Genomic DNA, 72,089 nt, shown 5'->3' with positions numbered 1-72,089 from the left:
TACTATGATGTTAGAAATGAAAGGACCAATCTGGGATTTGATCCTAAATTGTGACTTTTTCTTGGCTGCTACAAAATGCACTTCATCTGCATTGATCATTTGTCTGTTGTATTCAACTGTAAAGATCCTCATGGGGAGGAACTTTGGCAACTTATAAGGAACTAACTCACAGCCATATACTCTTAATTCAGTGTAATTTTGGTACAAGTACCAATGACTTGTTCTTGCTTGGTCTGTCAACTGCATAATCCTTCTAATTTCTTCACTGATTTTGGGTTCTGCAGTCCCACTAAGGAGGCTCATTGCTGGGTGAAGAAACATTTCTACAAATGTTTTGTAGCTGAAGTCTTTTGGGTCCTTCATCACTAATGTTGTCCAGAAAATAATAGATTGTGGTTAAACCCACTTTTGCGAAATACAATGAAGCTTATGAAATATACATGAGGTTAATTAAGATCAAGATTCCAGATGAAGAAGCATGGAGTGCCCTGTGTGATTATCAGGAGGAACGAAACAAAGATGATTGAAATGACAGCATAAATCTGAGTCAGCACCAACCATGTCAACGGAGCCACTACAACAAAATTAATTTCTCAGCAATAACATCCCTAAAAAAGAGGACCAGGTGTCCCAGTTTTCTCAGTGTGGCCACTTCGTGGTTACACTAGTCAATTTTCTTTTGTTGTAATTAATAACAGATTACCAAGTGTACAAGGCAATTGTTGTAGGTTTTGAGTTAAATACTTCATGCATTGGAAGTATTAAGGGTTGGACCCAAGTCATTTGAACTATCTTTTCTCTTTGGAGAATTGTAATTTTGAGTTGGAGCATCAATAAAAAGGACCGTTTGCAAGATACTTGATCTCTTTTGACTTGGTGATGTCTTCCTTTTTGTGCTGAATATTTCTCTGTTTAATTCATCTATGCATCATTAAGTCTTATTGTAAAGCAGAAATTCTAGTTTAAGACACGTTGTTGGAGCACCTTATTTCTATTTGTGTTTGCAATCTAAATGTTTTCCTCTAATGTATGATTAAAAATACTTAACTGCTTTTTAATCATTACTGATATCAATTTTCTGTCATCTCATTTCTCACTCTGCTTTTATATCCAGTAAAGACAGTTAGCTTGCCTTGTAAATGCTCTGGAAAATTGATGTTATCACATGTTTTGTAGCTGAAGTCTTTTGGGTCCTTCATCACTAATGGTGTCCATAAAATAACATATTGGGGTTCACTTTCCTCATTCAACTTGCTCATTGAAAACTGGAACATGTCTGCCTGAAAATAAGAAAACATATATACCAAAACTGAGGAGTATAGAAACACTTCCTCTATGAAGAAATTGACAAACTGCTTATGGATGGCATCTGCTAGAAATTGACAGAAATTAAAAAGGACAGAGGGCTTGGATTCTGTTGATAAAATATATAGAAAACCTATGATAGCTTCATCAAGCTACTGATCTGAATAATATCCATGTAAATAAGAAAGAATAGTGACAATGTGTCTGGTTCTGTCAGGGAAAACAGAGGAGGAATAAGGAGGATTCTTATTTGGTAGAAGTGTTTGCTCAGTCATGAAGAGTTATCTTAGAAAAGTCTAGTTTCTGATACATTTCAGTGAGAATTCATGGGAAAAGGGAGTAGTTCCTTCAATAACAGGAGCCTGCATCATTTGCATAATAGACTTGCCATCAATGGTAAACAATATATGTCATGTTGGGGCCATCATTGCCCTTTGTTGTGGATTGTAGCATGAGTGGCATTTCTGGATCAATTCTTGGCAACTGCGGGTTTTAGGGAAGATATAGAAAGGTAAATTAGTGTCCCAAAGGCCTATGTCATCTGCTTCATCCACAAATTTATCCCCCCACCAACTGTATATGTCAAATAAATCAAACTATGAGAGTGTTTTATGTATCTTAAAATCCCTATCTGCCAGTGGTATGTGATCCAAATCCAATGGTGGATGGACCATTGGGTTAAATACCTCCTGTTCTTTCTTCTTGGGTGCCATGGTTGTCTTCTGCAAATGTTTAAAACCTGGACTGCTGAATTTGTAATAGAAGGGGATAAGAAGAAATGGGGATTCAGAGAGGAAGAAAGAAAAGGAATAAACCAGAAGTGGGATTCGAGAGAGGGAATGTGTGATCACTGCAGAAAATAGATCCTTCTGCAACAGTGTTGTTGTATGAGTGTGCTCACTGCTTTCATTGTGTATCCATGGATGGAATTGAATTGTACCTGTAAACAACGAGATCACATAAAAATTTGTAAATGGATACGAGATGGTGCATTTGTAGATTTTTGAGGTGTTTGCCATTGGATTGTCTTGACTTGGAGCGGGTCCGTTGGCTAACTGTCCAACCAATTAAATATGCAACGACGGGAATGGAGGTGATAGGAGGATGGGACAGGATGGTGTCGTGAGGTGGTGGGAGTGTTAAATGGTTAAAACTGGAGAGTGGTTTAGTTAAAGACATAAACCATTTTTCGGGGGGGGGGGGGGGGGGGGCTTGGGAGTGGTAAGCGGTATGTGGGGGGGGTGTGAAATCCTAAGAGCGTGACACGTCAGTGGCTTGAAACCACTGATTTCGGACCCGCCCCCTAGATTAACTTTCGGAGGGTGAGGGGGGGGGACGGAAACACATATTAACCATTGGATCATATGGAGTGAGCGGAGATTAGGTGAGAGATGGGGGCAGGTAAGGTTGGATGTGACGGGTAAGTGAGTGGTGGGGTAGGGAAATAAATGGGGGGCGAACTATATGGATATCGGGTATAAAATAAGGTTAGGAATGATATAAGGCCTTTTCCCCCTTTTTGATTTCTTTTCCCGACATTAGGAAAAACACATTGAGGTATATTATCAAACCTTAAAGAGCTTATCATGTCCTTTTTCCTTTTGAATTTTTTCTCAATCTACCTACCCTTATTTCCTAATCTAGCATTTTTTTTTTTTTTTTGCAGGGTGCATTTGGACTTGCAGACCCTTTCACTTTTTCTTTCATTTATAACTTACTATATCACTTATTTCTCCCATTGGTCCAGATTAAACATTTGAATTAATTTTATTTCTACCTAGCTACTGATTTGGCAAGATTAAACTGTTTGGTAGATCTTTATTTTCTACCCTATCAACAAAAATTGAAATTTATTCAATCATGCTTAAACTGTATGATTTGAACAACATTTGGGGTTTTTCTATTTCTTCTTATTTTTCTCTTTTGTTCTTTTTCTTCTTTTTATATACCCTCTTTTCATTCCTTTTCTTTTCTCCTTTTTTTTGTGAAATCAATTGAATATTGGAATCTATGAACAATTTGAAATCTGCAAACTATGAAATACTCAATCACCTTGAGATCCTATAAATTATAGGACCCTAACAGGTCAAACCCTTCCAAAGCTGATCAAACTTCAGATTTCAGCCTCTATAACATAATTTCGGCCTCCTACAACAGACCCACAATTTTTGGCCTTCCTGCAACTCTGGAATTTCTCACATGTTGGAGATTTTAGGACTAATTTGCTTCTCCTTTGACCTTGCTTTCTCTCTCCTTTATTTTCACTTCTTTCCTTGCCTTTTCTGTTGCTTTTCCTCCTCCCTTCTCAAGAGGTCAAACTTTATTGGTGTTCTCCAAATGAGGTCGAGTTGCTCTTATATATAAACATCTAAAGAGGCTGAATTGCCCCAAAAAGTGCCGACTTGGTCTCATAGGGACAAAAATGATATTTTGACTCAAAACAAAATTATTTTTCCACTTTCTTATCAAAGTCCAAATGGGACTTGACTCCAAGACTTATGACAAATATTTTTGACTTGACAAACCCTAGAAGCAGGAAGAACATGCTTGACCTAGAAGGAAAATCAATTTGAGCATGAAACCCATGCTTAATATATATATATATATATATATATATATATATATATATATATATATATATATATATATATATATATATATATATGCAATGTCATAAGTACAGAGGTAATTATGAAGACAAAATCTAGTTACATTCTCCAACACTCCCTCTTAACTAGGGAGGTATTCATAATTACATAATCGGTACAAGGATTCTCTCAAACTGAAATATTCTCATAAGAAAAGTCGGATTGATAAGCCATTCTCAAGCATCTTAATCATAACCAACATTGTCAACATAACAATGCCTTGACTAATAAGCTCTATCTCTCCATTAGATTAGAGCACAATGCTAGGAGGTTTTACGTGAGACACCACACTACCTCTCAAGGCACATACCCCATCTATATGTTCACTAGGCATGTCCTTCAAGGACTATTCTTATATTGGATTCCTAATCCTGGAAGAATATCGGTCCTCTTCTACCACTCTTGTCTTGGATACCCTGTCCAATCCTCAAAGAGTTTCAATTCACAAGATTACTTCCTATCTTGGATTCCCAATCCTCGAGGAGTATCAGTCCTAGATGCTTATCCAATCCTCCATTCTCCCTCCTAGTGCCTTTATTAAACTTATGACTGTTAGTCATGGTTTTAGTGCATGACACATGGAGAATATGATGTCTTACATCACTCCCTCTCAAATAGGGAGAGGTTACTTATCCCCTCTTAAGCATAGAGGAGATTCCTTACTTCCTTTCAGCTGGGAAGACATAACTACAAGCTCTTTAGCTTGTCTCAAACTTCATCAATACATTGACTACTAGTTTTTCCATGGAGATCTTCAAGCAGTAGTTGCATGGCTCCTTCTTTCCTTTGCATCTCATCATATTGCGCTTTTACCTTCTTGGATATTATGGAGCTAAATGCTTTCTTAAATCCATGACAGGATTTAGGCCATCAACCTTTCATATCACTTTCCTTTAATCATCATTAGCATAAAAAATGGTATTATATCGAACCAATCAATGTAAATCTAGTCATAGCTTCCTTTGTTTATCAGGAAAGCGATCTTCCTTATCATTGAAACATGATCATCAAGTTATCTTTTGTATTGCTACCTTTCTCTGTCAAGATTGTGTGTACATCTTAGCCATATAATGTTCCAAGGATTACCAAAGTCATCCACTCAATCCATGTATTCTTTGAATTGAGTTCAAACCAAATGATTGTAGATACGTCTACTGTCATGCAACATGTCCTTATAGGTAGCAAAGTCATATTTCAAACTAGATAATCAATATAAAATCATTAATACCAAGCTTACCAATCATGATGGTCCCTTGTCTTCGAGATCAAAATCCCTTCGTATGGTATTTATTTATACTAAATCATAATCTTTCTCCATGCTATCAACCACCAATCAATGTGTTCATGGAATAAATCAATAAGCAAGCTTCAATAGCTTCTTCCTTGTAGTTGTCATTGTCAACCTTCTTTCTTTCTTCAATAGACCATAATGGATGTTGAACAACATCGTCATATCTAATTGTTCATATGTCATGCGACTATGCATCGAGCAACCATGTAGAAGAGTCCAGTCCTCAAAACATATCATACTCATGCTTTCATTCATTGAGTAACCATTTAGGAGAGTTTTGTCTTTGCTCCATTCTAATCAAGATATATCATGCTCATATTATTGAGCATATTTTTGCAACTAGCTCTTCCTGCAACATACCAATAGACATGAATTCTACTTTCTAGTGAAGAGCAACTAAAAACATGCATGCCTCTTCTTTTCATATAGCCATCTAGTCATCCTTTTTTTTTAATGAGCTTATTTCTATCCTTATCGAAGATAAGTCTTCTTTTCAAGGAAGATAAAGGCTTCAACTATGCCTTTCATACTACGACTTGAACATCTTCATGCTTTCATCCTTCAAGACTATTGTTTCCACACTGAGTGGAATATCTATATATATATATATATATATATATATATAGTCCATGTCATAATGATTTCTTCAAATATTGAAGAAACTTCTTTTAATGATGGTTCTTGTTAGAGGATCTTGATGATCCTTTCAGCAAAATGAATACCTCTAACACTATGTTAGAAAATACTTGGATGAATTTGTGATGTGCAAGGTGGTCCAAATCTCTTCATTCTTACCAACTAGATGACTGCTTCCAAAGAAACTTGATTATGTAGACTCTAATTCTTCTACTGTCATATACTTCCTTCTATGATGCCATGCTTCCTTTCATGATGCTACAAAAATCAAGACTCTTATAGAGAATGCAACGATGGATACTACTTTAACTGCTACTTTCTAATAAAAGAAAGACAAATTGAAAATAAACTTGACAGGGGTGGAGTTCCTTCAATAGCAGAGATCCTTAGGATCTTCACTTTTTGGTTTCTTTTTAGGTTCTTCATTTTCTTCGGCTATGTGAGCTCCACTCCTTTCCTTACTCTTATTATTTTTCTTGTTGTCAGGACAATCCCTCTTAAAATGTCCATATTCGTTGCACCCATAGCATTGTATCTTGGACATGTCTTATTTCCCTTTAGACTTTCCAAAGCTCCCTTTCTTCTTCTTAGATTCTGCAGTAAAGGCTTGAGACTTTTCATTTGGTTCGGTGTCATCTTTTGCCTTCAATATTGTTTCTTCCAAGATACATTGAATCCATAGTTCATCAAAGGTAGTAGTATCTTTTCTTGAGTAGACATAGTTACAAAACTGCTCCATTTATGTGGCAAAGCATTTAGTACAAAAGTAGTCATTTATGAATCATAGATGATTTCCCCAAGCCCTTGCAACTAGTCTCTCAATTATGATATCTTCATAATATATGAGGCCATATCTTCATTCTTTGACATCTTTGTTTTATATAGTTGATTCCTCAAGGATATTTATGACCTGGGGTACTAATAGAGTGTAATTTCACCAACTCATCATAGATTAAATATTAATGTACTCAAATTTGCAAAAAGGGAATGCGATGATCCTTTAGAGATTCAATAAGAATCCTTTGTGCCCTCAATTCTCCCTTCTTATATTTTGCTAATTCTTAAGTCTTCTCTTTTTCTAGTTTAGCAATATTGCCAAGAACATAGTCCATTTCATTTTCTATGAGCACCAAATCAATCCTTTTCTTCAATTCTAGAAAGTTTGTTGATCCACTAAGCTTATTGCTTTCCTTGCAAAACGAAGGCATTTAATTTGTAGATTGAGACATGGAAGATAATATGGTACTTACTTGTCAAATGTGTGTCCTTCTAGATGATGCCTTCAACTATCTTGAAGCTTTCAAGAACATTCATGAGATTTCAAAGATGTTATTCAATAGTAAAGAGCCTTCAAGAGAGAGAAAGATAGATGTTCTTCTTAAAGATGATGGAGTGCACTAGAGAGCCTTCAATGAGAGCTTATAGTCTTCTTCCTTATGCCCTTCCTTGTGTCCTTAGAAAATTATTTCCTTTCATAAGAAACCTCCTCTTATGCCAACAAGAATGATCTTCAAATTGCCTTTTCTTCACTTTAGCACTGATACCAAGCTGTCGAATTAAGTACGGTAGCAATTAAAATAATTCTTTGATCCTTGATAACTACATGTGCACTTATGTTAGCTTCGTACTATTCTTTATTAGATTAATTTCATCAAAAAATTATCAATACCATAAACCATGAAGATCATAAAAGACAATGGACACAAGATGTAGACTCCAAGCCAGGGAAAAACCCCTCTAAGGGGAAAACCCCAAAATAATTTATTCTCTTCTTATAGAATTAGTTCAAATGAGAAATCCAAGACCCAAACACCAAGACCAAGTCCACTCACAAGTCCCTTCCAAGCTTGTTCACCGAGTCAAAGTCTTCTCAAGTCAATGATGGTCAAACCCTTCCAAAACTAATTAAACTTCATATTTCAGCCCTTGCAACGTAATTTCAACTTCCTGCAATAGACCTGCAATTTTCGAGCTTCCTGCAACTTTGAAATTTCGCATGTGTGGGAACTTTTAGCACAAATTTGCTTCTCCTTTGATCTTAATTTATCTCTCCTTGACTTTGACTTCTTTCCTTGCCCTTTTCAATGTTTTTCCTCCTTCTTTCTCAAGAGATTGAACTAATTGATATGTTCTCCAAACGAGGTCGAGTTGCTCTTATATATACTCATATAAGGAAGTTGAATTGCTCCAAATAGGGACAACTTGAAGAAGTAGGGATGACTTGGTCTCGTAGAGACAAAAATGACATTTTGACTAAAAAAAAATTCCACTTTATTATCAAAGTCTAAATGGGACTTGACTCCAAGACTTATGAAAAATATACTTTTGACTTGACAAACCCTAGAAGCACAAAGAACATGCTTACCTAGAAGACAAATCAATTTGAGCATGAAACCCATGCTTAAAATAATAATTCTTATTCTTCTTTTTACAAAAATATACAATGTCATAAGTACAAAGGTAATTATGAAGACCGAAGCTAGTTACATTCTCCAATAGGTTTCAAATGCCTAGATATTTGGAGATTTAGATGTTTGGAGTACTTCACGTCAGCTCCTTAGCAAATCATTTGGTCTCGTTGACATATTAGTTGACTAACATATCTCCAATTTTGTCTCCTACTAGTTATGTTAATCGACCATTGGGCCACTGAGCATTCTTAGTGCATCTTCTTTCAATTTGGTTCAATCGGGTGGATGTAACCATCAACTAACGAATCCCCAACTCCATCACATGTTGGTTCTATTAATTGGGCACCAGTCTACTAGTCGTGTAGCACATGCATTTAAAAGGTTTTTTCCTAGTTATGTCTTCCACTCTTAAAAGCCTCCTTATCTCTAAGACTAGGTCATGGCCTTTGCTAGCCTATGTAACCAAGGGTTGAGGTAAAACCTCCAATTCCCAAATTTCTAACTTAATTCCCAAATTTTCTGAAAATTAACAAGATCAAACAAGTTTTTCTTAGCTTACCCTTATTGGTTCATTTTGACTTTTGATTGGCTTATAATTGCTGCAAATTCTTGAGAGGAGCTTAGATCCTTTTTGGCCTTAAAAGACACATCAATTCTCAGGCAATTTTGGCTAGTAATAATGAACTTCCATAGAGCAAAGAAGCCACAAACTTCCTACTCAATTCCACCCAATTGAGTGAAAACTTGTCCTTTATATTTATTCTCCACTAGTAAACACAAGCTTCATCCCCTTTCCATTATAATTGAAGGGTCCAAAACTGAGGCTAAATCCTTTTGAAGACACAATCTCCTTACAAGGCTTCCATGCCCACTAAAAGGTCTTATGGGCTATCCTATAATCATGGAAATCCCATAGCTTATTTAGATTAGGCAATTGTCATAACTCGTTTAAGGCTTCTTTTAACGAAACCTCTAAGCCCTTCCTTCCCAATAGGGCATCCCTAAGTTGTTCCATCACAAGCTAACCTCACACGCATTCTTAATAGACATATTCATTTAAAAGGGTTATGCAAGCCTAACCAGGTCTTTCTTACATATTATCATATGTTCCTAAGTTTATTTGAGGACTCTTTAACATTAACGACCAAAGGTTCTATGAAGACTCCTTCCACTTAGTTTCGCTATAGAGTTCTATCCCATTGCTTAGTTTTTTGAGTCCACTTTATTAATGGGATCCTTTACTCATAGGCAACAAATTTAAGGCATCCCTTGCATGCCTAAAGTTAACCAAACTCCCATGCAGTTTACCCAAATATGTATAAGTTAATATGCTTTGAAACACTTATAGGCATACATAACTGCATAGAGTTCATCACCATGCATATAGAAAAAAATATATTCACCATTAAGCTTAATTACTCACAAAGAACATGCAAACATGAAACCATAAATTACATATACATTGACCATTTAAATACAAGGTGGGAACACTTATCTCTTGAAAATTCTACCAACTGGTTGTAGACTTTTGACGTTCCTCCCAACCATAGACCACAATGTTCATTATTTCTCAACAATGGGTCACCCTTGAGTTAGGGCCATAACTCCATAAGGTTCTCGTTGAGCCAACGTTGGACACACAGGCTAGTACCATTATCATATGAGGCCTCACTCTAGTGTACTAGTTTGATCACTTCTCCCTCTAAACTCTAGCATTTCCCTAAGGCAAGTAAGGAGGACTTCACCATATAATTAAATGGGCAGCCTTGAGCAATTTTCCCTTCCAAATTCAACCTCAGTTGTGATGTGCAATGAAAATTTGGCTAATCAATTCCCCCTCCAAGCTCCATCCTTCCCTAGGACAAGCAAGGAGAATTGATTATCTACTTCCACCATTGATTTCCCAATAGTTTGATAGTCATTGGTTAAATGGTTATCCTAGATTTTAGGTCGATGGTTGACTCATATCACAAAATAAGATTGACCTAGTTCATAGGGTTTAAGATTGATGAATTTCTTGCTTACTAGTTCTAAAAGTCAGTGTACCACGGCACACGAAGGTCAACAATTATCCAAAGACAACTACCAACAATGTAGTCTTGTATGATTTAATGTGTTTTCCCCAAGGGTTTGGTAATTGATAAGGTAAATGATTAGGTACCGCCAAGCAAACCCCCATTAAATATGGTACTTGCATCTCCAGGACATGGTCCTATATGAATGGTATGGGGGCCTCCCAACATAGTGGGAAAACTTGACTTGTATGTGCATGTGCTTTGTTACCCAAGTGTCACATAAGGGACTCACTCCTTTCGCTCCGACTTAGGATATAATATCCTCTCATGGCTATGAATTTCAAACATAAAGTAGCTTTATAAAGGTTTTTCCATTTATGAGGGTTTTCTACCTTCTCACCTTTTCCTCTTATGGAGTTCTTGCCCTCATACTCCTTTTGTTAGGTGGCTTATGATGTATTTTTATTATCATACATGTAATTACATTTTACAACACAATGCTCGTGTTTTTTTTCATTAATAAAAGAGTACAACATAAGATACCTGGTGAGAAACCTAGGCAACCATAGAAATATCTTACATATGTCTATAATCTAGCAGATGAAATATACCATAAATTCTCTAGTAGAAAACCCCAGTACAAAGGAAATAACTTAATAGGGCCAAAAGCCCCCATACAAACAACATATCATCAATTATTATCAAATAACTATCACAATCTAGAAGACCCAAATGGGTCAACCATAATAGATGAGAATGAGATACACATAGCAGACATACATTTAAATCCAAGGTCTGTATAAAACACAAACCCTAGGGCACAAAAAGTAAACTCTGCAAAGCAGAAATCAATAGGGCCGAAACCCACTAAAACAAAAGGCCCATAAACAATCCAGAAATTAGCAGAGTGGCGCAAAATCCCACATACATTAACCAAAAAATGCCCATAAGACCCACACAAACCCCCCGATAAAAGGGCAACAACATGAACGATGATTGGGTTGGCAGACCCCAACAACATGAGAACAATGTAGGTAACACCCAAATCGACACAACATCACCAAAGAAGTGAGAGTGGCGACGACGGAAATATGCAAACGAGAAACAACAAACCATCCTTGCATCATGCTGGAAATTGGACGACGAAAACCAAGAAAGGCCCCAAAGAGAGGCGAGCCACGAATTAGACCCATACAAAAGACAACAATGACCCCTGCTCTAGGAAGGAGAAACCCATCAATAACGACATCTGGCAAACAATCTGCCAAGGCGATAGAGAGCCAAGGCTTGGTAACAAGAAATAGAGGACAACAACTGCTAGTATTCTAGCAACTGTGCCCCAGAAACTCTTTCGAAACCCTCAATAGCTCTCACCCAAACTTAAAGCAAAATATTAAATAAAAATCTTAATGAATGAATTTGTACTTAAGATGAGTATATAATCACATTGCTCGTGACTTTAAAACAAATAACTAGTACTTAGTATGGGTATATAATCACAATGCTCGTGACTTTAAAACTAGAAAACAATAAAATATCCCTAAACATATAACCCATATATATAAATGACTGCATTTTACAACATGTAACCCATATGTATAAATAACTGCATTTTACAACATATAACCAACCCCATACATATAAATGACTGCATTTTACAACATTATCTTTAACTTTGAACGTACATAGAGCAATTAAATATACAAAGAATATAAACCCCAAAAATACATTGATTTACATGGGAGCAGGGGATGATGTGGGGTATGTTACAAAGAAAACTACAAATCTCTATAACGACCACTGTCCTACTACCGTAGCGGTGAACCCTCGGACTCGGCCGAAGATTTGCCTCACAAATCAAATGAAGACAAACTAACGTTGGAAGGAAGCCGACCAGCGGTTAACTGGCTCTTAAATATATACCACCTACGAAACATATTCCTCTGGTTGCGGCTGGAAAGGAAAAGACGCTACTTCTTATTTTTAATTAAAATGGATTCGGGCAGCGTTTAAATTAAATACCTAGAACCGATTTTGCTTTACGGTCGCTAAAGGGCAAGCCTGTAAATTCAATTCACAAACTCTTCTCGGAGTCACCTGGATAGTTTCGGTCGCCGCCTGTTTATTCATTCGGCGCAATTTCGTTTATTGAATTCGCAGATTCATAGCAACTAGTCTCCTTTTTTATCTGGTGTGTTCCGTCCTGTCTTCCACCATTTGACTCAAACTTATCGCAAGGCAATCCAAGTAGTCAAAATGCAGCAACGTCAAAACTCGCGGCCTGGACAGCGGCGAGATAACTTAAAAGTGTTTAATAAGAGCCAGAAAAGTTATCTACCCAAGGCCACGGCTTTGTCGAATTCCGACAAGTCAAAGCCGGTTCCTGGCGGCACTGGGCAGAATTATGATGAATCGGGGAACCGATTGGTAACGAGCTCTTTAGGGCAAAACAGTGATAGAAAACCTGTGAATTATAAGAACGGGGGAGATGGTAAATCGAGTTTAAAAAGTAACTCTAAACAGGTGTGGCGGGGCAGCAGCGGCAATGGGGCAAAAATGTCCAGCGATAAGGGCAGGTTTGTGAAGTATTTGCCTCAAGATGATGTCGTTGCAGCAGGTTTAGGGGTTGAAGATGGGGGTTTGAATCCAGAAGAGACTCAGGGAGTAGCCGACCTTTTGAACCAGGAGCTCCGCGCTTTGTTGGGGATGAAGGCGCGGGAATTCTGGAGAACAGGTGAGGCAATGAGCTTTTTTCCCTTTTGTCTCAAGCAATTGATCTCTTATCAAGAAGCGGTGTTTGTGGGTTGTAATTGGATGTGTGAGGACAGTAGCATAGACGGATTTGGGTTTTGTTAAGTGGATGCTTCCGAAGGTCTACCTTACCTTAATCAGAGATGCATGTGAAACATTCACGACTTGTGTCCTGGATTCGATGCAGTCATCTCTGCTTGCATCTACGATTAGAAGTTCTCAATGTCTTGTCTATATCTGTTCTTTTGCATAATCTCAAAATTTTATTTTATTTTGCTTTATGAGGCGACAAATATAATGCTTTATTCGTGATAAAAGTTTTGTTCACATTTTCTGCCTAATTATTGTCAATAGGGTTCATGTTTGTAACATTTTTATTCTGAACAGACTTCCACGTCTGCATGGTGAAACACTGGCAGCTGGATATTTCTTTTCGAGTCTGCAGCTCCCCTGCCTAACAATTAGCATATAATAATTGCTGAAATTTCGCTTGCAACATATCCTGCCAAAATCAATGTAGCATAGACATGCAACACAGTTTGTTGGAGTGACGTAGGATATGCCAGTGCCCGATCCGTACATAACGTAAAATTCTTGAGCTACCCTTGTCATTGTGCCTTCTGCACTATCCTATGTCTCCTGAGCAACAATGAACATATTCCTTTTGTTCTTGAATTTCCCATGGCTTTTGTTGTCTTGCAGGGCACTAATTCATTTATTTTAACCCAGGTTGTTTGTGCAAATCAAAGGTATTTTTGATTCAAGTTTTATCATTAAACCAAAATTTCCATTTACTCTAAATGGATTTATGTATCACAGAAGGAGGCACATCTTCCCTGCATCACTGTACGTACTGATTCTTCTTTTAAGTAGGCCATTAAGCTGCATTACGGAGATACAAATAGACAGTAGAGTTAGGAAGATTTGATCCTCTATCACTACATGTACTGACTCTTCTTTTACAAGAATGCAAAATTGCCAGTTCTAAAACTTGAAGTAGGCCATCAAGCTGCACCACAGATGTAAAAGTAGACAGTGGAGTTTGGAAGATTTAATCCTCTTATCTTCCTCCGATTTATTAGGAATGTGCGTTAATTCCTCCTATTCAGAGAAGGAAGGGAATCTGTTTGAGAGCTCTTGTCTCTTTCTCTCTTATTCTTTCATAGTGACTTGAACAGAATAGAAATGAGCGATGGGGGACTCCCAGAAGTAACCATACATCATCTCCATTCTCAACATCACTTTCTAGCTCGAATGATCCTAGGAAGTTACAAGATAGTTCCCTAGAATAGAGTGAGGATGAAACTCTGAATGGTCCAACGAAAGCATCTTGCTTTTGCTGAGAATAGGATGAAAAAAGAGAAGATCCAAGAAAAGAATCTCTAGCTAAGTCTCACTAGTCACCACAAAGTGTCCCAATAGCATGACACCACGTCGACCCAGTAGTGGGGCTAGCCCCTCCCATCATATCATTTAATCTTCATTTACCCACTTTCATATTTGAATCTGATATCATCAAGCGGTTGTAAATCCATTGATCCTATGGATGATAAGGTGCATCCCCCTTGAACCTGTGTGCATTTCAATGCGATTTTAACCCCTGATGCGATCTGAAGACCCACACTCATTACATCCAATGTTCAATTTTTAATGTCGGGTGAGAAGATGGGACTTTTATAATGCATGCCTTTTTGTTGAGCGATATGATCCAATGGCAGTGAGAAATGCAAATCAATGGTTGTCGTGATATATCAAAATGTCAGGTGCATGGCAGTTAATGACCCTAGCTTGAACCAATATTGATTGTTGCGATAGCTAATCCATAGCTCGATAAGGCTTCAAAGAAGCCTCTTTATCAAAATGTATCTTGGGTAACTACACATGAAAGCTAATCAAGCATGTCAGGGATTAACTATGTGAAATTCTCATACTTTTGCCAAAATTATTTGGAAAACTGAAGTGTTATACATTAGCTTGAAGTTTTGGGGACCTATGTTTCTTTTGGAAATGTTACATTTCACTTTAGAATTTGCTCAGAAGCAGGGCATTGTATTGATGAAGTGAACCTTGAAAGATGCCTTGCATATGCAACTAGTTGAGTTATGTTGCCTCACAAAAGTTATAATGGACTATAAACCCTAATATGCCTTGATTAATTTTATCACATATGGATTTTATGGTTTTTGGCATTTCAATTTTAAAAAGAAAACTTGCATATGACAAAGGTTCGATAAAAATTGGAAGTCTAGGGTTTATAAACCCTAACAGCCTAGAAGGATTGATAAGATATCCCAAAACCCTAGAGTTAGACCTAAATCTGTTTTTCTTCTAAAAGAAGAAAAATATAGCTTATACGAAGAAGGAATAACATCATGTTGATTCAAGAACATGTAACTATAGTAGTTATGGTTGAACCTAGAACACATGTTCAATAAGAAGTCCTAGATATAAAAAGTCAATTTGTCATGCCAAGAATAAAACACGAAGATTAAAGAAAAGAAGGACTTCTCTCAATGTGAGTTTGTCTCCTAAATGTAATTTTACAAGGAGCATGACTAGAAATTTCAATGTAGAAAAAAGTACTAGGTCTATCAAACAAGAGAAGGTAATCGAGGTAGAAGACTCATATGAACAAGTTAGATGAAAAAATAATAAAATTTTGACTTGATTTGTATAACATACATGAAATTTACTAGTAAAGAAGATCCATTTCAACTAATTTGATGTTGAATTTGGGATGAAAACAAATAAATTGAGAATAAACTACCCAAAACTCACATAAATTGTGTTGAAGGTAGAAAAATAATCATCGAAATAATATAATCAATCAACAAACATTTTTATGAATTAATCTTAATTAAAAAGAATCGAGTGCATGAATACCCAAGTGAGATCCTCTCTTCTTTTTAGAATAATTTATTAGAGTAGTCAAATCCTGGAGCAAATGTCCCTCGATTTGACCAAGCCACACATGAACTCAACATTAAATTTGTTGTTGCTCTGTTGTATTGAGGGAATTTTTCTGCAATATTATCCAAATCCTAATTTATTCTCTAATGAATAGGGCTAACCACATGAAGGTGGAAGCTCTTATGGCCCCTCCCCCCCTCCCCGGCTAGCCGCACACAACCCCCCCCCCCCCACCCCTTCCCCCTCCCTCTCACATCACTCTCAATTCCCTAGTACCCAATCTATCTACTAGGAAATAGTTGAAATCAACAAATTAGGATTCGTGCATAAACACTAGCAAAACAAAAAATTCATAAAGAAACATACATGATTTTTACATAAAGAAACATATAGCAATCATTCATTAAACTATAACATCCATTCATCCATCCATTCATTCATTAATCATAAACATAAAACACTTATCTCAATAAATTTTATCATCAAAAATATGTTTTCATAACATGGTACATGATGTTTCTAATTATATAACTAGTAAATCATTTATTTTTATTTTTCTTCACTTTTGAATAGAATTCAGAAATGACTTCATCAAATGTTTCTTCTTCCCCTTCGTTCTTATGGCCTTTGTAGCTCTCATTGATGACCCGACCATGTACTCACGACATCATTGAGGTTGTTGCAAGAGGGGAAAATCATCAATTGCAACAAGAAAGAAATGTTGAATTGATATTTTGTTTATTATTATTACAAGTATTTCATTAATATAAAGAGAATTAAAGTGTTCTTTACCTGCTTCAATAACGGGGACAAGCAGAGTTGTTTTTAATTTATTGTTTTTTAGTTTTAAATGTATGTTGTATATTGTCTATTATAATGTTACATGTGTTTGGTTATTTGATAATGATTCTAATATCATGGTTCAATAAACTAGGTTATAGAAGAGAGTTTTTGAAAGATGCCACTGGAATCCTAGATATTGGGTTCGTGATTGGATTCACAACTCAAATCTTAGGTTTTATAAGAAGACTACGTGGGGTATAGTCTTCATAGAACATCTAACACTGTGATGTAAGATATTCCCCAGTTTATTCATTTTCCTCACATTATAGTATGGGGGTTAGCTTAGTCCCTTGATCATCATGGGGATGGTTATATACACATTATACACTCCCTAGATATTACCCTGTATCAACTAGGTGAGCTATTGGAAATATTCCAAATAAGTGAATTCCTAAGATTTGAAAGTCCATATGCAGAAAATGGGTGGTTGATTTCTAACTAACTTAGTCACTAAATCAAGATAATATAAGGACACTACAATGCTAACATGTAATAGGAATCCAAACAATATACAAAGGAGAAAATGTTTGTTTTTGTTTTCCTTTTTTTTTTACTGCAAATATTTATTCCTAATGCTTGATGCAAATTGTGTTGAATTGCTTGCATTTTGGGTAAACACTCTCATATTCTAGGGAATAAATAGTTTGGTGGTTTGATGAGTGGACTTACACTTAGTTTAGGTGAGCCTAAAGACATGAATTGTCATAGGTTGAGGGTGTGTGAGGGAACTTTCCTTGCTCTAATGTGCTTCATGAAGATTGAATGTTTGGTTGGTTGGCCCAGTGGGTTATCATTGATGAAATTGTTTGGGTACTCTATTGATAATTGGATGAGGTGAATTAGTCAATAATTTCATTTGGTGGAAGAATTTGGTGATAATTTCATCATATGAATATGAGTTCCACATGATGGATCTCAAATATATTCAAAGGCTTGTGCCTCAATTCAGGTTGGGTAAGAAATATGACATTTTAAATTTGTATTTGAGTTGTGATTTTCAAGAGTAAAACCCCTAAGACACTTGAAAAATGTAACTAGGTCCGGTCTTCATAAAATGTATTTGTCAAAATAATTTTTATTATTGTTACAATCACTTATTAAAGCATGGGTTTCATGCTTGGGTCAACATTTTATTAGTCAAAGTCCCCATTGTGTACTCCTAGGATTAATAAAGAGTTATTAGAGTCGTTGTGTATTTTATGAGACCCTTCTTGGGCTTTCAGATGATGTAAAAAGAATTACTTTTGAATCAAATATGAATTATCTAACCTCCACACCAAGTCATCCTCAAGAAAGGTAATTCGACCTCATTGGAAGGATATATATCCAAGGCAGTTCGAATTCATTTGGAGCATCTCACACATAGTTTATATATGAAGTTGGAAGCTGAGAAAAGTGCGAAGGTGAAGAAGGAGGCTAAAAGGAGTGCAAGTTTGGTAAAAAAAGGAAGGCAAAGACAAAATCAAAGCTTTGGGATCTCTCTCTCTCTCTTGTGTGATTTAATTTAGGATATTGAAGTATCCTTGTCAAAGTCGAAGTTGTTATTTTTGTTTGTTGATGCCGGAAGATACCAAGTCAAAGTTGCTAGAGTCGAAATGTTGTTGGGACTAGGTCGAAGGTTGGATCGAAGAAGGAAAGGATGCCCTGGTATGGAGGAGGTATGTGTCTAGGTTGAAGAGTCTCAAGAAAAACTATTGAAGGAATATATTTTGACTGGGTTTTCCCTTAAATAGGGGTTTCCCTAGCAGAGTGCCTACTTCTTGTGTTTGATGTTTTTGTGATCTTCATGCACACATAATTTGGTAATTGCTTCATGAAAGATAATATAACAAATAATTAAAAGAAGCCAACATAATTTACAAGTAATTATCAAGAAAGAGAAATCTAACCCTAGGTCTACTAGCATTGATTTCTCAACATGGTATTAGAGCTAAGGTCAAAGAAGATTGAATATCACTTAATTGGCTTGAAGGAAATGATTACTCCCTCTATGATAACAATGGGATTGAATTCTATAGGAATATGGATCAAGAATATTGTTTACTACTTATTCAACAAGGTCAAAAGTCAAGGGTTCTTAGCTACACTTACAGGATCACTTAATGATGATAATGGATGGATCAATGGCAGGGGAAAGTAAATAACTACAAACTTTATCAAAGGAACCATCTTCTCATGTAGTGGAATTGGGAGACAACAAAAGCTACGTTGTTAGAGGCATGGGATCATAGAAAGGATCCTTGTTGTCTGATTCAAGCATCCAATCGTCCAGTCATCTTACTCAACAAATTATACTTACTATTATATTAAATTAGCATTTATACCCAACATTAGAAACTTCTTAATTTCCATGGGAATATACTCTAAAAGTCAGATCTACATGTATAAAATGTGTGGACGTCAGGGTACTTTCGTTATACAACAAATGAAGTTACAAGTACATACCAACTAGCCTATCAAAAGTTGCCACAACATGTCCATTAAACTTGAAAAATACTAGGACACTTGGAATGCTTCTAAATCCTAGATAGCGTATCCAACATCAACAACAAACAATAACTAGCAAACATGGTAGAGGAAGGCATCTCACTAAGCCACTTGTAGCCACTTCAAAGGGTGCCCAACAAACTAGCATGAATACCACCAAGCCCACCATTAATTTCTCACTTATCTCTTTGCCACATATCCTAGTTCCTTTTCACCCAAATCTATCAGACTCTAGTAGATCATGTCTTCTCTAGACTTTGGTTGTCACAAACCCTAGCTCCTTCAACCCTCACATCAATACAATTATAACGACTCTAATATAGTCTCATTAAGGAAACACAATTATTTGTTGACTGCTATATTCAATTTATAATGATGGGCACAAGATGCTAAATTAGCATATATGAGCAACACCCTAAACTACTCTAATCTCTATGTGAATATATGGTAAAAATTAGATCCTCAACTACAGAAATTGTTTATAGCAATGTACTTCATTTCTGCAAACAATAAAGTTAGAAGTACATGCCAATTATCCTAAGAAAAGTTGGTACATGTCGTTCATGCTTGTCATAGGATAGGACACTTCAAATGTTTCCAAACATTAGCTAGGTCATCGACCATCAACAAGAAACCATAACTAGTGAAGATGGCCTAGCAAGGCATCACACTAAGATACTTGTAGCCACTTCAAAGAGTGAACAACGAACTCGCATGAATACCTACAAGTCCACCCTTGATTCCCCACATACATAGCCTGACGAACCTTAGATGCGGAAAAGGGTGTACATGGCCTATGTGCAGGTTGATGGGGGATGTGAACCAGGAGGTTGGAGGATTCAAGTGTTTGATATAAGGACTTGGAGAATACTTGGCAAGCTCAAAGAGCAGCAACAAGTCTTTGAGCCGCAGGATTCTTAGAACGTCTCTTTCCGGTTGAGTAAGATGCCCTCGAGGTAGTGGCATAGGTTGAGGGATCACAAGTGCAGAGAAGGATGTGCATTCTTGGGTGCAGGTTGATTGGGGGCGTGAGCCTATAGGTTGGAGGTTCCTACGGTTTGGCACCTTAGTATGTTAATGGTACCAGATGTGTACGTGGATTTCACCAAGCTATTACCCAATGGTGTCGAAGCTCCAACTCGAAGATGACAGATTGTTGAAAGAATAAGAACACTGTGGACACTTGGAATGCTTCCAAACCCTAGCTAGGATATCCACCATCAACAACAAACCATAACTAGAAAATTTGGTCTAGTGAGGCATCACAGTAAGCCACTTGTAGCCACTTCAAAGGGTGCACACCAAACTAGCATGAATACCGGCAAGTCCAACATTAATTTCTCACTTATATCATCGAAGTCCTCTAGGAGATTTTCTTATTTTACATTATAAAAGCTCTTAGAGCATAGTGATCCAAGGACCCACTTGAATAATCCAGGGTCTAGTTGGGGACTAACATGCATTCTAGGTGTTTCGGGGAAGTCATGCATGCTAGTTTGTGTCCAAGGAGAAATGTTGGCTAAACTAAATGTAGGGATGCAATGACCTTTGGATGTCATTCATTAGACACCGTTAGTTTAAGGCTATGGACCACATTATTGTTAGTGGGTACCCTTTAACACTAGTGTGGCACAAAGCCTTAAACTATAGGTGTCTTATGAATGACATCTAGGTTGATTTGGGGTAGCATCGGATGTGCTCTAGCCACAAAATTTGGTGGAGAGGTTGGGGCACATGAGATCTGCAATTCCAAGAAAGGGTTTGGACAAATTCTAAACAGATCAGGAGATATTAAAATAATTAATATTTTTAATGGAGTCCCTAAGTCTAAACTTAGGGAAAATAAAATATTAATGTGTATTAATATGAATCTGTGTTAGAGTTGTCCAAAAGACATTGATCTAGCCAGATCTAATCTTAGCCATTAATTAAGGACTTAATCTCGGCCGTTGAATCGTCAACAGTAAAGGTATCCTGAGGGTCGCTTGGAGGGGTACGCCAGATGATCAGTCTTTCCAGCCAGACGATTAATGTGCCATGAGTGTGTTAGTGTCAGTCTTTCCAGCCTTCCTCCAGTGATCAAATATGCTCTTACAAAGTGGTCTCAGAGTGTCAAGGTCAAATTTTGTCATTTCAGTGAGTCTTCAAGCAAAATTTGGTCACTAGGCATTAGGTCTAGGGTTTTCTTTCACTCCTTCTAAAGTTGTCCAAATGTCAGTCCATGTCATCATTCAGCTGAGTCTATCATCATTCATAGGGTTGTCATTATCATCTCAGTGTCTAATGAGTCATTGTACACCTTGTTCATGCTTCAGTTGTGCCTAGGTAAGGTCATTTCCCTCTCCTAGCGTTTTGAAAGCAATTTCTCTTGGACGGTCAAATCATCGGCAAAACTTGTATCCAGATGTTCATACACCTTCCCCTATCCTTCATATACCTTATCAAATGCTTCCCATCACTGAGATCCCCCAAAATCCTCATTTTTGCACAAACCCTAGTTTCTAGCTACAACCTGGCAATTTTCTAGGTTTGGCCTGTGTTTTGCCCTTTTGGACCCCTTCCCCTTGCTCAATCTCTGAGATTCCACTTTCCCCTGCTTCCTAACATCCCTCCCCACTCCCAAAAATTTCCCCAAGAATTTAGAAGCCCCTTATCCCCTTCATTTCGCTTCATTTCGACAAAATTCCTTGTTTCACACATCGGGACAAGTTTCACTCAAAAGATGTTTTAGAGAAATCAAAGATGAATTTTGGGAAACTGAGAGAGGTTTCTGTCCAAAACATGCCAAGGAAGAAAAACTTCTTTCACTTTTTGCAAAGGTGTCATGGTTTGAGAGAAATGTCAAGAATATCGTTGCCTCAGGAGAATCAAAGACGTCTCTGAAGTGACCTTGGGAAAATCAAGTTTTCTCCTAGATTGGTTGGCCAAATGATTTGCTTGATGGGTAAAATGATAACTAGACACAACGAGCTTTCCAATGAGCTATCATGAGCTAAATTTGGGGTTGAGGAAGGCATTCAAAAGTTGACTGCAACAACACTCTTCCTTGAGGCTGCCTCATTTGGCACTTTTTGACCAGTCTTGGGAGATTTGATTTTTGACAGGGAAAATGAAATCCAAATTGAAAAATTCCAGTTGGGTTGGAAAGTAGACTCACAGACCTTTCCAACAAGCCTACTATTGCTCAATTTGGACACCTGGAAGTGCCCCAAATGTGGTCCCAAAGGCGCGCGACCCGTCAGGCAAACTTTTCCAAATTTCAGTGTACAGCTCAGAAAAACGCAGTTTGACCCTGTTTGACTTTTTGGGGTGGATTATTAGGCTCTTTGATGTAATTATTGTACTTTTATGACACTTTTACACTTATGTACCTCTTCTAGAGAATTCATTCATGAAATAGGTGAAAATTAAATGAATGAATTGGTTTCCTAGCTTATAGAGGCAAGTTGTTTTGACTGCCTAGATTTTAGTGCTCAGTTTAGAATTGGTTGAAACAGCTCCTAGAAGGATGAGCTCGACCCCTAGAGGCAAGGAAAGGTGTTAGCTTGCCTATATTATGTATTTTCTTAGTCATTTTTAGAGGTTGGAAGGTTGGACTCTTGAGGGAGAATCTATCATTGTATTATTCACTGTATCTCTGCAATTTTTGGCTAAGGAAGACCAGGGTTTTGCAGTCCTTTTTGGGATTCTTGTGGTTACATGTATTGATGGTGTGTTTCTCTATGTACCTGTAAGTGTGTTATGTGAATCATTTCCTTTCTTTTCCTTCTGCACATTAAACAAACGAAGTGTTAAAGTAAGAATTCATGACTGTCATGCTCTGCTTTTAAGTTTGTTTAATTTCAATGTTTTCTACTGTTTAAGGAGAATTCAAAGTTATTGTTTGCTCTCCTTAGCTCCTCACCTGTCATTCCTGACCATCCACCTCAATCAAAGGCATCAATACTGTCTCCTACCTCGCCCCAAAGAACCCCCTGCAGAAACTGTGTCCAATCCCCGCACCCAAAATTGCCATCCCCTCAATTTGCCACCAAAAACCCTAAAAACCCCAAATCGACCTTTTTGATCAGTTTACTAGCCTAAAATCAGTGTTACCCTATTGGTCAACTCATCCATTGAAGATTTCACTGAGATAGACCGGAGAGAGCCCTCTCCAGCCCCGTAGGGCTAGCTACGAGGCTAAGTGGTTTGATGTTGCCTTGAGGTTTACCTTTCTCAGCCTGAGGTGAAATTTCAAGCGTTAACAGAGTGCACACGCACTACTTGAGAAGAAGTGGGGAGACATTGAGTTGTAGTCAGGCGGACTACAGGTGATGAGGGGCAGAATCCTCGAGGTAGCCAGCCTCTTGGATTAGACCTTGCTACGGGATCCCCGACGAGGAGTAGCAGGACTGGCTGAGTGGGTAGATACGGATGTGGATGGAGCAACAGAGAGAGCTACAGTGCAGGAGTCCTGAGACAGCGCAGAGCTAGCAGGTTGCAGTAGTGCGAGAGGCACAGGAGTGTTGCACCAGTGCAGGAAGGCACAATGAGGTGTGCAACGGTGCGAGATGCAGGGAGTTGTTGCAGCAGCGCAGAAATCAGAGAGAGGGAGCACTTGTCAGCGACAAAGGAAGCTTCAACATTAGTGGGTGTTTCTAGCCCAACAGGGAGGTCAGTTGGAGGATCAGTTACTTGCTTCTCAGTGATTGAGTTGCAGTGCAACTATGGGCAACATGATGCAAAATTATGAGAGGAGGTGCAACACATATGCAGTGTTGGGAGGAAGGACCAGCGGCAGCACAAATGCAGAGGAAGCTGTCGTACAGATGCAGCAGTGGCAGTGGCAGAACCATGGGCAGCAGTACAAGAGGCAGCAGTGCAGAGGATGTTGGGTAGGAAGGCCCAGCATCAGCGCAGGTATCGATGCCAGATGATCAGAGTAATACTCAGTGAAGAGTGTTGCTAGAGCACAGTCCTCGCTAAGAGGGAGTGTTGATTTGGGGTAGCATCGGATGTGCTCTAGCCACAAACTTTGGTGGAGAGGTTGGGGCACATGAGATCTCCAATACCCAGAAAGGGTTTAGACAGATTCTAAACAGATCAGGAGATATTAGAATAATTAATATTTTTAATGGAGTCCCTAAGTCTAAACTTAGGGAAAATAAAATATTAATGTCTATTAATATGAATCTGCGTTACAGTGGTCCAAAATACATGGATCAAGCCAGATATAATCTTAGCCGTTGATTAGGGACTTAATCTCGGCCGTTGAATCGTCAACAAGAAAGGTATAAGAGGAGGCTTGAGGGTCACTTGGAGGGGTACACCAGATGATCAGTCATTCTATTCTCTAGAGCGGGGTTTGCTAAGAGAGATAGAATCAGTGATCGGGAGAGCAACTGAGGGGCAGTGAGTACAGAGAGACAGAGAAGTAGAGATAGTGCCAGGACAACAGCAGAGAAGCCAGAGAGAGACGCGAGAGCAACCAAGGCTCACGTAGGGCCATGCAGCGGCAGCTAAGTGCTGTGCAGAGCACCAGAAGGGCCAACGTAGCTGACACAGAGGCTCAGAGAGCTGACATAGGGCCTGTTGACCACTACTAGTCAACTTCCCATGCGGTACACCCTCTTTTCTTGGCAGAAAGAGATAGCACCTGAACGACGTTTCCGTGCCAGCCTACAGTCATCAGCAACTTGATCATTTCAATTGTAAACCCAGTCTGCATGTATGAATTGTAAATAATCTAAGCAGATCAGAGTCATGTATGTAAAATTGCCTAGGTGGACCTAACTTTCTATGATAATCTATGTCCCGGAAGGTTTTTCGTCTCACCGATCCATGGATCGGCAGAGTTTTCCTTCAAACCTGACCCCAAAGCCGCGATGGATTTTGTCATTAGAACTTTAGGAGAATCCTAGTGTGTTAATCTGCTAGATTATAGTTGTGTCGCAGAACTGGGTGATTTATGGGGGTCTGTATTAAGTGGGTTTGTCCCCTTGAGATGTAAATTGTAAAAAGTCATCATTAAATGTGTCTTGAGGGTTGAAAATGTTTTAAATCCCCTCGTGAGTCCTAAGTCCTAGGTCCTAGGTGATGTTTCCAAAGGCTTAGTTCGATGATCCATTTAAAAAATGAAATAAAATAATAAAATAAATAAAAATTAAGAAATTTAAAAAAATAATAAATTTTTTTTTTTAAAAAAATTTAAAAATTTAATAAATAAAATAAATAATAAAAAATTTAAAAATTTAATAAAAAATAATAAAAAAAATTAAAATTTTAAAAAAATGAAATAAATAAAAATAATAAAAAATTTAAAAAATAATAATAAAATAATAAATAATAAAAAAAAATTTAAAAATTTAAAAAATAATAATAAAAAATTAATTGAATAAATCGACGGATGAGATCAAGAGATGTCTTGATCCTCATCAACGGTCGAGATCATTTCTACATGGATCATTCGAACTAGCCGTTGGGATCATTTCCTTTATATAGAGTCCTAGGTGGTCATTTCAGATTCATTCGATCTGTGAGTCAGTACTGAAAAAGCTCTCTTGTAATCTGATTTCTAGTTAATAAAGGAAGACTTTGGGGTCCAAATCTTGCTGGTGTTACTCTCTGGAATTGCTGTGAGATGTTTATTTTTCTGCATATTTCAGTTTTCAGCCATTAATAATAGCTTGTTTTCAGAGTATTGTGAGCACAGGATCTTGTTCACTTGCTGGGGTTTGGGTGCTGTTAGGGTTTCTGAAGTAATGGCAGGTATCTCCATTACTTCCTGAGATCTAGCAACATTCTTGCTCTCTTTATTGATGGTTGCTTGAGATGTGCAGGAAATCTTTAGGTGAAGGATATTGGTGGGCGTTTGGGGAAGTTCTCGGCTGAACCAGCCGACTCCCACAGGCTTTTCTTTGCAGAGCCTAGCTGATTTTGGCCCTGGGTTAATCATTTTGAATTTCTTTTTCTGGTTTGCATGAGAGATTTCTGAGTCTGTTCATAGTGAAATTAAATGTCTCTGATATTTCGAAAATATTACTGCAATTATTGTTAAATTTGGCTATTCTAGAGCTGTAAATTTTTTTGTGATTCTAGGTTAATTTTGAAGGGTTTTTTACTTTGAAGTTTTGCATATATCTGTCGGGCTCTTGTTTTCTAGGGTTATTATTGTGCTGTCCAGAGTTTTGCAGGCTCACGTACTTCTGATCTGAAGCTGTAAAACATGTTCTAAAACCGTGATGGGCATCTTTTCATTAGCTGGATGAAGGAGAATGCATCTGATCAGCAAACTAAAGACACCTCAACCCCAGTGACAAATGAAGATTGTTATTTTAAATTTTTGAGGGTTATCACAGTTTGGGATACGCCTGAATTTTTCACTGAGAAATAACTTCCTGAAAGGAATCTGCGTGAGAGATCACGCCGTCCTGCAATCACTGCCGATTTTCTGTTGGTTATACAAGCAATCATTCCCAGTCTCCCTTCACAAGAACAAGCTGTTGCTTCAGGTTAAAGTCCATCGATTTATGAATGCTATCGAAAATTCAGCAGCGTTTCCTTTTCTCCAGCCAAAAACCGAGCTCCGCCTTCGGCATTGACCCCTATCAAAACGTCCAAACCTGTCCATGCATCTGACTGTGCTTATGACATCTACGAAACCCTCGTTCTCGCTGAAAAACCCCGTCATGTGAAACGCATTCATCATTTCCAGCTGCGTCCTCCAGGAATTCTCTGCGTGATTTTCTGGGTGGCATTCGATCCCATTCACCTCTGGTTTCTCATCACAGCAATTCGTTCTCAGATCAACGCCCAGTTCTACGATTCACATTTTCAATTTCGGGCCAGGTTTGTCAGATTTAAGGTAAATCACGATCAGCGAATAGGCATTTTGCGGCTCTGCGTGGTTACGTAAGTTTAGTTTAGGGTTTCATCGTAATTACGTTTTTATTTTCTTTTAGATTGTAGATCGTATTCCTTTTGAGACTTTGGTTTAAATAAAAAATATACATATGCAAAGGGATCAGTAGCGTAGGTTTAAAGTTTTATTCCTTTTTTTTATTTTTTGTATATATATGGTTAGATTTCATATAAATAAAAAAAATAACAAAAAATATTTATGTTTTAGACTTTAGATTTTAGATTTATATAGAGTTTAGATTTAGGTCCTTTTAGATTTAGATTTAAAATTTTTTTAAGTTTTGATATAGTTTTAGCATTTTCGTAGTTTTACTTTTAAGTTAAATTTTTTTTTTAGATTTTTTAAATTCACATTTTTTATAATATAAATAAATAAATAAATAAAAAAAAAAAAAAAAAAAGATTTTTGGTTTAGTTTAATTTATAGTTTAGTTTTAGATCTTTTTTAGATTTTTTTTTTTTTTTTTTTTTTAAATTTGGAAAATTTTAGATCCATATCTTCGGGAATTGTCATATCTTTCATGCTGAGATCTAAATTTTCAAGTCGAGATACAAATACGATATCTGGTTACTGATTCTTGTGGTGGTCTTAAAAATAACAGTCTCATAAGGCACTGGTCCACCAAATTTATAAAATCATTCTAGTGCATCGTGTCTCCCAGCCCAACTGTTTGGCAGTTGGCCTTCATCATCTCACAGGGTCTACCCCCCTTAGCCGTGGGAGACAGGCTTAAACGGAGGGATCGGGGATCAGAGTGACAGCCCCCGGTCTGAGCGTTGTCGTGCCAATCCGCGCGACAACATTTTTTGGCGCCGTTGCCGGGGATAGAGTTTTTCTGTCCTTGGTTCTTACATTTCAAGCTTTTCTGTGTCTAACTTCTTGTTCAAGTGGCGACTCCACTTCCTATATTATCTGCAAGAGTGTACACTAGAAGACATCCAAGCAGTCTGTGCAACCCCACTCCTGATCCTGAAAGGGTTTACAGGGTGCGATCACACAAACTTGCTTCTCGTACACTCCTTGCAAACCTTGGACAAGAAGCCCTTTCCGATATTCATTTGCTCTTTAAAGGTCAAGTTAGGCGCAACACCATGAGTCTGTATGCCCCTTGTGATTTTTCTAACATTCCTGGATCCCCCAATGCTATTCCATCTGTTGGGTTAGACAAATTGCCCAATTTTCAAGGAGATAATGCCATTACTGTTAATTCCCACTTGCGAGATTTCAATATATGGATGGCTAAGTATGCTAGATCTCCTGATTTTGATCATGAAGATGTCAGGATGTCTCTTTTTATCTTGACTCTAGCAGGTGATGCTTATGACTGGTTTACAGAAAAACCTCCAAATTCATTTAACTCTTTACAATCAATCATAAATTCATTTAGAGAAAAATATGGAGATAAGAGAGAGGGAAGAGATCTTGTAAGAGCTCTTACTCTGATAAAAAAGAGAGAGGATGAAACCGCTGAAGAATTTAATAGAAGGTTTAATGGTATTATTAGAGAATTACCTCAAGACTATAAACCTACAGATAAAACTCTCCAAGATTTTTACATTGATGCCTTTGGTCCTGAACCATCTTATGAGTTAAGGCGTGTTAAACTTACTGATTATCGAGATTGCCAAGCCTTAGCTGTAGAACTTGAAAAGGACAAGGCAGCTTCTGGGAAGTCTGAAGTCCCAGGTTTTGATAGGGCTGCTTCGAAACTAAAGGAACCTAAGGGAAAAGCAGTCCAAGAGCCAGAAAGTGAGCTTGTTCTTAAATTGCTTCAAAAAATTGAAACTATGGAAATTAATCATAATAAGGAGATAAACACTTTGCAGAATAGATTGATTCAGATGGAAAGAACGCAATCACAAAATTTTCAGCCTCGAAATAATAATAACAAAAATAATAATTGGCAAAGAAGAGGTCAATCTAGTGAGCAGAGACCCCCTAACCCGCTTACTAATCTGGTTGATGATGCTCCTCCTTACTGTCGTACTTGCGATGCTTTTCACGAAGAGTCCTCTTGTCTCATTATCAGAAGACTCTTGGATAATGGAATGCTTGGGACAGGTGAGCAAATAAACGTAGTAGGGAGCAAGTTTCCTGTGCCCATGAATGATTGGATAGAGATTAAGGAAAGGAGCTATGATGTTATGGATCCTTCATCTGCTTTTAGTATTAATAACCTTGAAAATGAAGATGACATTTTGGCTAGGTTATATGGTGAGAAACCCTCTCCTGAGAAAATTTTAGAAATTGCTAGAGATAGGGGTTTGACATACCAAAGAAGGGATAAAGATCAGAGCGGGAATCAAATTCCCCCTCGAATAAACTCTGGAATAGATGTTGATTTGGGAAGTTGGTTTAACAATGCGAAAATCTGGGTTCCTGTATCTGAGATCGCTAAGATCCCTTCCCAAAAAGACAAGTTACTAAAGGCAATTCAGGGTCCTCAAGTCAACACTTCTCAGCAGAAGATTCGCGAGGTTGACTATCATGATGCTCCTATTTATCTGCAAAGCGTAGATGCTGATAACAAAGATCATCAACCCTTCTTTATCGCCTTATTAGTCAACGGGTATAAATTGAATAACTGCATGTTGGATTCAGGCGCATCTGCTTGCGTTATGACTAAAAGGGTCATGGAACAGCTTAACTTAAGAGTTTCTAGACCCTACTATAATATATGTGCTATGGATTCTAAGAAAATCGAAGTACAAGGTTTAATCAAGGATTTACAAGTTCACCTTTCAGTTTACCCGGACATCGTGGTTGTTATGGATATCGTTGTCGTTGATGTACCTGATGCTTGGGGTATGCTGTTATCTAGAAAGTGGGCCTCTGATATAGGAGGAAGCATTCAGATGAATTGGTCATATGCTATGATTCCTTCTCCTAGCGGTGATGGTTTTGTTAGGCTAAATAGAGAGCCCAAGAGGAAATTTCATGTTGAAAATCCTAAGAAGCCTCATAATGAAATAATTAGGGAGCAATCTGACATCAGGAACTATTCTATCATGTCTAATTTCATAATTCCTCCCGATGATAAGGTAAAAAATCTTAAAGATGAAGTCTGGTATATGTACTTCGATGGTGCGTTCTCTAGTCATGGTAAGGGTGCGGGAGTAGTGCTTAAATCTCCCCTTGGTCACATATTCAAGTTTGCCTATCGTTTAGAATTTGAAGCAACCAACAATGTTGCTGAGTACGAAGCTATATTGTTGGGTCTTGAATTGGCCAAAGCTTTGAGGATTAAATTGCTTAGCATCAAGGGGGATTCCGATCTGGTTATCATGCAACTTAAAAACAAATTCACATGTAGAAATCAGAGATTAAGAAACTATCGAAATGTTGTGTGGGATACTATGGAGCACTTCGATGCCCTTAACCTTGAAGCAATCCCTCGTGAACAAAATAGTTTGGTGGACGAACTTGCTGTAGCTGCCACAACTTTCCAGTTATCTGATGAATTAATTAACGATAAAATCAAAATGGAAGTAATATTTAGACCATCTGTCCCAGATAACTCGGAGCATTGGCAAGTTTTTAATGATGAAAAACAAGTCGTTCGTTTTCTCAATAGTTTGGATGAGTTTGAAGATTTTCGGATAATTTCTCAGGAGGATGGATCTTTAAATCGTGAACATATCATAAATCCTACTCCTAGAAATATGGTTGCCTTAGAGCAACATTTTGATCGGCATGATGCCACGAAGCTTAGAGAACAAAACAAGATGAACCCAGGCGAGTGCCTCGAAATCAACATTGGAACTTCTGAAAATCCGAAAATAGTTAAAATTGGTAAAGGTACTAGTTTGGAGGAAAGGAAAAAGTTAACTGATTTACTTCATGAATATAGAGACGTTTTAGCTTTTTCCTATGATGAATTAAAAGGCTATAGGGAAGATGTTATGGAGCATACTATTCCCTTAAAGGATGAAAATGCTAAACCCTTTCGGCAGAAACTTAGGCAAATTAATCCGAAATTAGCCCCCTTGGTCCAGAAAGAGCTTGCAAAGATGCTTTCAGCAGGGATCATCGCTCAAACTAGGCATTCGACATGGTGTTCGAATTTGGTGATTGTTAGGAAAAAGAACGGTACAATAAGACTTTGTGTCGATTTTAGAAACCTTAATCTAGCATGCAAAAAGGATAATTACCCTTTGCCAAACATGGAAACTTTGTTGCAAAGGGTAACTGGGTCTGGAATGATGTCATTACTAGATGGCTTTTCTGGGTACAATCAAGTTTGGGTTAAAAAGGAAGATCGACACAAGACCACATTCACAACACCATGGGGCACTTTTGAATACATTAGAATGCCATTTGGGTTGACAAACGCTGGGGCTACTTTCCAGAGGGCCATGGATTATGCCTTCAAAGGGTTGATCGGGAAAATTATCGAAATTTACCAAGACGATCTTACCGTTTTCTCTAAAGATGGTATCAGTCATATAGATCATCTTAGGCAAGTTTTCGACAGATGTAGAGAATATGGAATTTCTTTGAATCCGGCTAAGTCTGTTTTTGGGGTAACAGAAGGGAAATTACTCGGTCATATCATTTCTAAGGAAGGAATCAAAATCGATCCCGAACGAGTTGAAGCAATTCAAAAGATTCCTCTCCCGCATAATCTTAAATCCCTTCAGTCTTTCCTTGGAAAGATAAATTTTATTAGAAGATTCATCCCAAATTATGCAGAAATAGCTAAGCCCATTCAAAGTCTTCTGAAGAAAGATGCAAAATTTGTCTGGCAAGAAGAGGGCAAAAGGGCTTTCCAAGAAATCAAGTCCGCTATTGCAAAAGCTCCTGTCTTGGTTAGTCCTGACTACTCCAAGGATTTCATGATTTTTTCTTTCGCTTCTGAAGATACCATCGCCGGTGTTTTGCTTCAAAAGAATAAAGATGGTCACGAGCAGCCTATTGCTTTCATGAGTAGAGCACTTCAAAACTCTGAGTTGAAATACAATACCATGGAAAAGCAGGCTTATGCCCTGGTAAAGTCTCTTAAGCATTTTAAAACTTATGTGGGTTATTCTAAGATCATTGCTTACGTCCCGCATTCTGCTGTTAAGGACATATTAACTCAAACTGATTGCTTAGGGACTCGTGCCAGGTGGGTTACTAAGATACAAGAGTATGATTTAGAAATTAGACCCACCAAGCTGATCAAAGGCCAAGGTTTAGCTCAAATGTTAACAGAAAGTAATGAAAAGACTCTTGGTTTGTTTTGCCTTGACGAGCTATCTTCGCCAGAGTTGAAAAGATTAGCAGAGCATGAATGGTATAAGGACATAGTTTACTACTTAACCAATCTTGCATGTCCTAACCATTTAGTTGCTCATAAGAGAAGGGCTCTTAGACTAAAATCCACTAAGTACTGCCTTATGCAGGATGGCCTTGGATGGAGAAATCCTGAGGGCATAGTGCTTAGGTGTGTTGACGATGTTGAGTCCAAAAGATTAATCTCCGAATTTCATTCAGGATTTTGTGGTGGTCATTTTGCTGCTAGAACTACCGCCCACAAAATCTTGAGAGCTGGCTATTATTGGCCGTCGATTTTTCTGATGTGCACAAGTATGTTAGAACATGTCAAGCCTGTCAACTGTTCACTGGGAAGCAGAAGCTTGCCGCCCTTCCTCTACAACCTGTTATTGTGGAGGCACCTTTTCAGCATTGGGGTCTGGACTTCATAGGGAAGTTCCATGAAAATTCTAGCAATGGCTACTCTTGGATTTTGACCGCTACCGATTATTTCACTAAATGGGTCGAAGCCATTCCTGCTAAGAATGCCACTGAAAAGGTGATTATGGATTTCATTGAGAATAACATCATTACTAGATTTGGTGTCCCCGCTAAGATCACTACGGACAATGGCAAGGCTTTTAGTTCTTCAGAGTTTACATCTTTTTGCTTCAAATATGGCATTGTCTTATCTCATTCGTCGAATTACTATCCTCAGGGTAATGGTTTGGCTGAATCAAGTAATAAAAATCTCATAACCATTATCAAGAAGATAGTAGGAGATAACAAGAAGTCTTGGGACAGTAAAATCAAGTATGCTTTGTGGGCAGACAGAATTACTAAGAAGTCTACTGGTAAATCTCCCTTTGAATTAGTTTATGGCTTGGATGTTACCTTACCTGTGCACCTAAAATTGCCAGCCTATCAGCTTCTCCAAAATTTTTCCACTAATAAAGATGTTGTTCAGAATAGGATAGATCAGATTGTGGAATTAGATGCGGCTCGTCGGACAGCTTTTGAGGCTATATGTAAAAATCAATCTAATATTAAGAAAAGCTTTGATAAATGCTCTCGATCTAGATCTTTGCAGGTTGGAGATATGGTTTTACTCTGGGATCGCAAAAATGAAAAGCCGGGAAAACATAAGAAGTTTGATAGTTTGTGGCTGGGACCATACATCATTAGAGATATAGCCGGGCCAAACTCATTCTACTTGAGCAGATTGGATGGCGAACCACTTGATCTACCAGTGAACGGCCAAATGCTCAAGTTGTTCTTCAGAGATGATAGCTGATGCCATGGGGCATCTTCTGTATTGTATTTCTATCCCTACTCCTTGTCTTTTCAGCATTTCATTTCTGTTTTTAGGATTAGAGTTACTTTTCATGTTATTAGTTAGTTAATAAATGAAGAGCTTTTATCTTTCCTGTGCTTAATGTATATGATGATTTTGGACAGACGCTACTTATATTTTGTTGTGTGTTGCATGGATGCAGATTCTGGATTCTCACATTCCTACAGAGCAGCAACGTGTCCCCAAGTAGAGCCAGATGTTGACCACTACTGGTCAACTTCCCATGCGGTACACCCTCTTTTCTTGGCAGAAAGAGATAGCACCTGAACAACGTGTCCGTGCCAGCCTACAGTCATCAGCAGCTTGATCATTTCAATTGTAAACCCAGTCTGCATGTATGAATTGTAAATAATCTAAGCAGATCAGAGTCATGTATGTAAAATTGCCTAGGTGGACCTAACTTTCTATGATAATCTATGTCCCGGAAGGTTTTTCGTCTCACCGATCCATGGATCGGCAGAGTTTTCCTTCAAACCTGACCCCAAAGCCGGGATGGATTTTGTCATTAGAACTTTAGGAGAATCCTAGTGTGTTAATCTGCTAGATTATAGTTGTGTCGCAGAACTGGGTGATTTATGAGGGTCTGTATTAAGTGGGTTTGTCCCCTTGAGATGTAAATTGTAAAAAGTCATCATGAAATGTGTCTTGAGGGTTGAAAATGTTTTAAATCCCCTCGTGAGTCCTAAGTCCTAGGTCCTAGGTGATGTTTCCAAAGGCTTAGTTCGATGATCCATTTAAAAAATGAAATAAAATAATAAAATAAATAAAAATTAAGAAATTTAAAAAAAAAATTAAAAAAAAAATAATAATTTAAAAAAAAAATTTAAAAAATAAAATAAATAATAAAAAATTTTAAAATTTAATAAAAAATAATAAAAAAATTTAAAATTTAAAAAAATGAAATAAATAAAAATAATAAAAAATTTAAAAATTTAAAAAATAATAATAAAAAAAAAAAAATTAAAAATTTAAAAAATAATAATAAAAAATTAATTGAATAAATCGACGGATGAGATCAAGAGATGTCTTGATCCTCATCAACGGTCGAGATCATTTCTACATTGATCATTCGAACTAGCCGTTGGGATCATTTCCTTTATATAGAGTCCTAGGTGGTCATTTCAGATTCATTCGATCTGTGAGTCAGTACTGAAAAAGCTCTCTTGTAATCTGATTTCTGGTTAATAAAGGAAGACTTTGGGGTCCAAATCTTGCTGGTGTTACTCTCTGGAATTGCTGTGAGATGTTTATTTTTCTGCATATTTCAGTTTTCAGCCATTAATAATAGCTTGTTTTCAGAGTATTGTGAGCACAGGATCTTGTTCACTTGCTGGGGTTTGGGTGCTGTTAGGGTTTCTGAAGTAATGGCAGGTATCTCCATTACTTCTTGAGATCTAGCAGCATTCTTGCTCTCTTTATTGATGGTTGCTTGAGATGTGCAGGAAATCTTTAGGTGAAGGATATTGGTGGGCGTTTGGGGAAGTTCTCGGCTGAACCAGCCGACTCCCACAGGCTTTTCTTTGCAGAGCCTAGCTGATTTTGGCCCTGGGTTAATCATTTTGAATTTCTTTTTCTGGTTTGCATGAGAGATTTCTGAGTCTGTTCATAGTGAAATTAAATGTCTCTGATATTTCGAAAATATTACTGCAATTATTGTTAAATTTGGCTATTCTAGAGCTGTAAAATTTTTTGTGATTCTAGGTTAATTTTGAAGGGTTTTTTACTTTGAAGTTTTGCATATATCTGTCGGGCTCTTGTTTTCTAGGGTTATTATTGTGCTGTCCAGAGTTTTGCAGGCTCACGTACTTCTGTTCTGAAGCTGTAAAACATGTTCTAAAACCGTGATGGGCATCTTTTCATTAGCTGGATGAAGGAGAATGCATTTGATCAGAAAACTAAAGACACCTCAACCCCAGTGACAAATGAAGATTGTTATTTTAAATTTTTGAGGGTTATCACAGTTTGGGATACGCCTGAATTTTTCACTGAGAAATAACTTCCTGAAAGGAATCTGCGTGAGAGATCACGCCGTCCTGCAATCACTGCCGATTTTCTGTTGGTTATACAAGCAATCATTCCCAGTCTCCCTTCACAAGAACAAGCTGTTGCTTCAGGTTAAAGTCCATCGATTTATGAATGCTATCGAAAATTCAGCAGCGTTTCCTTTTCTCCAGCCAAAAACCGAGCTCCGCCTTCGGCATTGACCCCTATCAAAACGTCCAAACCTGTCCATGCATCTGACTGTGCTTATGACATCTACGAAACCCTCGTTCTCGCTGAAAAACCCCGTCATGTGAAACGCATTCATCATTTCCAGCTGCGTCCTCCAGGAATTCTCTGCGCGATTTTCCGGGTGGCATTCGATCCCATTCACCTCCGGTTTCTCGTCACAGCAATTCGTTCTCAGATCAACGCCCAGTTCTACGATTCACATTTTCAATTTCGGGCCAGATTTGTCAGATTTAAGGTAAATCACGATCAGCGAATAGGCATTTTGCGGCTCTGCGTGGTTACGTAAGTTTAGTTTAGGGTTTCATCGTAATTACGTTTTTATTTTCTTTTAGATTGTAGATCGTATTCCTTTTGAGACTTTGGTTTAAATAAAAAATATACATATGCAAAGGGATCAGTAGCGTAGGTTTAAAGTTTTATTCCTTTTTTTTATTTTTTGTATATATATGGTTAGATTTCATATAAATAAAAAAAATAACAAAAAATATTTATGTTTTAGACTTTAGATTTTAGATTTATATAGAGTTTAGATTTAGGTCCTTTTAGATTTAGATTTTAAATTTTTTTAAGTTTTGATATAGTTTTAGCATTTTCGTAGTTTTACTTTTAAGTTAAATTTTTTTTTTTAGATTTTTTAAATTCACATTTTTTATAATATAAATAAATAAATAAAAAAAAAAAGATTTTTGGTTTAGTTTTAGATCTTTTTTAGATTTTTTTTTTTTTAAATTTTGGAAAATTTTAGATCCAGTTATCTTCGGGAATTGTCATATCTTTCATGCTGAGATCTAAATTTTCAAGTCGAGATACAAATACGGTATCTGGTTACTGATTCTTGTGGTGGTCTTAAAAATAACAGTCTCATAAGGCACTGGTCCACCAAATTTATAAAATCATTCTAGTGCATCGTGTCTCCCAGCCCAACTGTTTGGCAGTTGGCCTTCATCATTTCACAGGGTCTACCCCCCTTAGCCATGGGAGACAGGTTTAAACGGAGGGATCGGGGATCAGAGTGACAGCCCCCGGTCTCAGCGTTGTCGTGCCAATCCGCGCGACAACAGGGCCTCCTGGGCCTGGCGCAGGCCAAGATAGGCTGATGCAGGGTCAACGCTGGGCTGGGAGAGGCTGACACAATCAAGATTGGGCAGATGCTGGGGTTTCAGGGGTAGATTAGTGTTGAGTAGCTGCCGGAAGGATTATCTGGGGTTTCAGCCAGTAGATTTGTCTGAAACAGAGAGGTATTACTGCTAAGGAAATTCTCTGTTGGGTAGGCCAGTTTCGGCACCCAGATTGTACTCTGATATTGCTTAATAAGAAAACCCTTAGATAGCTGCACCAGTTTTCCCGCATTGGGTTTTTTCAGGGATATTGGTCCAAAAATAATGGTGTGATATGGTGTATTTGTTTCTGTTTCTTTTAGTTTCTGATCTATAATATGTTGAGGATGCACTAGCGTTTATTTTCAATATTTACATTGTAAATAACTTGTTAAGTAAAATAACAAGTAGGTAGGAATAAATCAGATAAAGTGCATGGAGGGTTTCTAACTTAAGTAAAGTTAGAAACTTCAACAATCCAAGGGCCATTGCAATATACAAGATAAAGAGTCAGGCGCTGACTCTCCAAGGTGTACACATGTCAAGAGATCAATCCTCAAGTGTTGCACTCTCCAAGCATGGGTTCGAAATGTCAAGCACTTCTCATGGCAAGGATCCTTGTTGTCTAATTCAAGCATCTTTGTTACCTTTTGGAGAAATGTTGGCAAAGCGTGACGTAGGAATGCAATGACCCTTGGATGTCATTCATTAGGCACCCTTAGTTTAAGGCTATGGGCCACATTAGTGTTAGTGGGCGCCCACTAACACTAATGTGGCCCATAGCCTTAAAATAAGGGTGTCTAATTATTGACATCCAAGGGCGATTGCAATATACAAGATAGAGAGTCAGGTGCTCACGCGCCCACTAACACTAATGTGGTCCATAGCCTTAAAATAAGGGTGTCTAATTATTGACATCCAAGGGCGATTGCAATATACAAGATAGAGAGTCAGGCTCTCACTCTCCAAGGTGTACACATGTCAAGAGATCAATCCTCAAGTGTTGCACTCTCCAAGCATGGGTTCCAAATGTCAAGCACTTCTCATAGCAAGGATCCTTGTTTGTCTAATTCAAGCATCCAATCGTCCAATCATCTTACTCAACAAATTCTACTCACTATTATGTTAAATTACCATTCATACACAACATTAGAAACTACTTAATTTCCATGGGAATATACTCTAAAAGTCAGATCTACAAGTATAAAATGTGTGTACATAAGGGTACAATTATTTGATGACTGCTCTATTCAATTTACAATGATGGGCACAAGATGCTAAATTAGCATATATGATCAACACCATAGTTGTAACCTGCTAGTGCTACTGGCCTCATCTATGCATGTCTGAGTAGGGGTGCCCCATCGCTCCAACGCGCACTCCAACTGAACAATTAGGGAACCCCGCTGTTCCCCAACGCAAGCCTGTTTGGCCGCTGACTTAGCACAAACCACTCTCATGCCTTCCAACTCCTCGTTCTGCTGAGGAATGCCCTCTCGCCCTGTCGTAGCCTTCTTTCTCAACGCTAGAAGGCCAGCTCGGAACTGATGAAACTGTGGAGGGCGACTAACCTCTATAAACTTGGTCACCGCTCTGGACCCCTCCGTCTCTTCTGGTACCTCCTCAACGACAAGTATGCCTCCAGGCACCTCATCAACCTACTGCTGTGGGCGACCATCGCCTAGAAACTAGGTCATAGCACTGGGTACCTGATCAACTGTTGGCATCTCATCAATAGATGGACCTTCGAGTGTATGCTTACTCCCTCAACCAAGGTGTCTGCTAGAGCTATCAAAGAGACCTCCAATAATGGTGATTCTTGCGCCACACCGGGTATATCGATGTCCCCCTCACCATCTTGCGTGTCCTCCTGATCAACCTCCTCCTAGAGCTCCTGACATCTAAATCTTGGTCTCCACCAATAGAAACGCCCCCTGCTCTCACCCTCTAACTGTCCTCGTCCTGCCCACTCCCTTTGAGGGGGTCTAGCGTCCTTTCGGTCAAATCTTTCCAGGAGCCTCTGTGTGAACTTTGTGTAGGATGTGATACGTGCATGACCAAAAGGGATCAACCCTCGGTACCACCACTCCATAGCATCTCCATCCAAGTGCAAAGTGGCATGTCTAATAGTGTCTTCCTCCCTTATGGGGTTTACCTAGAAATATGTGTCTAGTTATTGTACCCGTTTTCTGACATAACTCCTAGTTGAGTCATCAAGGTGGGTGAAGGTCATTTTTCCCTCAATGTTATTCAGTCTCCCTTCGGCCATGGGTTTGTTTATGGTTCACCCATCACAATGCATACAAACCCAAGTCTTCCATAATTTTGTTGGAAACCCCACAACTGGCTAAGATCATGCTCTGATACCACTGTAATATTCCTCATGGAAAATTTTACAATGATAACAAAGAAATGCAAGATAGCAACACAAAAATTTTCAGGAATGCATACACATAAACCAAAAATTCTTGCAAATCCCAAACTGGCCAAGATTTGATTGATAATATTAGCTTGTGGTACAAAGAGTTGGAGTAAGTGCATCTGGGCTTGCATAAGGCAAGCTACAAGCACCAGGTGATGAGTACAAGTAAGCCCAACAACTGCAATATCCAGTTCCTCCAAAAAACTGCGTTGCTGCTGGACTTTGACCCTGATTTGCCCACTCTAGAGTGCCCATAAAATTCTAGGAATTTGGGATTGTGATCGTTGCCCGAAACCTAAAAAACCCTAAAAGGGTTTCCCTTGGTTCCAACCTTCAAAATTTAACCCTTCACAGCTTGGCCCTCCTCCAAATACGAATTCTGTTGCTGTGACTGATCCTGTCAATCTATGCACTCCCAACTCCAACAATCCTCCACAAATGGCCCTCCAAATGATCTCCCAGCTCCCCAACTCAATCGACGGGATAATGTTGCCCCAACAAATCTCACTCCAATGACTGCGCAGTCCCTGCACTGCTGTTACTCTCCCTGCTATGCGTTGTTGTTACTCTCCCTGCTCTGTGCTACTGCTACTCTCCCTGTTGTTGGAACTCAACCTCCTTGCTGCTATTTTCCTGTTGTTGTAACTCGACCCTCCTACTACTTTCCTGTTGCTTTAACTCGGCCCTCCTGCTGCTCCTTTCCCTGTGGTTGTAACTCGCCCCCCTTGCTGTTACTTCTCCTGTTGTTGTAACTCGACTTACTGTTGTTTCAACTTGACTCACTGCTGCTGGTACGACGTGGAACGCAGTAAAACTCCCTCCTAGGGCTGCCACTCGAAGTCCACTGAATCAAGGGTTGAGATTTCGGCTCGGAGACACTCGTGTGCCAAAAAACACAATATTGGCTCAGCTGAACAACTAAGGCAAATTCGATTTTCAAATAGACAAAAGACCCCTATTGCTCCCTCATTCCCTCCTTTTATAATTGTTGGCCATGCATTCCTTGTGGGTCCCTCCACTAATTCGATTTGCCTGAAGGAATTCAAATTCCTTGTTCCCCAAGTGCGTACTTTATGTGGGCCTCTTATTCCACTATCAATTTAATCTTCCATTTTCTCTAATTTTGGTGGCCTCCATCTCTCTAAAAATTAAGTGGGGACTTCCTCCACCCACTTTTCCTAAGTTTACATGCCCAAATATTTTCCAACACCCAATTGCAAAAATAGAAATTCATTGAATTCCTTGTTCCCCAAGTGCGTACTTTATGTGGACCCCTTATTCCACTATCAATTTAATCTTTCGTTTTCTCTAATTTTGGTGGCCTCCATCTCTCCAAAAATTAAGTGGGGACTCCCTCCACCCACTTTTCCTAAGTTTACATGCCAAAATATTTTCCAACACCCAATTGCAAAAATAGAAATTCATCTTAGCAAGATTAATTCAACTCGGAACATTACAAAACAAAATGTTTTTTCATCCGCATACTAAAGCAACATGGAGATGTGGAGTGGAGAGCAAATGGCTTAATACCCATAGGCATTTCACTCTACACCGATAGACATTTTCTTTCCATGCTAAAGCAACATGGAGATGTGGAGTGGAGAGCAAATGGCTTGATACTCATAGGCATTTCAATTTACACCAATTACTTTTTCACTTAAGCACATTTTCATAGAATTAAAGAATCTCTTCAAAACACTTATGGAGTTCATCGGTGAAGCACATTTTCATAGAAGTAAAGAATCTCTTCAAAACACTTATGGAATTCATTGTTGAAGCACATTTTCATAGAATTAAAGAATCTCTTCAAAACACTTATGGAGTTCATCGATGCTCAAGGAAAGTTCAAGGAAACAAAGGATACTTGGAAATCTCGAAATCTCCCAAAAATGATTAGGGTTTATATTGATGGGTAGACATCAGAACATGAATAAAATATCCACTTATGTGATGTCCGTCCGTCGTTTTCACTAAGATTTTTTTCCTGGTCTCCTATGTTTCCTCATTTGTTATACGTTGGAAAAAGTGGTCAATTAGACCAATTAAGTGTAATTTAAAAAAGAAATAAAAACGATCTAATTTAAAAAAACAAGGTTTGAACACATACATTCAAATTTAAGAAACATCGACTTTACTTTGTTAAATGATACACTAGTTTATAATAAGGATGCGTAAGTCGACTGATAAGGAGAGGAGAGGACCCTCACCATATGAATAGTGAGTGACTCTCTAGGGTTCGTGGATAAACACCTCAGTCATTCTATTATAATATAACTGCGTACTTATTCTCTCTCCCACCCAGAGAGAAACATGAATGGAGGAGAATTGTCAATTAGAGAAGAGAGAGCCTTGTTTGACGGGTGGACATACCGCATTCACCAGCCTTACCATTACACTTGATAAATGATTATGGGTACCACCTATTACCTATTGGTTCCAGCCGAGCCTTGACGATACGATTCATCAATTAGAACCCACTCCATCGCCAGGAATAGACAGACCTACCCGCCTTTCATTTGTCCCTGCTACCTACCCACCAATAGACTCTTACCCAACCTTACTTCTCACCTATCGCTTAAGCCAGGAAGACGAGGGTCAGCACTAGGATATTCACCCTTTACCCCTATGACCCCTGATGACTTCTTCTGGGTAGGGTACACTCTTACCTTTTGTTCTCGCCAAGGAGCCCCAATATGATTCATCAATTAGAACCCACTGCATTGCTAGGAATGATTAGAACCACCTGCCTTTCTTTTCATGCCTCCACCTTCTAGTTAACCACCTGAAGATAGAACTAGACCTGCTTATCCCTAGACCACTTGGATTAATGAAGCGCTTAGGAGGTAGGTACTGCTTAGACCTTCGATTATTGGGTCGGGATTAGATCGGCCAACCTTCCCTTAATTAATGCCTTCACCCTAGGAGAGAGTGTGGTATCCCCTTAACCATGGCTTGCAATTATGGTCTATCAGAGCAACCTCTGAGATGATGGGGACGAGCTTCATATTATAGGAGATTCTGTCCAGCCAGGATATGCTTCGTTTATCACGCGTGCAGGAATCTTAGGAAGGAGGTCTGGGGCATCTATTAGATTATACCTTCGACTGGTATCAGGACGGGATCAACAACCTCATCCTTACCTTGCTACTGCCTGAAACCTAGGAGAGGGAGTCTTGACTTACCAACCCATTAAGTAATAATAACAGTGGAGTGGTGGAGGAGCAGAGCGCTTAGTTTACCTTGCTTTCCTAACGTCAAGCAAGCCCCTACCGGTCCTTGCTTTCCTAACGTCAAGCAAGCAATAAATTCCTCTCCTTATCAGTCGAGCCCCCTCCGGGTCCTTGCCCCCGGAGGGACAAGCGGCTTCGCACCTTGTTAATCCAGCAGCAGATGATCTATGAAAAAAGCTTGCATCGTTTATAACATGATTCACTTTGATTACTTTGATGTGCCAGTTCCAGCTTTCCTGCCATCACTTCGACCAGCATTTCCGCTAGCAGCATATCCTGTTCCAGATTCGTCAGTTGTGGATTCATAGCGAGTAGATTCACCAGCATCTAAGGCGTATAAGGCAGCAGGAGGAAAGGCATAGGCCGTTAGAAGGGGCAACAAACAGGGGCAGGCACTAAAACAGATACTAAAATGGGCTCCTACTATATCCAAACGAGGATAAGGTGAACGATGGCTAGAAGGCAGTTAGCTAGTGTTCAGACCTAGGTGGCTTGTCCTTTTGGTCCAATGTGGCTAGGGCAAGGTTTCGTGTATGCCAGAGATCAATATGTGGAAAAAGAAGGGGCGTGAAGCTTAGCATAGGTAGGGGCTTTAGCCCGATTAGTGCGGCTCGGGGCGTATCGAAGTAACCAGGACAGATGGTTTTCACCTGATTAAGATTGCGCTCCCATCCCAACCCAAGACAAAGCTCCAGTACTCTAGGCAAGAATAGCTATAAATCCACCCATGCTATACATCGATATATGTCTCTCTAGCTAGATAGTCGGGCGGGATGTAGTACCTGAACCACAAGACCTGCTAACATCGGGTGAGTGACTCCAGCTCTCCAGACGCTTCTTGGGGGTGTTTATAGTAGTGAAGGTGTGGCCAGAAACAGAAACTTAGAGTGGTTTAGGGTGTTTGGCTTAGGCCATCTCACCCCCGGTAAGCTTGTTAGATATTTATCAAACCCCAATTAAGGTTTTGTCTTTTCGTCATTCTTGATAGGTTAGGCATATATCGATACATAGATATCGGGATGAAGGGAATTTCAATCTTTTCCCTAATGGGAGGTAAGGTGAAGGTTGTAAGGGCAAGGGCTCACTCGAACTAATTCCGCCTTAGATATTGGTGATTCCGGCCGGTCAATAGGCTCTCGAACGGGAAAAGATGCTTGCACCGGCCAAATTGATTATGAAAATGGTTCAAATACAACCGCGGGTTCTGGGTCAATAAGGTAAGCAACTTGCTCAACTAGCTAACCAAACCAAACCTAATCTAACGCCTAATGAGATCTCCGCTCATCTCATCTCATATAAAGAACCAATCTGTCTCTAACCCCAGAAGACACTGAATCCGGCATGAGCCAGCCCCAATCGAATTAGCAGCCAAAAGTAGAAGTCTTTTTTGCTACGAGCTCAATATTTGCATTAGGGTTCTCCTCAGGGATATAAGGGTTTCATGAGTTTGATGTTGAGCCGCCATCCAAGCACGAAGACCTTCGTGAAATAGAATAGATCTCAAATCCCCTACGGTATGACGGTTAGACAGTGATAGAGAGAAATGCTTTTTCAGGCTGTCCTCCGTGGAGATAAATGACGTTGATAGATAGACGGGATGACGGTGAGATGATGAGATAGCTGAATGCTGAAGGTGTGTAACTCCTCTGTGGAGCATAACTAGCTGCTCCATATGGTAGAGTTGTGTTGGCTGAGACCAGAGATAGATGAATGCTTCCTCAGGCTGGCTGGCTTCCGGTGGTGATAGAGATGAGGGTGATATAGATAACGGTGAAATGCTCTGGCTGACAACCCCATTCTTATTCTGTTTCAACCCAACCAGGGTAGAGCCCCCGAAGGGCAGCTCTAGTTTGATTCTTCTTTTTCTTTCTTCCTATCCATAAGCAAGGTCAACATTCTGACACGATTCTTCTTGTCCGGCCTTAGGGATCAAAGGAAAGCTCTTCTTCCTCTCCCTATGGTCGAGCGGCCTAACGACACCTCTTTCTTTCCATCTGGTTATTTCCATAGTGCTTATCTTGAACCAGCCAAAGTGATCTTCTGTCTTCTAGGCCGTTAGGAGGTAATAGTGCATTGCTTCTTAGTACTGTCTTACACCAAAAGTCCCTTCTTAGTACTGTGTCCCACCATCAAGCAAGCAACACCGAAGCTTCAAGCATGGTTAGCGAAACACAGCAACAATTAGGGGATTCAAAAGCATGGTAAATCAACAAGAACCTCGGAATCAAGAACAAGGGAACAATCTGGAACAAATGAGCCACAAAAGGCATTCTCCCTTAATCCAATTGCTTCTGCCACCACCCACTGGGCAATCGTCTCAGGGATCACAACTCGCCTGAACCTGATGTTGGCTTAAGAAAGTAGGGGTCCTAATTGACAGGCATAACCCTTTAGCAGAGATCCCGTCAACTCAGAGTAGCTGGATACGCCACCTTTTAGTAGTGAATTTCCCATATCTCAAGGCGTGGTACGGCCGGCTGGTCTTGCTTGCTGGTATGGCTGGATGGGATGGATGGCATCGCTGGGATGGCTGGCTGTTGGGCATAAGAAGGTAAGCTGGTGGGCCTGTAGCTGGTGGACTGAGACGCTTATCCTCTCTCTTTCCTAGCCGCATCAAGCGGTAAGTACGAGATACCACGAAAACCACACTGATCCAGTTGGTCTCATATATAACATGAGATGACATTGATGAGGGAGGGGTGAGACAAGAGCGCGGTTTCACTTGCTTGGCATATCCAAGTCCATGGCAAAGAAAGAGTTCGGAGCGGCGGACCTTTTCGCACAGACAGCGAATGAAGGCCGGGTGACTGAATGAAGGGTGGGTGGAAACAGTAATAGGATATGTCTGCAGTATGTGCAGCAAGCAAGAATCGTGATAGTTGTCTAGGTGGGCAGCTGTTCTCGCCCGAACTATACCTTTGGGGAGAGTGACCCTTAGAAAGAAGGTCCAGGGGTCGTTAGAGAGAGTGTTAATCATAACACATGAAGTAAAGAGGATAAGTCATCTTCATTTGGATGACAGTCAGGCAGGGGTGCTCAGCTTGTAATCTTTCCTTGTTCGCCGAATGAAGGCCGGGCGGGTGGAAGGAATCAGGTTCTATCTGAGGAATAGGAGCTCAGGCTGCACGAGTAAGTCAGTGATTCATCCCATTCCTTCTGGGCAGGCTTAGCCCGGCCTAGTGTTCAGAGACAAGCTCCGGCTTGACAAAGAAAGTGTATTATTGATAAAATAGAAATGTAGTGAGTGATATGTTAATGATAAGTCTTACTAAAGGAGTAAGGTTGGTGAAGCAGGTGGGTAGAAGGCTCAAAGTACGAGACCGAGTAAGGCACTGCCAGGAGGTTCAGAGCCGATTGTCACTAATTCACAAATGTAACTGATAGGATGCCGAGAGAGAGAACCTAATTCACCACCGGTATATGCCAGTCGGCCGAGAGAGGTGTCCTTAATAGGAGGCCCTTTCACACCATGTTTCTGGATGGCCCTTTCACCCTTCAAAGGCCCACTTCTATAGCCGAGAGGGAGAAGTGACCCCATGAGCTGAGACTCGCATATCTACGTCCTTGCCAATTAGTCCGATGTGAAATAAATCCCATCTAAAAGAAATCTCTACATCTCTAGCTAGCTCTCCATGGGTTTCTGGTGCCATTGAAAAAAGAAATAAATAATAACAACTGTCCATTCTTGTTCAAAAGAAAGAGAAGAAAAAGAAGCCTAAAATATGATAAGAGCTCTAGCAAAGAAGCTGCTTCTTGTTGTGTCCTTTGAAAGAAGGAGGAAGACCTAGGGCCCAAGGAAAGGAGGCGAGGTACGAACCCGCTCGCCTTAAATGGGGGAAGCCGAGGGCTTTTCACCAAGGCTGATCGATCCCGATGAATTGATTGATTGATTTGATAGCCCACATCTTTACAAATAGGCGTTCCCACGGATGAATGAAAGCTTCACCACCGGCCAAGAGGATTAGGCCATGATGTTACCGCAAAAAGAATCCCCCACAACGTGAATCACCTAACACGGGCGGGAATAAGCCACGGGACGGTACGGCAAGGGAATAAGCTACAGGACGGTGCGGGGCCGAGTTAGTTAGTCACAGAGTATATATAATAGCCGGTAGTAGATCCAAGAGTCAATCACTCAATGCCCACCAGTCATTGTCCCTAGTAATTGGCTTTTATCCATTGCCGATAGTACCTAGTCGTAGTTACCGTTGGAAGTATTAGCTAGAAGGTAGATGCAGCTAGGCAGTGCATTAAGTTCTTGTCAATCAGGAATTAGGTCTAGTCCATGGAAAGACTCATTGGACACTCAGTTAAGTGCGTGAACCTCTGGTCAACATGAATGAAGCTCTGGTCTGCCCGTGAATGAAAGAATGAAGCTCTTTTCAGTGCAGCAATTAGCTCTTGTCGGTGCAGCTAGCCTACTATAATTAGGGGGCAGCAGCATGATGAAGCTATGGTTGGTGCAGCTAGAAGTTATTGCCTTGAGACAGAGAACATCATTCCAATAAGAAGAGACAGGAGACCTCGACCCTCAACTAGACCCAACCGTGGCCCTCGAAATAGACCCTACGAACTCTAAGAACTACACCCTACACGGTACGGGGCCGAGTGAGTGAGTCACCATTGGGTCCATAGCTGATTGACACTCATTCCAAATAGAGAGTAACAATCAAATCCCCATCTCACGTCCCAATACGAGGTGACATCCGCAGAAAAAGACCAACTCCCCTACTCCCTAACTCCAAACTACTACTCCAACCACCTACCCTACCTACACCGCCTACCCTACACCAATCACATCGCTTAGAGCATACTTACTTGTGCTTACCCAGTTGAGCCTTGCTTTTCTCCTTACGGCCATACACATCCAGTTCTCTTCACGCCCAGTCCCTACAGCCCTCAGTTCTACCTACCTGATGTGATTGATCTATCTTCCCGCCTGCCTTCCCATCGAACCAGCACCAACATCGATTCACCAAACAATTCACCACCGACATTCATGACAATTCTCCACCATGACTATGACTCCTACCAACATCCAGCAGCACGATGATACCAACAACAAGGAATTCCTACAACTAGACTACCACTATAAGGACTTGACTACTAGAGACTGGCCTCTATAATGATACTCTTGAGAACTCTTGGTCTTCTTTTCTCACTAGAGCTGACAGTAGGAGCTATTCACTAACCAGGGCCATAGAGTAGGGCAACGGGGGAAGGGTTCTATTTCACAGGTGAAACCTAAACCTAAACACCCTTCTCACCATATATAGGGAACCGGAGGAAGAACCTTGAAACTATAGTGGGCCCTACCTACCTAACCCTTAGAACAGAGAGCAATGAGTAGGAAAGATACATATCCTACACAAGCAAGGAGTTTCACCATGATGACCTACATTCAAGACGTTGTCACCCTACCCAGGGCGCCCAGGAACCACCTATTGAATTGATAGCGGCCTCAGGAAAGAACCCTCAGGAAAGCGTAAGCGGGGTCAACAACGGAGCGGGGGATATATTAGATAGCTTAGAGCTCCCTCACTTCATGGGTCGTAGCTAGGAATCAGAGAGAGATTGAAAGGCCTTATGCCATGTAGCGTATATAATATCATCAGAAAAAAGATCTATTATATATGTCATTATTGACCGATAAGATGGCGGAGGTTTGAACATCTTTCTCTCAATTTACTTATTGGGTGGGGGGGCTCTCCTCTCCCTCTCCTCTCCTCTCCCTTATGGTCGAGCACCTAAAGGTGATGGCGGCCTTAACAGTCGAGCCTGCTTACGCATCCTTATCAGTCGAGCCCCCTAAAGGGTCCTTAACAGTCGAGCGCCTAAAGGTGATGGCGGCCAGTTGAGCGTGCTTACGCATCCTCTCCTCTCCCTCTTGGGTTTACTTATTGGCCCCCACAAATAAGTAAAAAAGGGTCGAGTACCTAAAGGTCCTCTCCTTAACAGTCGAGCCTGCTTACACATCCTTAATAGTCGAGTACCTAAAGGTCCTATGGTCGAGTACCTAAAGGTGATGGCGGCCAGTCGAGCCTGCTTACGCATCCTCTCCTCTCCTCTCCGTCTCCTCTCCTCTCCCTTATGGTCGAGCACCTAAAGGTGATGGCGGCCTTAACAGTCGAGCCTGCTTACGCATCCTTATCAGTCGAGCCCCCTAAAGGGTCCTTAACAGTCGAGCACCTAAAGGTGATGGCGGCCTTAACAGTCGAGCCTGCTTACGCATCCTCTCCCTATGGTCGAGCACCTAAAGGTCCTTATGGTCGATCACTTAAAGGTCCTCTCCTCTCCTCTCCCTAATGGTCGAGCCCCCTAAAGGGTCCTCTCCTTAACAGTCGAGCCTGCTTACGCATCCTTATCAGTCGAGCCTCCTAAAGGGTCCTTAACAGTCGAGCCTGCTTACGCATCCTTATCAGTCGAGCCCCCTAAAGGGTCCTTATCAGTCGAGAACCTAAAGGTGATGGCGGCCTTAACAGTCGAGCCTGCTTACGCATCCTCTCCCTATGGTCGAGCACCTAAAGGTGATGGCGGCCTTAACAGTCGAGCCTGCTTACGCATCCTTAGCAGTCGAGCCGATGGCGGCCTTATTAGTCGAGTGTGCTACGCACCCTACCGGTCCTCGCCCTCTTAATTACTTATTGGTTAGTGGGGGTCTTTAGAGCGGTCCGTCCCTCACCCTCACCCTTGCCTTTTCTTATCTTATCAGTGCGGGCAAGCAATCAATTCCTCAATTCAATTGGATACGCCTTCACTTGGCCGCGAGCTCGTATCCTTCCTTGATGTCTTTAACGAGAGCTAGGGAGATGAGTATAAAGCCAAGGAGATAAGCACATAACTCTTTTCATTTTCCTTATTTCATTAATAAGGTTGGTTTCCAGGCCAAGGTTATACCTTACTTTAATAAGATGAAAGTAAGTAAAGAAAGACTTCGAAGATAAGGCTCTAGAGGGCAGACGGTCCTGGGCCTTAACCTAAAGTCTTTGAGGGGAATAAATAGAAGTGTCCTGTGCCGGTGTGGGCGGTAAGATCCTGGCCTTTTCTTTCTTCCCCTCAAGAGCCGAAGGTAAGGGAGAACCTTACCTGAGCATGAAGGTAAGGTCACTTACCTTAGCTCTGCTCAGGAAGATAACCTGACCTGAGCTACGGGAAAGAAAGGGGATAACCTTCTCTCTCTTTTTTCGGTATGCCGCTCCGCAAGCAAGGAGTGCCACGAGCGGAGCGAGGAACAAAGCGCTAGGATCGAATCATTATATGTACGTATCCCATGCGGAATCCTATCGGTTATACCTCCCCCCCCCTATAGTCAGTCGAGTATAACCTTGCGGTATAACCTTAGATAGATTATGTATTCCATATACATGCATGTATCTTTCGTTCCACTAGCTAGGATGAAATTCTAACATGTTCGTCCCGTTATTACAACCTTCTTTCTTTATGTCAAAGACCAGAAGCTACGCGCAAATCCCCATTGGATTCCGGTGGTTCTTAACAGCGATGGCTATTCATTTGAGTATTCGGGTGGCACCATCAGATTCTCAACAAGGTGAAAATCATCGAATCACCCATGTACATGTTCCTGCAGCTCGGATGAGTATACCTGTTCATATTGCAGTGGCTATCAGCAGTTTCTTGCTCTCATTAACAAAACATCCCCTTTTTCCCCGCTCTCCCGGAACCGGTACAGAAATAGGTGCTTTCTCCACATTGTTGACCTCAGTAACTGGAGGGTTTCGGGGGAAACCTATGTGGGGCACCTTTCGGGTGTGGGATGCTCGTTTAACCCCTGTATTCATCTCGTCTCTTATTTACCCGGGTGCATCGCGTTCCCAAAAGCTTCCTGTCGAACCGGCTCCTATTTCAATCCGTGTTGGACCGATAAATATACCAATAATTAAGTCCCCCGTCAACCGGTGGAATACATCGCATCAACCTGGGAGCATTAGCCAATCTGGTACATCGATACATGTTCCTATGCTCATTCCAATCTTGTTCAACTTTGCTAACTTCCTCTTTCCAACCCGTATCTTGCTCGTTTTGGAAACACGTCTTCCTATTCCATCCTTTCCCGAATCTCCCTTAACGGAAGAAATGGAAGCTCGAGGATGGGATGCCAAAACCTAGTTCACTCGCTGTTCCGAAACCCCCTTATTATATATAATAGTAGCATAGAATGTACAATTCGCTGGGTCCAGATCCCAATCCTTTGTTAGCGCCCGTACCAACCAAGCGGGCATCCCAACAACTACTTATTGGTTGGTTGGGGACTCCGAAGGGTTAAGAAGATCTCATTCATCGGACCGAGCTCATCTTATTTCTTCATTTCATGGGGGGGGGGGCGCAGAGCTTAGAGAGAGGTCCGCTCACTTTCTAAATCAATAATCGAGCACAGCCTTGAGCAATATATAAACCCCAAAATGGTTCGTTCGGGTGCTGCAGGCAATAGCATGTGTAGAGGGGGGAATGAATTGTAGGGTCAGGCCATGCATGATAGTTATGGCGACGTGAGATTGATTTGACCTAAAATGATCGGCTGCAGAACCCGCCCTATTTGTTCGTTCAGGCAGGGGAAGAAGCATTGCGCGCCATCATGCATGATTGAGCAAGCAAATATAAGTGGGGTGAGGTTAGTAAGGCTGCTCTATTGCTAACTATTTACCCACCCACCCCAATCCCCGAAGAATTACCTTAGCTCTGCTCAGGAAGATAACCTGACCTGAGCTACGGGAAAGAAAGGGATAACCTTCTCTCTCTTTTTTCGGTATGCCGCTCCGCAAGCAAGGAGTGCCACGAGTGGAGCGAGGAACAAAGCGCTAGGATCGAATCATTATATGTACGTATCCCATGCGGAATCCTATCGGTTATACCTCCCCCCCCCTATAGTCAGTCGAGCATAACCTTGCGGTATAACCTTAGATAGATTATGTATTCCATATACATGCATGTATCTTTCGTTCCACTAGCTAGGATGAAATTCTAACATGTTCGTCCTGTTATTACAACCTTCTTTCTTTATGTCAAAGACCAGAAGCTATGCGCAAATCCCCATTGGATTCCGGTGGTTCTTAACAGCGATGGCTATTCATTTGAGTATTCGGGTGGCACCATCAGATTCTCAACAAGGTGAAAATCATCGAATCACCCATGTACATGTTCCTGCAGCTCGGATGAGTATACCTGTTCATATTGCAGTGGCTATCAGCAGTTTCTTGCTCTCATTAACAAAACATCCCCTTTTTCCCCGCTCTCCCGGAACCGGTACAGAAATAGGTGCTTTCTCCACATTGTTGACCTCAGTAACTGGAGGGTTTCGGGGGAAACCTATGTGGGGCACCTTTCGGGTGTGGGATGCTCGTTTAACCCCTGTATTCATCTCGTCTCTTATTTACCCAGGTGCATCGCGTTCCCAAAAGCTTCCTGTCGAACCGGCTCCTATTTCAATCCGTGTTGGACCGATAAATATACCAATAATTAAGTCCCCCGTCAACCGGTGGAATACATCGCATCAACCTGGGAGCATTAGCCAATCTGGGACATCGATACATGTTCCTATGCTCATTCCAATCTTGTTCAACTTTGCTAACTTCCTCTTTCCAACCCGTATCTTGCTCGTTTTGGAAACACGTCTTCCTATTCCATCCTTTCCCGAATCTCCCTTAACGGAAGAAATGGAAGCTCGAGGATGGGATGCCAAAACCTAGTTCACTCGCTGTTCCGAAACCCCCTTATTATATATAATAGTAGCATAGAATGTACAATTCGTTGGGTCCAGATCCCAATCCTTTGTTAGCGCCCGTACCAACCAAGCGGGCATCCCAACAACTACTTATTGGTTGGTTGGGGACTCCGAAGGGTTAAGAAGATCTCATTCATCGGACCGAGCTCATCTTATTTCTTCATTTCATAGGGGGGGGGCGCAGAGCTTAGAGAGAGGTCCGCTCACTTTCTAAATCAATAATCGAGCACAGCCTTGAGCAATATATAAACCCCAAAATGGTTCGTTCGGGTGCTGCAGGCAATAGCATGTGTAGAGGGGGGAATGAATTGTAGGGTCAGGCCATGCATGATAGATATGGCGACGTGAGATTGATTTGACCTAAAATGATCGGCTGCAGAACCCGCCCTATTTGTTCGTTCAGGCAGGGGAAGAAGCATTGCGCGCCATCATGCATGATTGAGCAAGCAAATATAAGTGGGGTGAGGTTAGTAAGGCTGCTCTATTGCTAACTATTTACCCACCCACCCCAATCCCCGAAGAATTGCCGACAACGGAGGGTGAGGAAGAGGTGCCGTAAGGCCGCTCGACCAACCTTTAGTTACTTATTTGAGAGGGGCCCACCCAATAAGTAAAATGAAGGATGGCTCACCTGACAACGGAAGGTGAGGAAGGTTATACCTATTGGTCCCCCCTCCCCTATAGTAAGTAGCGAGGGGAGGGTCTAACCTTGCGAACCTTCCAGCCAGTGAATAAGCCAACGACGATCCCGAAGGAGGGAGAAGGAGGAGCCCAAAAAGGAGATCGGGGGAAGGAAAAATTGGACAATTATGCCATTCGGGAGAAGTATTCTACAGAGGAAAACCCAGGACATCGGGAAGAGATCTCCAGAGATTCTTATCTCATTCCATTCCAGTGGCTCGACCAGTAACCAATGGCGAAAACCCAAAAATCCATGGTTTCCCGGTAGAACCCTATTTCGACCAAGTTGCAGAACCGACGACGGCGAACTAATGGATAGAAAGGAGAAGCAAGGTTGGTTCTCCGCGCAGCTTGCTCATAGTGCAGGTCCCACTTGTATATTGTATTTGACCGAGAAAGCACCGGGCAATATATGGTCGGAGTTTATACCTTCTCGGGACTCCATGAGCCAAAATATTATTCCATCATACGGGCAATACCAATATACTTTAGTAGATCATATGGATGTTGAAAAAGCGTCTGATTTGGAAAACGAATCGGAATTGGAAACATCTCTCTTCCATTTCCATTTACCCAGTTCATATCCTTGTTTCGTGTGTTCCCCAATCTGATGAGGGGGTTAAGGATTTATATCCCGGGAATGACTTGACCGAATTTCATTTGTGGAGGCCAGAATGAAAATTCTGTCACTCTAGATCTAGCCTACACAAATTCTTTCTGTTATCCCGGGTGCAGAGCAGATTTGTGAATTTGTTACGGCAACTACGATCGATCCATAGTGCCTTCCCTTCTACCTTCGCTAGCTAGATTGAGGGAAGAAAATAGTATCCTGGTCTTACCAAAAATAGCTAGCGATTTATATAAGAGTATCCTGGCCCTTGATTTCTTCCCCTCAAATCGCTAGCTAGAAGGTTATACCTTACCTGAGCTATAAGTGATGACCTTACCAGAATGGCCTTGCAATGCCTTCCTGTAACATGTAAGGGCCTTGCCTTATGTTTAGAAGTATTCGCCTAACGACTTTTCTTGATGGGCTATGAAAAGAACAATTTGCTAAATCAAAATAATAGATACATGTTGCAATTACCAAGCTTGAGATAATATTGAAATAACTAATTGCAATTACCAAGTGTTTTTGAAATAAGTCTTTGCACATTTTGCTCCTACAATCAATGTATACTCCTGACTGAGGATGCGTAGCTCCACCGATGTTATGTGTGCTTCTTCTGATGGATCTATGTCCCTGCATGGATCTGTATGCTCTTCCTTACCTGTGTTCACCGATTGATCTGCTCCTCTCGACTGATATGTGCTCCAGATGATGTTTGGTTGCTTAGGGGTGTCCATTCGGTTGTACTTCCCCCCGTTGTCAATATGTGCTTCCCTCTGTCTCTCTATGTGTGTTTACGACTTTCGTGTTTCTCCCAATGTGTATGATTGGTGCTATTTGGAACGAGGTGTGAATGACGTGAACTTAGTGTTTGGTTGGTACCATGGATAGATTTTCGTAGCAAGTGAGCATTGCGATAGGATTTGCTTGTAGGTTCGATTGCTCCAGTAGCGTAGGTTCTGGGCGTCATAGGGTGCGCAAGCAGGCTCGACTAAAAGGAGAGGGGAAGTACCGAAGATGTATATGATTCGGTAGTTTCATAGCCAATTTGTAGCGAAAGTACCGAAGATATACTGGGCTTTGAGGGTAGGTGATTTAGGTAAGGTCTTACTTTGGTTTGACAAGCATGTTAGAGAGATAGCTAACAGGATCCAACGAAGTGGGCAAGCTAGGCTTCAACCAGAAGTAGCACCTTCAGTAAAGAGAGAAATAACTGGCTGCTTGTAGTCACGCTTCAGCATGTTCCTTAGGTCAGATTCTTGTTCACCTTACCACAGGCCTTGAGTCACGCTGCGGGTAAGGCCTTATAGGGGGGGGTAGATGGGGTCTGATAGGATTTGACCTTTACCATTGATTTGCTGGTTTATGTTGTTCATCCGCTGTGAGGGGCAGGCTCTTCTGAGGAGGCGGGCTTCTGCAACCTCACCTCACTTATACGCTTTCGACGACGAATGACTAAATTCGTGTCCCTATTCCATACCAGCCAGATTTCGAATTATGCAAAATAAACTCATATATAATGGAAGAGAAGGACCTGCCTGTTTCCCACCTAAGGTCCCGAAAGGTCAAGCCTTGGGATCCTCCCTCCAAATGGCAAAGGTCCAGCAGCAGTTGATTAGGTTGAGTCGGTTGAGTAAGCAGTTTCATATCCATAATACCTAGTTGGAGTGAAAGTAGCAGTTCCGTATCCATAAGCATCATAGTAGACAGCATCTTATATAGAAGACCAAAAGCTAGCACTAGTAGCTTCAGTAGTATATTAAGCACTAGTTTAAGCCGTTAATCGAGACTGAAAAGCAAAGGTAGCTACAAAGCCATACGTAGCAGACCCAGTTGTTTACCTTTATCCACCGGTACCACCAGCAAAGCCATAAGCGAAGGCACAGGGTACAGAGGCAGAGGTAGAGCCAGTAGCAGCTTATCCTACACCACCAGTCCCATATTAAGTAGCATAAACAGAGAAAGCAGTAGTTCCAAGACGAGCAGTTCCATACCCAGACACAGAAGCAAGGGTAGCCGGAGCAGAACCAATGGCAAGGTAAGCATCTTAACCAGCAGCAGAACTAGAAGCATATCCATCAGTAGCATATCTAGCAACAGCATACCTATACCCAGCAGCAGTCCTTGATGTAGCTGTATATGAAGCAGTTCCAGGAGCAGGAGCAACTCTAGGCCCAGGTCCAGATGTAGAGTCCGTTGAAGAAACACTCGTTGAAGCTTCTCCAGTCCTAGTAACAGATCCTAACGTTTACCTTGCTTACTCAAACCCATCATCAGAGGCAAAGCCATTACCTCGCAAGCATCAATGAAAGAAGTCAAGGCAAAGGCAGTTGACTTTTGGAACTAAGAACCAAGAGTACAGGAAGCAGCATCAGTGTAGATAAAATCTCCGCTTATACCTTCATGTTGGAGAATCCACATAAGCATAGGCATGGGTAGCATAGGTAGCAGCATAACCAGGGTAACCAGCGCGCCGCAGAGGCATCATGGGCAAAGGCATTTGATCGAGTTGATCTAGCACCACTAGTAGCAGCTCGAGAGCCAGCAACAGATCCAAATCTAGAAGCAGAGGTAACAGGTCGAGTGGACCTTGAATCAGTAAATGATCCCGCAGAGGCGGATGCAGTTCGAGATGCAGCTGACTAAGCACCAGTAAAGGAGCCGGCATCTTTTCCAGTGCGATAGAGCTCTTCGACAGGATAAACAACGGGTTCAACTACGAATTTTGTCAATTGCAATTGGAACTGGCTCCGCTCTAACTTGCTTTGTTCCATCTACCTTTGCAGCTTACTCAGCTGCTGTTGAATCTGATGCTGGGACTGAAGGATCTGAAACTACGAGTGCTGGTTCTTCTTCTTAGATTCAATATCTAAGAGGGCAATGCAAGCTAGGCAGGGAATGACGGAAGCTGGACACCTATAATAACTATATATTGATATATATATTCTAAAGATGAAACAACAGACCATGCGCCCTATACAAACCTGTAGCTCGTTTTTCCATCGGTTCTTATGCCTGCTGGATGGGCATGTTATTGATTTGATGAATTATATGATGTGCAATGCGTTCGTGTCGGTTCTTCGTAAGCTGTAGGTGTAAGTGACTGTAGTGTTTTCCCCCTGTAATGTGTATCGCCCCCTGCTATGTGCCTTTCGCCTATGTGTTTTCCCTCGGCTGATTCCTGCCCCTGCTTCCCCTGCGGCCTTCACTGGCTTTGCTATTCCCTCTTATGATGGGCGATCAACGGGCTTGACCCTTACTAGCACATTCACTGGTTCAATGGTTGCTGCTGCTCTTGGAACTACTGAATCAACTGAGTCCACTGGAACAGGATATGCTTCTTGCTTTGTTACTGCTTTCACTAGGTCAATAGGTTCCTGGTCAATAACAAGGTAAACCACCAGTGGAGATTACATAATATCCACGACGACCTGCTGTTGGCAGTTGATTTGCCAGGAGTATCGGGTCATACTAAGAGGACTAATATCATGGTTATGAAACAATAGTCTCATTTTCTTAAACAATGAAAGAAAATATCTCAAAGTAAATGAAAAGTCTAGTCTGGGTAGTTGTCTTGGTCAAACCCTCAGTTTAAGCCGTGTTGTTGGCTATCCACGTGTGTGATGTCGCCGGGCTTATGTTCTCGTTGATTTGTCTTAGTGATGATCGTTTGTTTTTATGAGATGATAGTCATTGTTGTTGTTGTTGTTCCTTGAGATAGATTCCTGTTGCTTGAGCTAAGTTTAGTTGGAGTTAGCCAAGTTTAGTTATATTGATGAAGTTTAGTGAGAGGAGCTAAGTTTAGTTAAAGTGATTAGAGTTTAGTGTTCCTAAGTCTAGTCTAAGTTCAGTATTAGTAAAGTCTCAGATTGCTCCTAAGATTCCTAAAGCTTATTAACCCTATAATACTAATGGAGATAAGCTTATTATTTCTATTGTTCCTAAGAGAGTAGATTTGTAAGATATCTCTTGAGTCTAGTCAGTTGTAATCATGAACTGATCGTTTGTAACCGGCCAAAGCGCATTATGGAAGGTAAGTCTTTATAACGTGATAACACAAACGGGGTCGCAGTAAGAGACAAGCAATCTTCTTCGCTAACGCCCTGTGATGTATTTCAGGCCCTGACAAAATTCCCCTCAAACCAAATCAATAACCGGAATTTCTTTTCTTCTCTTTTCCGCCCTTTCCGCACATTGACGAGCTCCATCCTTTTGACGAGCGTATTGACGAGAATGACTGTACAGGAAAGCCAGCCTAAAAGCCAGCCTTAATGGCCATTACACAACCTCTCCTTGAAGTATATAAGTCTACCTGGGTGAGCACTTCATTTTGATTTACTTTCTGCTTACTAGCATTGGATTCATTTCAGTTTCTCGCACAGGAACAACCGTGGTGGGTGCATGGGATGGGATCCTCAGAACTGCCTTCTTGAATTTAGGAAATACTCCCAGAACTTATGATATTTGATGGGGTACGGCACTTAGACCGGTTGTTATAACTTGAGATCCCTACTCGCCTTTACTTATGTGCATCCTCTGGGTTGGCGTATTAACAACCTTTATAGAATTGAACGGACCCATTACCTTAATATAAAAGCATTAGTCACGGGCTTCAGACAGCACATTCACCAGCTGGATTTACCAGCTTACATGACACTTACTTAATGAATCTCTTGGGCTGGGTACCACCATGAATCTTTTCCCGGCCGAGCCCAGGATACGGTTTATAAACTATAAACAACCGTATTCCTAGTAAGAGCCCTAATAGCAGCCTTGACTTTTTGATTACCTCCTACCCCTATACCCATCCACCTGGAGAACTTACTCTACTTATCACCTATTCAGTCAGTAATACCTTGCTAGGCACTCTTGCTATTCACCTATATACCTTTACCTTTACCTTTAGAATACAATTCACAACTACCCATCTGACCTTACAACTTAGCTTTTGACATGCCCCCCAAGCCTTGCACTCGCTTCCACCGCCTTCCAGACCGCCGCATTCACTGGAATCACACCTACTGAATGAATCTGCTAGGTACCACACGTACCTTCTGGGTAACACTATTACTTGCCCAACCCTCTGGTTTCAGTTACTTTTTTCTTTTTGAATCATGGCATTTCACAACGTTCACGCCGATGGCTAGGGGGGAGGAGAAGAAACAAGGATCTGCAACGGTAAGTGCTAAGAGGGAAGGACGGGTATCATCCGCGGTAGCGTCCGTCGAGGGTGCTCTGGATCCCCGGCGCTCTGGATCATTCCCCTTCCTTGAGGCAAGCGATAGTATCAACCACGCACCAGCAACAAGAAGGCAATCTTTCAAGTGTACTGATGGATCTCCCACGGACTCAAAGTGTAACCAACCAACGGCTATCCAAGAGACTAATGCTGTAGGTTACCAATGTATCTCCCACGGACTAACTCATGCTGGATGTGAACGCCTCTAACTAACCCACCTTCTCCCCCGGAACTCATGCGGATGTTAACGCCTCACCTCACACTACAATGGCTGCTTTTTAGTTACAGAATGCCTACTTTGGTAGGTAAAAACCAGAACTGATCATCAAACAAAGACTCCTTTCCTAATAGGGGTGACCCGCCTCACCTCAAAACAACGTGGACTATTTTCCCCCATTGGCCTGCCTCACCTCAACAACGTGGGCTATGGGTATTGGATTCATAAGGCGAGTACTATGACGCTTGGCAAAATACTGGTTATCCAAGAGAAACGTTATAAAAAGGTATAGTTTATAAGGTGCCGTAAGGCCGCTTGACCATAAGGGAAAGGAATCAAACCCCCTCCTTATAAGTTAATTTGGGTCAGTTTCAACCTAAAGAGATTTGAAGAAGGCCGCCATCGTGCCCCCGGCAGGGTGAGGGTGAGCCTGTCGAACTCTCGACCTATGCCCCCCCCACCCAATAAGTAAAATGAAAGCGAACTCTCGACTAAAAGGCCGCCATCGATATGCTCTCGAATTTATTGATGATGCATTACTTATGATGCACCTGTTTTGGGTCATACGCCTCATTAAAAAACACCTGTGCTGCCTATGCCAGGACTCTTTCCCGCTACTCGATCCAGGGAGGTGTAGAGCCACTAGATGCCGGTACTACCTACATTTCAAGTGGAAATGACAGGTTTCAATCACTCAATGCCAAGAGTCGATCACTCGATGACAGGTTTCGATACACTCAATGCCAGGATTCTTTTCCACTAGTCGAGCCAAGAGGCGATCACTCGATGACAGGTGGTGATCCCAGGAGGAAATGCCAGTCATAGATGGGCTGGGATACTCGGCTGCTTGGCTTTTGGCTGCTTGGCTAATCGACTTGGCTTGGATACCGAGATCGGTTTATCAGTTGGGATATTCAGTTGGAAACATGAGCTGCTTGGCTGGGATATTTCACTGTGGCTGCTGCACTACTCGACTTGGCTAATCTACCGTGGCTGCTACGCTATTCGAATGGACTATCAGCGCTCCCGGGCTGGATACGGTTAGTGCCTAGAAGCTCTTTTCAGTCAGTGCTTGAAAGAAGTTCTACTCTTGGGAAGGTCTATTCGTGAAGGCTCTACTCTCGGGAAGGTCTACCCAGTGCATGAATGAAGCTCTAGTCACAGTGCGGCTAGAACTCTTGTATGTCAGTGCATGAATGTAGCTATACTCTCTTTGAATCTCTACTCTTTGGATGCTATACTCAGTGCATTAAGCTCTAGTTCGTGCCCAATAAGTCGTTCCCACCTGTTGTACGTGATCAGTTTTCAATCCCCCATGCCCAGTTAGTGGTACGTGACAAGTAGTCATCCGCTATTAGATGCCAAGAGTCATAGTCGCCAGTAGGGTTGTCAATGCCGATAGTAAAAGGAGTCGATCCGCTAGTCGATGCCAGAAGGTAGGTCAGCCTAAAGCCAGTGGTACACGATAGCCAGGAGGTTGCGCCAGGAGGTCGACGATACCCAGTCTCATTGATAGGAAGGTGGTCGCCGATAGACAGTGGTGTCCCGATAATGAGGTGTCGCCCAGAGCCAGTCGACAGGAGGTCATTTTTGATAGCCGCTAGTCGATCCAAGAGTCGATGCCAGGGGGCGATCCAGGCTTCAATGCTAGTCATTTCAAGTTGGCAATCAGCAGAGCTAGAAGGTCAGCATTAATCTCTACTCATGGGAACCTATACTCAGTTACCAGTTGTACGTGACCTGTTCTCCATACCCTGTGCCCTGGAGGTGTTCATGCCAAGTTCCCCGTAACCTATAGTTCGCGTACCCACTAGTCCAAATATTCCCAATGGTTCCTACCTGCCCACATAACACTGAACGATATGGAGGGAGGCTTCGCCTTCCTACCTAGATTGGATGACATGAACGAGGCATTACTTACGATGCACCTGTTGATGAGGATCATATGCCAGACACATGGAGATATTCAGAGAGGGGAGGGCAGGTAGATAGAGCCTTCAGCGAAAGAGGCTAGGTTGAGCCATTCATGCAGGTCAGCTAGTTTCATTCACGCTAGGAAGGCAGCGCCAGTAAGGGAGGTGGGTGTTGCCCGGATAGTGATTTATGGCCAACATCTTTCGAAAGGGGCCCTTTTTCGCTACGAAGCGATCCTAATTCAAACACGCTGCGTTTGACTTACATAATAGAACCATGGGACTCTTTATAATAGAACCACCCGACATTCATTTGTTAAATGATACACTAGTTTATAATAAGGATGCGTAAGTCGACTGATAAGGAGAGGAGAGGACCCTCACCATATGAATAGTGAGTGACTCTCTAGGGTTCGTGGATAAACACCTCAGTCATTCTATTATAATATAACTGCGTACTTATTCTCTCTCCCACCCAGAGAGAAACATGAATGGAGGAGAATTGTCAATTAGAGAAGAGAGAGCCTTGTTTGACGAGTGGACATACCGCATTCACCAGCCTTACCATTACACTTGATAAATGATTATGGGTACCACCTATTACCTATTGGTTCCAGCCGAGCCTTGACGATACGATTCATCAATTAGAACCCACTCCATCGCCAGGAATAGACAGACCTACCCGCCTTTCATTTGTCCCTGCTACCTACCCACCAATAGACTCTTACCCAACCTTACTTCTCACCTATCGCTTAAGCCAGGAAGACGAGGGTCAGCACTAGGATATTCACCCTTTACCCCTATGACCCCTGATGACTTCTTCTGGGTAGGGTACACTCTTACCTTTTGTTCTCGCCAAGGAGCCCCAATATGATTCATCAATTAGAACCCACTGCATTGCTAGGAATGATTAGAACCACCAGCCTTTCTTTTCATGCCTCCACCTTCTAGTTAACCACCTGAAGATAGAACTAGACCTGCTTATCCCTAGACCACTTGGATTAATGAAGCGCTTAGGAGGTAGGTACTGCTTAGACCTTCGATTATTGGGTCGGGATTAGATCGGCCAACCTTCCCTTAATTAATGCCTTCACCCTAGGAGAGAGTGTGGTATCCCCTTAACCATGGCTTGCAATTATGGTCTATCAGAGCAACCTCTGAGATGATGGGGACGAGCTTCATATTATAGGAGATTCTGTCCAGCCAGGATATGCTTCGTTTATCACGCGTGCAGGAATCTTAGGAAGGAGGTCTGGGGCATCTATTAGATTATACCTTCGACTGGTATCAGGACGGGATCAACAACCTCATCCTTACCTTGCTACTGCCTGAAACCTAGGAGAGGGAGTCTTGACTTACCAACCCATTAAGTAATAATAACAGTGGAGTGGTGGAGGAGCAGAGCGCTTAGTTTACCTTGCTTTCCTAACGTCAAGCAAGCAATAAATTCCTCTCCTTATCAGTCGAGCCCCCTCCGGGTCCTTGCCCCCGGAGGGACAAGCGGCTTCGCACCTTGTTAATCCAGCAGCAGATGATCTATGAAAAAAGCTTGCATCGTTTATAACATGATTCACTTTGATTACTTTGATGTGCCAGTTCCAGCTTTCCTGCCATCACTTCGACCAGCATTTCCGCTAGCAGCATATCCTGTTCCAGATTCGTCAGTTGTGGATTCATAGCGAGTAGATTCACCAGCATCTAAGGCGTATAAGGCAGCAGGAGGAAAGGCATAGGCCGTTAGAAGGGGCAACAAACAGGGGCAGGCACTACTAAAACAGATACTAAAATGGGCTCCTACTATATCCAAACGAGGATAAGGTGAACGATGGCTAGAAGGCAGTTAGCTAGTGTCCAGACCTAGGTGGCTTGTCCTTTTGGTCCAATGTGGCTGGGGCAAGGTTTCGTGTATGCCAGAGATCAATATATGGAAAAAGAAGGGCGTGAAGCTCATGGAAGGGGCGTGCTAAAGCTTAGCATAGGTAGGGGCTTTAGGGGATTAGTGAGATTCGCCAAGTCAAGCTTAAAATAGGTAGGGGCTTTAGCCCGATTAGTGCGGCTTGGGGTGTATCGAAGTAACCAGGACAGATGGTTTTCACCTAATTAAGATTGCGCTCCCATCCCAACCCAAGACAAAGCTCCAATACTCTAGGCAAGAATAGCTATAAATCCACCCATGCTATACATCGATATATGTCTCTCTAGCTAGATAGTCGGGCGGGATGTAGTACCTGAACCACAAGACCTGCTAACATCGGGTGAGTGACTCCAGCTCTCCAAACGCTTCTTGGGGGTGTTTATAGTAGTGAAGGTGTGGCCAGAAACAGAAACTTAGAGTGGTTTAGGGTGTTTGGCTTAGGCCATCTCACCCCCGGTAAGCTTGTTAGATATTTATCAAACCCCAATTAAGGTTTTGTCTTTTCGTCATTCTTGATAGGTTAGGCATATATCGATACATAGATATCGGGATGAAGGGAATTTCAATCTTTTCCCTAATGGGAGGTAAGGTGAAGGTTGTAAGGGCAAGGGCTCACTCGAACTAATTCCGCCTTAGAACCTTGCCCTTGCCCTTACAACCTTCACCTTACCTCCCATTAGGGAAAAGATTGAAATTCCCTTCATCCCGATATCTATGTATCGATATATGCCTAACCTATCAAGAATGACGAAAAGACAAAACCTTAATTGGGGTTTGATAAATATCTAACAAGCTTACCGGGGGTGAGATGGCCTAAGCCAAACACCCTAAACCACTCTATATTCTGTTTCTGGCCACACCTTCACTACTATAAACACCCCCAAGAAGCGTTTGGAGAGCTGGAGTCACTCACCCGATGTTAGCAGGTCTTGTGGTTCAGGTACTACATCCCGCCCGACTATCTAGCTAGAGAGACATATATCGATGTATAGCATGGGTGGATTTATAGCTATTCTTGCCTAGAGTACTGGAGCTTTGTCTTGGGTTGGGATGGGAGCGCAATCTTAATCAGGTGAAAACCATCTGTCCTGGTTACTTCGATACGCCCCGAGCCGCACTAATCGGGCTAAAGCCCCTACCTGTGCTAAGCTTCACGCCCCTTCTTTTTCCACATATTGATCTCTGGCATACACGAAACCTTGCCCCAGCCACATTGGACCAAAAGGACAAGCCACCTAGGTCTGGACACTAGCTAACTGCCTTCTAGCCATCGTTCACCTTATCCTCGTTTGGATATAGTAGGAGTCCATTTTAGTATCTGTTTTAGTGCCTGCCCTGTTTGTTGCCCCTTCTAACGGCCTATGCCTTTCCTCCTGCTGCCTTATACGCCTTAGATGCTGGTGAATCTACTCGCTATGAATCCACAACTGACGAATCTGGAACAGGATATGCTGCTAGCGGAAATGCTGGTCGAAGTGATGGCAGGAAAGCTGGAACTGGCACATCAAAGTAATCAAAGTGAATCATGTTATAAACGATGCAAGCTTTTTTCATAGATCATCTGCTGCTGGATTAACAAGGTGCGAAGCCGCTTGTCCCTCCGGGGGCAAGGACCCGGAGGGGGCTCGACTGATAAGGAGAGGAATTTATTGCTTGCTTGACGTTAGGAAAGCAAGGACCGGTAGGGGCTTGCTTGACGTTAGGAAAGCAAGGTAAACTAAGCGCTCTGCTCCTCCACCACTCCACTGTTATTATTACTTAATGGGTTGGTAAGTCAAGACTCCCTCTCCTAGGTTTCAGGCAGTAGCAAGGTAAGGATGAGGTTGTTGATCCCGTCCTGATACCAGTCGAAGTTATAATCTAATAGATGCCCCAGACCTCCTTCCTAAGATTCCTGCACGCGTGATAAACGAAGCATATCCTGGCTGGACAGAATCTCCTATAATATGAAGCTCGTCCCCATCATCTCAGAGGTTGCTCTGATAGACCATAATTGCAAGCCATGGTTAAGGGGATACCACACTCTCTCCTAGGGTGAAGGCATTAATTAAGGGAAGGTTGGCCGATCTAATCCCGACCCAATAATCGAAATTCTAAGCAGTACCTACCTCCTAAGCGCTTCATTAATCCAAGTGGTCTAGGGATAAGCAGGTCTAGTTCTATCTTCAGGTGGTTAACTAGAAGGTGGAGGCATGAAAAGAAAGCCAGGTGGTTCTAATCATTCCTAGCAATGCAGTGGGTTCTAATTGATGAATCATATTGGGGCTCCTTGGCGAGAACAAAAGGTAAGAGTGTACCCTACCCAGAAGAAGTCATCAGGGGTCATAGGGGTAAAGGGTGAATATCCTAGTGCTGACCCTCGTCTTCCTGGCTTAAGCGATAGGTGAGAAGTAAGGTTGGGTAAGAGTCTATTGGTGGGTAGGTAGCAGGGACAAATGAAAGGCGGGTAGGTCTGTCTATTCCTGGCGATGGAGTGGGTTCTAATTGATGAATCGTATCGTCAAGGCTCGGCTGGAACCAATAGGTAATAGGTGGTACCCATAATCATTTATCAAGTGTAATGGTAAGGCTGGTGAATGCGGTATGTCCACTCGTCAAACAAGGCTCTCTCTTCTCTAATTGACAATTCTCCTCCATTCATGTTTCTCTCTGGGTGGGAGAGAGAATAAGTACGCAGTTATATTATAATAGAATGACTGAGGTGTTTATCCACGAACCCTAGAGAGTCACTCACTATTCATATGGTGAGGGTCCTCTCCTCTCCTTATCAGTCGACTTACGCATCCTTATTATAAACTAGTGTATCATTTAACAAATGAATGTCGGGTGGTTCTATTATAAAGAGTCCCATGGTTCTATTATGTAAGTCAAACGCAGCGTGTTTGAATTAGGATCGCTTCATAGCGAAAAAGGGCCCCTTTCGAAAGATGTTGGCCATAAATCACTATCCGGGCAACACCCACCTCCCTTACTGGCGCTGCCTTCCTAGCGTGAATGAAACTAGCTGACCTGCATGAATGGCTCAACCTAGCCTCTTTCGCTGAAGGCTCTATCTACCTGCCCTCCCCTCTCTGAATATCTCCATGTGTCTGGCATATGATCCTCATCAACAGGTGCATCGTAAGTAATGCCTCGTTCATGTCATCCAATCTAGGTAGGAAGGCGAAGCCTCCCTCCATATCGTTCAGTGTTATGTGGGCAGGTAGGAACCATTGGGAATATTTGGACTAGTGGGTACGCGAACTATAGGTCACGGGGAACTTGGCATGAACACCTCCAGGGCACAGGGTATGGAGAACAGGTCACGTACAACTGGTAACTGAGTATAGGTTCCCATGAGTAGAGATTAATGCTGACCTTCTAGCTCTGCTGATTGCCAACTTGAAATGACTAGCATTGAAGCCTGGATCGCCCCCTGGCATCGACTCTTGGATCGACTAGCGGCTATCAAAAATGACCTCCTGTCGACTGGCTCTGGGCGACACCTCATTATCGGGACACCACTGTCTATCGGCGACCACCTTCCTATCAATGAGACTAGGTATCGTCGACCTCCTGGCGCAACCTCCTGGCTATCATGTACCACTGGCTTTAGGCTGACCTACCTTCTGGCATCGACTAGCGGATCGACTCCTTTTACTATCGGCATTGACAACCCTACTGGCGACTATGACTCTTGGCATCTAATAGCGGATGACTACTTGTCACGTACCACTAACTGGGCATGGGGGATTGAAAACTGATCACGTACAACAGGTGGGAACGACTTATTGGGCACGAACTAGAGCTTAATGCACTGAGTATAGCATCCAAAGAGTAGAGATTCAAAGAGAGTATAGCTACATTCATGCACTGACATACAAGAGTTCTAGCCGCACTGTGACTAGAGCTTCATTCATGCACTGGGTAGACCTTCCCGAGAGTAGAGCCTTCACGAATAGACCTTCCCAAGAGTAGAACTTCTTTCAAGCACTGACTGAAAAGAGCTTCTAGGCACTAACCGTATCCAGCCCGGGAGCGCTGATAGTCCATTCGAATAGCGTAGCAGCCACGGTAGATTAGCCAAGTCGAGTAGTGCAGCAGCCAGAGTGAAATATCCCAGCCAAGCAGCTCATGTTTCCAACTGAATATCCCAACTGATAAACCGATCCCGGTATCCAAGCCAAGTCGATTAGCCAAGCAGCCAAAAGCCAAGCAGCCGAGTATCCCAGCCCATCTATGACTGGCATTTCCTCCTGGGATCACCACCTGTCATCGAGTGATCGCCTCTTGGCTCGACTAGTGGAAAAGAATCCTGGCATTGAGTGTATCGAAACCTGTCATCGAGTGATCGACTCTTGGCATTGAGTGATTGAAACCTGTCATTTCCACTTGAAATGTAGGTAGTACCGGCATCTAGTGGCTCTACACCTCCCTGGATCGAGTAGCGGGAAAGAGTCCTGGCATAGGCAGCACAGGTGTTTTTTAATGAGGCGTATGACCCAAAACAGGTGCATCATAAGTAATGCATCATCAATAAATTCGAGAGCATATCGATGGCGGCCTTTTAGTCGAGAGTTCGCTTTCATTTTACTTATTGGGTGGGGGGGCATAGGTCGAGAGTTCGACAGGCTCACCCTCACCCTGCCGGGGGCACGATGGCGGCCTCCTTCAAATCTCTTTAGGTTGAAACTGACCCAAATTAACTTATAAGGAGGGGGTTTGATTCCTTTCCCTTATGGTCAAGCGGCCTTACGGCACCTTATAAACTATACCTTTTTATAACGTTTCTCTTGGATAACCAGTATTTTGCCAAGCGTCATAGTACTCGCCTTATGAATACAATACCCATAGACCACGTTGTTGAGGTGAGGCAGGCCAATGGGGGAAAATAGTCCACGTTGTTTTGAGGTGAGGCGGGTCACCCCTATTAGGAAAGGAGTCTTTGTTTGATGATCAGTTCTGGTTTTTACCTACCAAAGTAGGCATTCTGTAACTAAAAAGCAGCCATTGTAGTGTGAGGTGAGGCGTTAACATCCGCATGAGTTCCGGGGGAGAAGGTGGGTTAGTTAGAGGCGTTCACATCCAGCATGAGTTAGTCCGTGGGAGATACATTGGTAACCTACAGCATTAGTCTCTTGGATAGCCGTTGGTTGGTTACACTTTGAGTCCGTGGGAGATCCATCAGTACACTTGAAAGATTGCCTTCTTGTTGCTGGTGCGTGGTTGATACTATCGCTTGCCTCAAGGAAGGGGAATGATCCAGAGCGCCGGGGATCCAGAGCACCCTCGACGGACGCTACCGCGGATGATACCCGTCCTTCCCTCTTAGCACTTACCGTTGCAGATCCTTGTTTCTTCTCCTCCCCCCTAGCCATCGGCGTGAACGTTGTGAAATGCCATGATTCAAAAAGAAAAAAGTAACTGAAACCAGAGGGTTGGGCAAGTAATAGTGTTACCCAGAAGGTACGTGTGGTACCTAGCAGATTCATTCAGTAGGTGTGATTCCAGTGAATGCGGCGGTCTGGAAGGCGGTGGAAGCGAGTGCAAGGCTTGGGGGGCATGTCAAAAGCTAAGTTGTAAGGTCAGATGGGTAGTTGTGAATTGTATTCTAAAGGTAAAGGTAAAGGTATATAGGTGAATAGCAAGAGTGCCTAGCAAGGTATTACTGACTGAATAGGTGATAAGTAGAGTAAGTTCTCCAGGTGGATGGGTATAGGGGTAGGAGGTAATCAAAAAGTCAAGGCTGCTATTAGGGCTCTTACTAGGAATACGGTTGTTTATAGTTTATAAACCGTATCCTGGGCTCGGCCGGGAAAAGATTCATGGTGGTACCCAGCCCAAGAGATTCATTAAGTAAGTGTCATGTAAGCTGGTAAATCCAGCTTGTGAATGTGCTGTCTGAAGCCCGTGACTAATGCTTTTATATTAAGGTAATGGATCCGTTCAATTCTATAAAGGTTGTTAATACGCCAACCCAGAGGATGCACATAAGTAAAGGCGAGTAGGGATCTCAAGTTATAACAACCGGTCTAAGTGCCGTACCCCATCAAATATCATAAGTTCTGGGAGTATTTCCTAAATTCAAGAAGGCAGTTCTGAGGATCCCATCCCATGCACCCACCACGGTTGTTCCTGTGCGAGAAACTGAAATGAATCCAATGCTAGTAAGCAGAAAGTAAATCAAAATGAAGTGCTCACCCAGGTAGACTTATATACTTCAAGGAGAGGTTGTGTAATGGCCATTAAGGCTGGCTTTTAGGCTGGCTTTCCTGTACAGTCATTCTCGTCAATACGCTCGTCAAAAGGATGGAGCTCGTCAATGTGCGGAAAGGGCGGAAAAGAGAAGAAAAGAAATTCCGGTTATTGATTTGGTTTGAGGGGAATTTTGTCAGGGCCTGAAATACATCACAGGGCGTTAGCGAAGAAGATTGCTTGTCTCTTACTGCGACCCCGTTTGTGTTATCACGTTATAAAGACTTACCTTCCATAATGCGCTTTGGCCGGTTACAAACGATCAGTTCATGATTACAACTGACTAGACTCAAGAGATATCTTACAAATCTACTCTCTTAGGAACAATAGAAATAATAAGCTTATCTCCATTAGTATTATAGGGTTAATAAGCTTTAGGAATCTTAGGAGCAATCTGAGACTTTACTAATACTGAACTTAGACTAGACTTAGGAACACTAAACTCTAATCACTTTAACTAAACTTAGCTCCTCTCACTAAACTTCATCAATATAACTAAACTTGGCTAACTCCAACTAAACTTAGCTCAAGCAACAGGAATCTATCTCAAGGAACAACAACAACAACAATGACTATCATCTCATAAAAACAAACGATCATCACTAAGACAAATCAACGAGAACATAAGCCCGGCGACATCACACACGTGGATAGCCAACAACACGGCTTAAACTGAGGGTTTGACCAAGACAACTACCCAGACTAGACTTTTCATTTACTTTGAGATATTTTCTTTCATTGTTTAAGAAAATGAGACTATTGTTTCATAACCATGATATTAGTCCTCTTAGTATGACCCGATACTCCTGGCAAATCAACTGCCAACAGCAGGTCGTCGTGGATATTATGTAATCTCCACTGGTGGTTTACCTTGTTATTGACCAGGAACCTATTGACCTAGTGAAAGCAGTAACAAAGCAAGAAGCATATCCTGTTCCAGTGGACTCAGTTGATTCAGTAGTTCCAAGAGCAGCAGCAACCATTGAACCAGTGAATGTGCTAGTAAGGGTCAAGCCCGTTGATCGCCCATCATAAGAGGGAATAGCAAAGCCAGTGAAGGCCGCAGGGGAAGCAGGGGCAGGAATCAGCCGAGGGAAAACACATAGGCGAAAGGCACATAGCAGGGGGCGATACACATTACAGGGGGAAAACACTACAGTCACTTACACCTACAGCTTACGAAGAACCGACACGAACGCATTGCACATCATATAATTCATCAAATCAATAACATGCCCATCCAGCAGGCATAAGAACCGATGGAAAAACGAGCTACAGGTTTGTATAGGGCGCATGGTCTGTTGTTTCATCTTTAGAATATATATATCAATATATAGTTATTATAGGTGTCCAGCTTCCGTCATTCCCTGCCTAGCTTGCATTGCCCTCTTAGTTAGATATTGAATCTAAGAAGAAGAACCAGCACTCGTAGTTTCAGATCCTTCAGTCCCAGCATCAGATTCAACAGCAGCTGAGTAAGCTGCAAAGGTAGATGGAACAAAGCAAGTTAGAGCGGAGCCAGTTCCAATTGCAATTGACAAAATTCGTAGTTGAACCCGTTGTTTATCCTGTCGAAGAGCTCTATCGCACTGGAAAAGATGCCGGCTCCTTTACTGGTGCTTAGTCAGCTGCATCTCGAACTGCATCCGCCTCTGCGGGATCATTTACTGATTCAAGGTCCACTCGACCTGTTACCTCTGCTTCTAGATTTGGATCTGTTGCTGGCTCTCGAGCTGCTACTAGTGGTGCTAGATCAACTCGATCAAATGCCTTTGCCCATGATGCCTCTGCGGCGCGCTGGTTACCCTGGTTATGCTGCTACCTATGCTACCCATGCCTATGCTTATGTGGATTCTCCAACATGAAGGTATAAGCGGAGATTTTATCTACACTGATGCTGCTTCCTGTACTCTTGGTTCTTAGTTCCAAAAGTCAACTGCCTTTGCCTTGACTTCTTTCATTGATGCTTGCGAGGTAATGGCTTTGCCTCTGATGATGGGTTTGAGTAAGCAAGGTAAACGTTAGGATCTGTTACTAGGACTGGAGAAGCTTCAACGAGTGTTTCTTCAACGGACTCTACATCTGGACCTGGGCCTAGAGTTGCTCCTGCTCCTGGAACTGCTTCATATACAGCTACATCAAGGACTGCTGCTGGGTATAGGTATGCTGTTGCTAGATATGCTACTGATGGATATGCTTCTAGTTCTGCTGCTGGTTAAGATGCTTACCTTGCCATTGGTTCTGCTCCGGCTACCCTTGCTTCTGTGTCTGGGTATGGAACTGCTCGTCTTGGAACTACTGCTTTCTCTGTTTATGCTACTTAATATGGGACTGGTGGTGTAGGATAAGCTGCTACTGGCTCTACCTCTGCCTCTGTACCCTGTGCCTTCGCTTATGGCTTTGCTGGTGGTACCGGTGGATAAAGGTAAACAACTGGGTCTGCTACGTATGGCTTTGTAGCTACCTTTGCTTTTCAGTCTCGATTAACGGCTTAAACTAGTGCTTAATATACTACTGAAGCTACTAGTGCTAGCTTTTGGTCTTCTATATAAGATGCTGTCTACTATGATGCTTATGGATACAGAACTGCTACTTTCACTCCAACTAGGTATTATGGATATGAAACTGCTTACTCAACCGACTCAACCTAATCAACTGCTGCTGGACCTTTGCCATTTGGAGGGAGGATCCCAAGGCTTGACCTTTCGGGACCTTAGGTGGGAAACAGGCAGGTCCTTCTCTTCCATTATATATGAGTTTATTTTGCATAATTC

At 41.6% G+C, this 72,089-nt stretch overlaps 1 protein-coding gene across 1 annotated transcript; it reads left to right on the top strand.

The window, feature by feature from the left end:
- Positions 1-12,483: 12,483 nt before the first annotated feature.
- Positions 12,484-34,286, top strand: LOC149157247 (uncharacterized). Its single transcript, XM_089435706.1, has 2 exons — positions 12,484-13,040; positions 33,929-34,286. The coding sequence occupies exons 1-2, from the start codon at positions 12,563-12,565 to the stop codon at positions 34,051-34,053; spliced, it is 603 nt and encodes a 200-aa protein (XP_089291832.1). The 5' UTR covers positions 12,484-12,562; the 3' UTR covers positions 34,054-34,286.
- Positions 34,287-72,089: the final 37,803 nt, after the last annotated feature.

This window comes from Pinus tabuliformis, chromosome 5_2 (assembly GCF_031772625.1).
Source record: "Pinus tabuliformis cultivar Carrire ecotype Pingquan chromosome 5_2, CPIR1, whole genome shotgun sequence".
NCBI lineage: Eukaryota > Viridiplantae > Streptophyta > Pinopsida > Pinales > Pinaceae > Pinus > Pinus tabuliformis.
This window is presented reverse-complemented; position numbering and strand designations above follow the sequence as displayed.

Excerpts from the sequence above, each read along its gene's own strand:
- LOC149157247 (XM_089435706.1), top strand. The coding sequence starts at position 12,563 with ATGCAGCAACGTCAAAACTCGCGGCCTGGACAGCGGCGAGATAACTTA. Across the intron at positions 13,041-33,928 it reads GCGGGAATTCTGGAGAACAG|ATTCTGGATTCTCACATTCC; the intron begins GTGAGGCAATGA and ends GCATGGATGCAG.